The following is a 70,541-nucleotide window of genomic DNA, read 5'->3' as shown; positions in this document are numbered from 1 at the left end:
GGGTTATTTCCCCATGCCAGCAATTCTCCAGGGCCAACTGACTGCCCCACAATTCAGTTCAATTTTGACACTACCCGCGTGCAGAATGTGTCCCATCCCACAGATTAGGGGCTCAGTCTCACAAAACTGCCCCACTTCAGACACCAGTCAGAAGTCCAGGATGTCACCTCTGTTTCTGACTGCCTGGCTATTAAGTCAGAAATTCCTGCACACCCCCCCTTGGGTTCCATTAATTTGCTAGACAGTTCGCAGAACTCAGGAAATTGTTCACTCACTAGATTACCAGTTTATTACAAAGGATGTTAAAGGAGGCAAACCAACAGCCTCCTTTAGGTTGGATTCTAGGTTAGATTCTAGGACCAGGTATGTGGGAAGGGAAGCAGAGGTCCATGGGCTATCTGGGTGTGTAGCTCTTTTAGCATCTCCACGTGTCCAACAACATGGTCAAACCCCGCATATGTAAATACAAGTTTTTAGAGAGAATTCATTACATAGGTATGATTGATTAACTCATTGGCCATTGGTGATTGAACTCAATCTCCATCCCCCTCTCTTCCCCAAAGGTCAAGGGAGTGGGACTAAAAGTTCCAACCCCCCAATCACAGGATTGGTTTCCCCCCAACCAGTCCCTATCCTTAAGTGACTTAAGGGCTTTCCAGGACATCTCTTTAACATAAAAAGACACCAGGGCGCCTGGGTGGCTCAGTAGGTTAAGCCTCTGCCTTCTGTTCAGGTCATAGTCTCAGGGTCCTGGGATCGCAGCAGAATGCCTTCTCTCTCTGCCTGCCTCTCTGCCTACTTGTGATCTCTCTGTCAAATAAATAAATAAAATCTTAAAAAAAAAAAACAAAAAAACAAGACACCTTTTATCACCTTCATCATGCAAGAAATCACCAAGGTTTTAGGCATGCTGTGTGAGGAACAGGGACAAAGAACTAATATGCATCTCTTATTTATAAAGCACAATATCACACTCACAACTTGGCAGCTGGTTTCCCTAAAGTAAGTAATCCAAGAGAGAATGCAAGGAGGAAGCCACAGTGCCTTTGATGACCTAGTCTCCGAAGTCACATACCATCACTTCCACAACATTTGATCCATCAAAAATCAGTAAGGACAGGTGCACCTGGGTGGCTCAGTGGGTTAAAGCCTCTGCCTTTGGCTCAGGTCATGGTCCCGGGGTCCTGGGATCGAGCCCCGCATCAGGCTTTCTGCTCAGCAGGAAACCTACTTCCTCCTCTCTCTCTGCCTGCCTCTCTGCCTACTTGTGATCTCTGTCTGTCAAATAAATAAATAAAATCTTTAAAAAAAAAATCAGTAAGGACAACCCACACTCAAGGGGAGGAGAATTAGGTCCACTTTTTAAAAGGAGTAATATTGGGACACCTGGCTGGCTCAGTCGATGGAACATGTAACACTCGATCTCGGGTTTGTGTGTTCGAGCCCCATGTTGGGTGTAAAAATTGCTTAAAAATTTTAAAAAAGATCTTTAAAAATTAAAAAAAAAAAGTTAAAATTAAAATAAACAAAAGGAGAAATACCAAAACAAGTAATGGACTTTTTTTTATGAAAACACCACTTGTCAACTTAAGAAAGCATTCATTCAAAAACACAAACCTCTTCCTTCCTCTTGGAAGAGCTCACCTCTCCCAGTTAAGTGACCCAAGTTGTCCCAGGTCCTGAGAAGCCCCAAAGTGGGGCTCAAACGCACAACCCTGAGCTTAAGAGTCACATGTTCTGCCAACTGAGCCAGCCCAGGGCACCTTGCCTTGGCTTTATCGTAACTGTCTCCTATTTGACCTGACTTACTGAATCTTATTTTGTGAACATGTAAAAATTCTCTAACTGTGTGCTTAAGTGGTTATTTCCAAATGCTTAAAGGTACTGGGAAATTTCCTTTCCTGCATATTTTTTTTAAATGTCCCTTTCTAATTGGTTACACCGTGATATATGCACACAGTGAAGTACTGTGTAGCCATTTAAAATGGTTTGTATTTAAAAATATTTAATGAGTGGGGAAATCACTGTGAAGTACTCCTAAGTGAGAAAAGAGCAGGTTACAAAATAGTATGTACAATCTGATTCTAATTTTCATAAAAATATGTGTGCATCTATATACATAGGGGAAAAAAGGGAAGGCAAAACAGCAAAATTTCATTCTGTCTATCTGAGTGCTGAGAATTTGAAATAATTTTTATTTTCTTATTGTGCCTTTATGCATTCGCCAAATTCAAAACAATGAATATTTAATATCCTAGGGTTTAAAAAATTCATATTGCTTCCAAATGTTTTGCCTTATAAATTTATTCCACACCCACGGTGGCGTATCTTAAAACTGAAAATAAACTCACCAAATCAGCAGAAGTTATCTCTGGATTGTGGGGCTGAAAGCCCCAGATTTTCCTTATGCTTTTTTGCGTGCTCCCCTCCCCACCCCCTAGTGATGGAAAGGTTTATACTTAGAAACAGGTTTTTAGGAGGAAATACAAGTCTTTCCTTCCTCTAGCTGATAAAAGTTCACTATCAGGAAAGAACCTGATGTTAGTCATTTGCAACTCTGTGGGAATTTGACACCTCTACCTCAGAGGTATGTAGGTTCCCCTTACTTTCTCTAATTAAGAGGATCTTGGAGTTCTAGTAGGTTCAGATGCTTTGTGGCTCAGCCCACGTACTGCCCCACCAGGCTTCCATAGAGAGTTATGGCCTCGTGAGAGGTCCCGTCTTCATGATTTGTCCTTCTCCTGTCCCGGACAAAGAGCCCTGTGTCCAGAGTTCCTTCCTCAGATCGTATTTCTTTCCTATTTTTGTTCTTCAGTGTTCAGTTGTAAGATTCCTTGGCTAGTAAAGCATGTTGGCTGTATTGAGCTACTTATAAGAAAAACCAGAGCAGCCTCCAGTGGCTGGAGAGGTGAATTCCTCCTAGATCTCTTTTTCTAATTCTTAACCCCCAAGCCCTGTCTTTTTTGCTTTCTTCTCCAAGTTCATTTCCCCCTTTACAACAAGTCCCAGATTTTCTGAGGCAACGCAGTTACCAACATCTTGTGCCCTGATCCCTTATGTGCCCTCGTGCTTTTTGTCTGATCGTGAATTCAGATTCTTGGTTCAGGAAATGTGGTCACTGTAGATGACCTCCCATGAGCCTTGCAACAGCCCGGCAAGGTCAACAGGGGGCCCGGCTGAGATCAGAATTCCCCCTCCATCTACAGATGTGGAGGTGAGGCTCCAGGAGATGAAATGCTTTGCCACAGACAGTGAAAATGGCCCAGAGCCAATATGCAAGCACTGCGTTTCTTTATTTACTCCTGCTTTCCTCTGCTCTGAAACTCCCTTACTAGACACAGAACCTTTCATTCCATCTTTGGAAAGAAGTCCTAGATGCCAGCTGATCTTGAAGGAAATGACTCATTGTAACAGCTGAGTTTCCTAGATAGCTAAGGGCTTGCTTCCCTTTCATCCATTTCCACTCCTTCCTCCTCGCTTTATCCCCCTTCCTCTCCTCTGTTTCCCTCAATTACTTTTAAACTCTTCGGAAGAGTTGCTATCTGGCTGCCTTCAAACAGGAGCGTCAGGCCCCACGCTGCCCACTTGGCTGCCGTAGCCACAGCATAAGTCATAGCACGTTGGCTGGTGGGCAGGACAGGAAAACTGGGTCTACGTTTTTCAAGAGCACGTGGGAGGCACTGAGCTTCCATGATCGCCTTCAATAGTCCATCCAGCAAAATATATTACAAAGTTTCTTGCCTTAGAAATAAAAAGAGCTGAATGTGTGACAATGCAAGAATATCATAATAAGGGCGCCTGGGTGGCTCAGTCGTTAAGTGTCTGCCTTTGGCTCAGGTCATGGTCCCAGAGTCCCGGGATCGAGTACCACATCAGACTTCCTGCTCGGCAGGAAGCCTGCTTCTCCCTCACCCACTCCCCCTTCTTGTGTTCCCTCTCTCACTGTCTCTCTCTGTCAGATAAATAAATAAAATCTTTAAAAAAAAAAATAAAAAAGAATATCATGATAAACCTAATTATAGCTAATATTTATTTGGTGCTTACAGGGGCCAGACACGATCCTAACCACATTCCACGGATGCATTTGTTGATCAGTATCAACGCATTCCCTCAGTTATGTTGCAATGCTGTATGCAGCACTGTTTGAGGGACTACTGAAGTATGGGGACTATCTGCCTCTACATTTTTTAAATTCTTGGATTTCTTTTTTCCTTTTTCTGAACCTCCCATTGCTATTAGGTTGCTAAATATCACCATTCTGGATTTCTGATTTGCTTCCTTTAATCGCCTACAAATTTAAAATTATAAGCCAATCATGCGGGAACTCTGTCCAGAGAAAGGTAAGTATGCTTGATAAGGGCATATAAGTAAAATAGAGGAACATTAACACGTGTGTGGTACCCAGAGAGAAATATACTTGATACATCTGTTTCATTCATTTTAGGTGCCAGAGCCTTTATGCTAACTTTTTATGTTGAAATAATTTCCAATTCACAGAAATGTTGCAAGAACAGTATAAGGGACATCCATAGACTTTTCATCTACCTTTCATTGATTCTGGCTGGAAGGATCTCAATGACTTCATGGGGTACAGTTTCTCAGGATCACGAATAAAGAATGTTACCATTCTAAGTATTGCTTCGTCTGTCATACATTTAACCTCCTAATTTTTCTTCCTGCCACAAATGATTAAGATCCGGCTAAGCTGATTTTTGCTACCTATTCTGAACCTGAAATCAAAAGTGTGGAAAAGGGACGCCTGGGTGGCTCAGTTGGTTAAGCAGCTACCTTTGGCTCAGGTCATGATCCCAGCGTCCTGGGATCGAGTCCCGCATCGGGCTCCTTGCTCATCAGGGAGCCTGCTTCTCCCTCTGCCTCTGCCTGCCATTCTGTCTGCCTGTGCTTGCTCTCTCTCCCTCTCTCTCTCTGATAAAATAATTAAATAAAATCTTTTAAGAAAAAAAAAAAAAAGTGTGGAAAGCCCTGGAGATATTGAAACCATTGACCTGATGAACCACAGAAGTTCAACTATTTCAGACTGAAGAAAATTAATCCTGGCTTGTAGCTATACTATTTATTTATTCATCACAAATATGTGTTGCTAGGAACCTTCTGTAATGGATTTAACACTGTCAGAAAGCCTTTTTATCTACTTGCCTTCTAATATGGAAGCACATCTGACCTCATTGAGGATGGAGGATATCTTGATAAACTAAAAAATTTTTTTAAAGATTTTATTTATTTATGTATTTGACAGAGAGATCACAAGTAGGCAGAGAGGAAGGCAGAGAGAGAGGGGGAAGCAGGCTCCCTGCTGAGCAGAGAGCCCGATATGGATGCGGGGCTTGACCCCAGAACCCTGGGATCACGACCCGAGCCGAAGGCAGAGGCTTTAACCCACTGAGCCACCCAGGCACCTCGATAAACTAAAATTTTTAAAAAATTTTTTATTTCTCTCCAATCTTCCCTTCTGCAGACATATTATTCATCACTGGAGGTTTTCTTTTCTTTTCTTTTTTTTTTTAGTGATCCTATTTTCTAATGCCTGGAATCTGTGTTGCTAAAGTGAATTTTAGAAGACTGACACGTAAGGACCGTGTCTTGCACACAGTAGACTTCAGTGCTTAAGCTAATGCTGAATTAAACACCAAGCTGATCTGAATTAAATGTTGAATTAATGCTAAATTAAACATGACAGCGGTTCCACCACTGGTGAGAAAAATGTCAGGATGATCCTCCTCATGGTCTCTCCAGACCATGCTCCCCTTCATGCAACCCAGAACTGGGCATACTTCTTAAATCTGTTTTTATATAGTCACTCATTCAATACATGCATGGTAGGTTATCTTTTCTCTGAAGAAACAAAACAAAACAAACTATGTTCCTGCCATAAATGGTGGCTTGAGCACATCCTGAACTCTTATCACTCCTACTCAGTTCAAAACACATAGGCCTGTTTAATGTAAAATTATATTTTAAAAGCATGTGGTCATTTCTTACATATTATGATATGAAGTATACAGTACCACCTATGAAGTGTTCTTGCCAAAATTAAGACTGGGGCACCTGGGTGGCTAAGCATCTGCCTTTGACTTGGGTCATGATTCTGGGGTCCTGGGATGGATTGAGCCCCAAGTCCAGCTCCCCTGCTCAGCAAGGAGCCTGCTTCTCCCTTTCCCTCTGCTGCTCCCCCTGCTTGTGCTCTCTCTCTTTCAAATAAAATAAATAAAAGTCTTGAAAAAAAAATTAAGACTAAAAGTAAACAAAAAACATTCAAGACTAATCACAGATTTTTTTTTTAAGTAATTCCTACACCCAAAATGGGGCTTGAAGAACGACCCTGATGAGATCAAGAGTCGTATTCTCTACTGACTGAGCCAGCCAGGTGTCCCAAGACTAATCACAGCTTTTGACATTAACTCTAAGTTACAAGAAATACAGGGGTAGAAGAAAAATTTAAATGACACTATGAAGAAACAAACAAGTCCAGTATATGGGACACTCTTTAAGATAATGGCCTGGTATGTCTAATAAGCCAGTGTAATGGAGGAGAAACATGGTGGAGGGATTATGTTCTAAGTTCAGAAGTCTTAACAACCACATGTACTTCATGAATGTTGGTTAAGTCTTTGTTAAAAAAAAAATGAGCTATAAAAATTTCTCCTTGATTGGAGAAAATTGAGTATACATATTAAAATATGTCAAAGAATTATTGTCAGTTTGCTAAGGTTTCATAATGGCACTGTGGGTATATACGAGAATGTGCTTATTTTTAAGAGAGACTGCTAAAGTATTTGGGGTGAAAGTATGTTGGGGTGCACAAATTAGTTTTAAATTTATGTTTATAGGCTGCAGCAACTTCTTGCTAGACACATCTCCAAAGGCAAGGGAAACAAAAGCAAAAATGAACTATTGGAACTTAATCAAGATAAAAATCTTCTGCACAGCAAAGGAAATAGTCAAGAAAACTAAAAGGCAACCTGCAGAATGAGGAAAGATATTTGTAAATGACATACCTGATAAAGGGCTAGTATCCAAAATCTACAAAGAATGTATCAAACTCAATACCCAAAAGACAAATAATCCAGTCGAGAAATGGGCAGAGGACATGAACAGACATTTTTGTAAAGAAGACATCCAGATGGCCAACAGACACATGAAAAGATGCTCTATGTCATTTGGCATCAAAGAAATACAAATCAAAACCACAATGAGATACCACCTCACACCAGTCAGAATGGCTAAAATTAACAAGTCAGGAAATGACAGATGCTGGCGAGGATGTGGAGAAAGGGGAACCCTCCTACACTGTTGGTGGGAATGCAAGCCGGTGCAGCCACTCAGGAAAACAGCATGGAGGTTCCTCAAAAAGTTAAAAATAGAGCTACCCTAGAACCTAGCAATTGCACTACTGGGTATTTACCCTATAGATACAAATGTAGTGATCCGAAGGGGCACGTGCACCCGAATGTTTATAGCAGCAATGCCCACAACAGCCAAACTATGGAAAGAGCCAAGACGTCCATCAACAGAAAAAGAAGATGTGGTACATATACACAATGGAATAATATTCAGCCTTCAGAAAGGATGAATACTTACCATTCACACTGAGTGGATGGAACTGGAGGATATTATGCTCAGCGAAATAAGTCAGTCAGAGAAGGGTTATCATAAGGTTTTGATAAGGGAAAAACTCTGCTCTAAGATGGCCCACCAAACCAGCACGGGAATTCCGGTCCGTCTCAAAGCCCTTCTGGGTTCTTCTTTCCCACCCTGTTTCCCACGCACACCAAAAGTACCAAGTATGTGGAAGTAGAAGGGTATAAATCACCTTCCCACCTTGTGCTCAGGGCTCAGACCTTTGGGGAACAGCCTCCTCTGAGCCTACTGGTGTTAAATAAACCTCCAATCCTCCGAAGTCTCTGAGTGTCGCCTGGTTCTTCCGCCAGGATCCAGTCCAGGTTCGGTAACATTCAGTTCCCTGACCAGGAAACCCAACACACTGGCCCATTGTTGCCACCGGTTTGGTTTGTGGCAATGGCAGGGAGGTGACGGAACAAGGGATCGTAAGGGAGAAGGCGAGTGCTGCCTGATTTCTGGCAGTCTCCTGTCTGTCCAGTCGCCTCGGACAGGCCCGGCTCACTGTTCCAACCCGGACTCAAAGGAGATCTGGCGGGTGAGGACCTGGTCCCGACATTGGATTCTGTTAAGACCTGGGGCCGCAGGACCCAGTCAGGCTCACTGGTGAGGGTGGAAGGGGAAACTGATCTCTTCCCAGAGACCTCTCAGAGGTTTCACAGGTAGGGCCTCCTGGGGGAGAAGTCCCTCTGGTCAGGAACCCCAGGGACAGGAAGGAATTTCATAAAGGAATTCCACAGGTCAGAGCCTCCTGGGAAGAGGAACTGTAACAACTTCTGGAATGAATGTGTGAGTGAATGTGCAGTTTGACCTGGCTTGTCGGGCAGACTGATTCTGTGGCTCCACAGGCGGGCACCCTTAGGGTCCCCAGTCCAAGTGGGCCCTAACCTGTTTCCGAGGTGACCTCATAGGCGAGCCCCTTTGGGGCACCAGTCCAAGGTTTATATGGACCCACTAGGGCTAAGAGACACCCAGGTCTTCTCCGGGAGGGTGGACAGGTGGGCATCTGACTGGTCTCTCCTTTGCAGGGACACCCACCCTTTGTCTTTATGCCAGTGACAGGGAGGGAACACACAGGTGGCCAAGAGAGCGCATGCTCGTCATGGGTGGAAGCTCTTCAAAACCTACGGCCTTAGACTGTATGCTCGAAAATTTTAAGAAGGGCTTCTCAGGAGACTATGGGATCAAAACATCTCCTCGAAAATCAGGCACATTATGTGAACTGGAATGGGCCAGCTTTAGGGTCGACTGGCCCTCCGAGGGTGTCCTGAGACCTACCCACTGTCCAGGTCATCTGGACCTACATCCAGGTCAGATGGTTGGGACTCCTGGACACCCTGACCAATTCCCACATATTGATTCTTCCCTTCTGGTAGCCCAAACTCTGCCCCCAGGGGTCCGATTCTATGCTAATAGGAAAGACCAAATAGGATATTTATAACCCAAGTAAAAGAGCCCAAAGGCTCTAACAAAGCAAAGCCTATTAGAGAGGCCCTGACTGGGGGCATTAGGGGCAAGCGGGGATGAGCTCTGGACAAGGGCGAGCCCAGTCAGGAAGCTCAGGGACCGGAGTCCTCCTCTGACCGGGGGCCTAAAGCTGAGCTGGAAGAAGACAGTGTTCCTGCTGCTTCTAAGTGGCATGTGTGGGGAGATCTCAGATTTAGCAGCTCTGACAGCCCACAGGAAAGTTGATCCAGACAGAAACAGGATATAAAATAACAGGAGTTCTCCTACTTATTTTGGGGGAGGGGGACAGAGAACGCATCTGGGTGGTGCACTCGGTTAAAGCATCTGCCTTCCTCTCAGGTCATGATCCTGAGTGTCCTTCAGGACAGGGACTTTAAGGAATATACCCAAGCAGCTGCCAAAACACCCTTTGTTTCTGGGAAATTTCCCTGTCTTCTCTGGCTGAAATGGACTGCCTATTCCCCACTTGCTGACGGGGAAACATGGCATCTGCTCCTCTGTTGGAGCTGAGTTGCTCCTGAACGGGGAACCCTTTTTCTTCTTCTGGCAGCGCTTTGCCTCTTTTGCCTCCCCAACCCCCTTCTCCCGTTTCTGCACCACCTAGGGGGCAGCCTGTGTTACTGGCTTCTAGACCATCCTCGGTGCCCCAGGCACCACGGCTTCTCCCTTCACCTTCAAGGAGCAAGAAGAACACCCTTGGACCTAACACCACCCTCTCCAGATTTCCCCACCTGTCCCAGGTAAAAATTGACCATGGGGAGGGATCCAGGTGGAACATAATTCAGCATTTTTTTTAAGATTTTTATTTATTTATTTGACAGACAGATCACAAGTAGGCAGAGAGGCAGGCAGAGAGAGAGAGAGGAGGAAGCAGGCTCCCCACCAATCAGAGAGCCCGATGTGGGGCTCGATCCTAGGACCCTGGAATCATGACCTGAGCCGAAGGCAGAGGCTTTAACCCACTGATCCACCCAGGTGCCCCATAATTCAGCATTTAAACTAAGTTGTTGGTTTAATTAAGATAGACGTGTCTTTTAAGTTATCAGCAGTAAACGTGAAACTTTTATTCTATCAAGGTTTACTAAAGGTCAAATAACCTCGTGTCATCTCTGTTACAATTTGTTAGCAGAAAGATGACTACACTGATGATTAATTGTCTCAAAGTTTTCTCAGTTAAAGATAGCTTCCGAAGTCTTTGGTAAACTAAAACTTTAAAGTTTTGCTTGGATGTTAAATGGAATTGAATTCTGTTGGACATCTAAGTCTTTTCCAAAGAGGATAAAATGCTAAGTCATTAATTACTGGACATAGATTTGTGCTTTTGACTTTTTTTTAAAAAGACCTTTATCCTTTTTTTTTTATTTTTTTTTTTTTTTTTGAAAAAAATCACAAGTAGGCAGAGAGGTAGGCGGGGGTGGGGGGGAGGAAGCAGGCTCCCTGCTGAGTAGAAAGTCCAATGTGGGGCTCAATCCCAGGACCCTGACATTATGACCTGAGCCAAAGGCAGAGGCTTAACTCACTGAACCACCCAGGTGCCCCAAAACATTGGTTATTTTACCAAGGCTTTGACTGGAATGTCTTATTTGAGAAAGACATGCATAGACTTGGATATGACCAGAAAGCTTTAAGGAGCTAAGGTTGATTTTATGAAACCTGGAGCCATAAAGCCCCTTGGGACTGTTGGCCTGATACCTTGCTTACAGAGTTCCCAGCAACCTCACCAGGTGAGTAGAGAATGTCACTTCCTGGCAGGTGCAGGAACCTGAGGATATTTGGGGGACCTCAGAAAGAGGAATCTGCCTGAATATTATAGGTATTGCAGGTAGATCTGATGGCAAGTACTTGGCTTGGCTTCTGGCCTGGAGAGGCTACTAAAAGTTCAACCTAGAGATTCCTTGTAAAGTTCCAGCAAAGCAGATTATAAAAGATCTATATGATCACTCGCTGTTCTTGCTGAGCTTATGTAAATAATTAGGCCAAGTTTTTAAAACTGGACTTGTTTCTCAAATAAATTAGTCCTGATTTGGCTATCTCTGGATATGAAGGTTATGTTAGAGAGAAAAATTATATTTAAATAACCCACCTTTGTGGATGCTAAATTCTAGATTTGACTGTCTTTAAATGTTTGCTGTTTACCTAAGCTAGGCAACTTGAGGTAAACTTCAGAGACGTTGCACGATAGCTCATTTAGAAAATCTTCTTGTTTTTTTTTTCTGTGGAGATAATAATAAGGGGAACCCATGGCACGTGATTAAACTGGAAACTGGGATTGATTCCCCAACAATTGTATAACTTACCACCTTGACCGGTTCTATGTGGCTGGGATAAGGAAATCATTCCCTAAAAGCCAGAGCATACCCAATCCATAGGGTTAACTATGGACTTGTGGAAATAATGGATGACCCCACTTTCTTTATGATTGGATTGGATAATGTACTTGGGAATGCCCTTAATCTCTTGATAAGTCTTCCCCAACTTGCCAGTGATTCCTTGTAGTTAGGATATTAACGCTTTACCCCAAAGAGGTCTTTCTTAATTGTTTCATCCCTCACAGTCATATTTATCTTAGAAACCACCTCTTTTGGGGCACCTGGGTGGCTCAGTGGGTTAAAGCCTCTGCCTTCGGCTCAGATCATGATCCCAGGGTCCTGGGATCGAGCCCCACATCAGGCTCTCTGCTCAGCAGGGAGCCTACTTCCTCCTCTCTTTCTGCCTGCCTCTCTGCCTACTTGTGATCTCTGTCAAATAAATAAATAAAATCTTTTAAGAAAAGAAAAGCCACCTCTATTGAGGTACAATTGCAAACAAAGGCTTTAGCTAAGCATACAACAGTGCTCCTGGTAAAAGGAGCCTCAAAGCTCACTGCGAGACAGTCCTTGACTGTAATGACTTCACACCAGGTCCAGAGTGTCTTGAAAACCAAAGGCCACCACCAGTGGATGATGGAGGCTGACTTATTAAAAACCAGGCTACACTTTATGCTCGCTTCGGCAGCACATATACTGAAAACCAGGCTACACTTGAAAACCTGTCAGACTTTAAACCCAGCTACTCTTGGGCCTGGACCTGACCTTATTACTTCTATAGAGCATAACTGTTGGAGGTCATTGATCTTGTTTATTCTAGTCAACTGGATTTAAAAGATTCCTAGCTATAATTCACATCAGAGGTTCTATGGCAGGCCACCCCCTAAAATAAGTAGGCTTAGAGGAGACCTTGAACAGATTGGAGACTTGGAAGTGTCCCAACACCTCCAAGCCCTGGGAAAAACTCTAAGGCATATCTCCCAAGAAGCTTTTAAAAGGACCCCCTCAAACCACAGTGGACAGGGCCCCACACTGTTGTTCTATCCACCCCTACTGCCCTCAAGGTCTCAGGTGTCACCCAGTGGGTCCACCACTCAAGAGTAAAGAAGGCTCACCAGTTGGAAGAGGAATCACACCAGTGGAAAGCCCAACCAGACCAGATGGACCTGCTCAGGCTCCACCTTCACCAAGACCCCACCAAACCGACGGGCATCTGTTTGCCATAGTCCCTGGCTATCCTCGGTGCAGTGTCCCTCATCTCAGGAGATGGAGTTGATGCTATTGCCCCTTCTGATTGGACTTTCTCCCAGAAACTTGTCAGTGTTATTGCTTATTGGGCAGCCTTAGGAACCTTAGGATGGATAGCTAAGTTCATAGAAAACACTGTTAACCAGGTGAGCTGCCACCCAGATATTGGCCTTGCAGGGCTATTGGCCCATAGTAGACAATAATGATGCCCTCTAAACTAGATGTTTAAAGAGGCATCAAAGGAGGGAATGATAAGGGGAAAATTGTGCTCTAAGATGGCCGATCAACCCAGCAAGGGAATTCCTGTCCCCGTCTCAAAACCCTTCCAGGTTCTTCTTTCCTACCCTGTTTCCCGTGTGCACCAAATGTACCAAGTATGCAGAAGTAGAAGGGTATAAATCACCCTCCCTGCTTGTGCTTGGGCTCAGACCTTTGGAGAACAGTATCCTCTTGGCCCACCGGTGTTAAATAAACCTCAGATCCTCCAAAGTCTCCGAGTGCCACCTGGTTCTTCCATCAGGATCCAGTCCAGGTTCCATAACAGCTTCACTCATATTTGAAATAAAAGAAACAGCACAGAGGATCATAGGGGAAGGGAGGGAAAACTGAAGAGGAAGTTATCAGAGAGAGAGACAAATCATGAGAGACTCTTAATTATAGGAAACAAACTGGAGGTTGGGGGAGGGGAGATTGGGGGATGGGATAATTGGGTGATGGGCTTTAAAGAGGGCGTGTGATGCAATGAGCACCGGGTGTTGTATGCAACTGATGAATTACTGAACTTTACATCTGAAGCTAATGATATGTTGACTAACTGAATTTTATTTTTTTAAGTTTTTATTTATTTATTTGACAGAGACATAGCGAGAGAAGGAACACAAACAGGGGGAGTGGGAGAGGGAGAAGCAGGCTTCCTGCTGAGCAGGGAGCCCAGTGCGGGGCTCAATCCCAGGACTCTGGGATCATGACCTGAGCCGAAGGCAGATGCTTGACTGAGCCACCCAGAAGCCCTGACTAATTGAATTTTAAATGGAAAAATGTATATTTATAAAACAACAGAAAATTATGTGTGTGTATATATATATATATCAACAGGAAATTAGAAATAAATCATATACATATTTATATCAACATATGTTTACACATACACAAACAGAAACTGCAAATGTGACAAAATGTTAACAACTGTTAAATCTAGACGGTGAATAGTATTCATTCCACTGTATTTTTAAATTCTCTTTAAGATTGAAATTCCGTAGTATAAAATGTTGATAAGAAAAACACATAACAGGGGTACCTGGGTGACTCAGTGGGTTAAAGCCTCTGCCTTCTGCTCACGTCATGATCCCAGGGTCCTGGAATTGAGCCCAGCACTGGGCTCCCTGCTCAACAGGGAGCCTGCTTCCTCCTCTCTCTCTACCCGCTTCTCTGCCTGCTTGTGATCTCTGTCAAATAAATAAATAAAATCTTTAAAAAAAGGAAAAGAAAACACATAACACTAGGAAGGGAAACCTCTACACACCAGAAACTGGGAGAGTGATAAGAGGGGGCTGAAGCCATGGGTCCCACTGTGGGGCTAAGTTTTCAACATCTGATGTTTTCAACATCAACATGGGCTGAGTTTTCAACATCTGAGCAGAAACAAGAGTTGGCCCCACAGGTGTACCAACTCCCATGGAGAAACAGTGTAAAGTCAGGTTCTTGGAGTAAATAATCACCCAACAAAAAGAGCAAGAAATCGGAAGCTTATGGAGGTTGAAAGAAACATCTTCAGAACCTTGGAGGTTGAACTAAACAGTCCCAGAAACTTGGTACATGACTGAGATACCTCAAAGAGCAGTGAAGACCTAGACTGATCACACACCCCCAATACTAATGGTCCATCATTATCCTCTAGCTCAGGCTAGAAAATAGCCACAAGGAAGAACAATGAAAACCAAGACTATCTACACCCAATAGTTTGGTATCTTCATTAACACGACCTTACTATTCCATTGCCTTAATTAGCATAATTTTGCTAATCCAGGTGACTCTTATTCAGAAAGGAAAAGTTGCAAATAACTTTATAGTTCATCATAGGAACTTATCAAAAGACCCAGCATTCAAAAAATCATCAACATAGATTTCACATTCCAAGACTCTATAAATGCCTGTCTCAAAAGCCTCATCTTGCTGTTTCCAGAGTTCCTAAATTCTGGATTTTATTTATTTATTTGAGAGAGAGAGAGAGAGAGAGAGCATGAGTGGAAGGAGGGGCAGAGAGAGAGGGAGAAGCAGACTCCCCGCTCAGCAGTGAGCCAAAGTGGGACTTAATCTCAGGATCCTGAGATCCTGACCTGAGCTGAGAGCAGTCACTTAACTGACTGAGCCACCCAGCCATCCCCTGTAAATCCTATACTCTTGTATCATGATAATTGTCCCATTCTAATCAAGTCCCTATGTTGAAAGACCTTCCTTAATTTATTAAATTATAATTTATAAATTAAATTAATTAATTCATTAATTGAGATCAAAATATCAATTAATCAGGTCTTGTGGAGAAACTATTTCTGAAGTTAGATTTCTCCCTCCCTCTAATAAGCAATAAACGCAGTTTTGTGTTACCAAGAGGTTATTCAGGTACTATTTGGGAAGCCAGCATTCTACAAGAACAACGAGAAAATTCTGTAGCCAACAAAGGAAAAAGGCAGATTACAATAAAGTAATGGCAAGAACACTGGGGGAAAAAAAAAAGACTTCTCATCAGCAAAAATAAATGCTGGAAGACAATGAAGTAATATCTTTGATGTGCTGAGGAGCCATAATTGGAACTGAAATTTCTAAAGTCAGGCAAAATATCATTTACAAGTCAAGGCAAATCAGAAGTTTTTTGACACTGTAGCACTTAGAAATTACTACTAATAGACCCGTACGAAAAGAAATACTGAATAAGAAAGAAATGAACCTAGAAGGGATGAAAAGGATAAAGAAGCAACTGTATGCAAAAGAATTGTTAAAATATGCTGGTAAGTCTAAATAAGTACTGAATGTGAAAAAAAATTACAATATCAGTCATTTCGTGTGTATTTTCAAAAACCAGCTGGCATTCCCAGTTAAAGGCAGCATATTAAAAGCAAGCATTTGTTTCTGCTTCTTCCTGAAACCCCACAAAAATGACAGTCAAAGGATTTTCTTCAAACATAAAACCTACCAGAATGAAAAGAACAGGAAATATTTTCGTAGCAGCAGAATGTTGGATGCTGCGAAGGAAAAGGCAAGTCAGTTGGGGAATATCGGTGATCATCTCATTTCACCACAGAGCCCCCCAAAAGGCCAGGCAACTGGCAACACTAGCTGTCTGTAGAGCGAAGTCTGAAGACAGACTAAACCCACACACTGCCCTGAAAGTCTGTTTAAGGTAATAAACGCCACAGATCTCCTCTCACCACATCGTCAGGCAAATGGTCCTTCCCCACCTCAGCATGAGATTGGAGGCTTATTCTCTGAAGAAATAAAACAAAAGGTCTCTGGACTGGGGGAATATCAGGCATATTTGAACATGCCAGTATCCTATTAAAAATAGAAGGATGCCCAGGAAACCGGGCTTCCAGAGGAGAGAGGAATTCCCAGCATGAGGATAAGAGGAGATCCCAGCGTAACAGCTCAACCCTAGTACAGAGAGCAATGGGTCTGGATGGGGATAAGTCAGAAAGTTCCAGAAAAGACTTATGGTTGGGGGGCGAGGGATGGGAATGACACTGAGAAAGTAATGGATATGTTTGCCAAGAGGAGATTTAGGCAACTGGGGGAAAGTGTGGGGCTGTAATTAGTGAGACATTGCTGAAAATTAAGCAAACAAACAGTACACATTAACCGAAGGGAAAACAAAGGAAAAGTCGTAGTCAACAAGGTGGTTCAACTGTGAATAACAGTTCTATAGTTTTAATATCTTAAACACTGACAACTTATAAACAAAATTAGGATATGGCTATTTTTTAAAAATGTATAGGGAGGGAATGTTGACATATATCTTGTGGGGGATGGAATAAAGAGGAGGAAAAAAAAAACCTTCAGTGTTCATTTGAGAAATCAATAGGTAATGCCTAAAACTGAAAATTAAAAAACAGTAAAATAAACATATTAAGAAAGATGAAAAGAAAGAAATACTTGGCGTTTTTTAGTATCTTTGCTTCCAGGCAGTGGGGAACCAGGAAGGGGAGTGAGGGGGAAGGGGGAAGACACATATGGGAGGGCTTCTAGGCAGAGGGGAGCTACTGTTTCACAGGATCTTTATGCTCTCTATGGGACCAATGACCATAGAAACAAATTTTCCTACAACTGGATTCAAAGTACTGGATCGTAATAATAAAGAAGATAGGAGGAAAAGTATTCTGAAGGAAATTAAAATAAAAATCCTCATGAAGAGGTTAAAAGGACCAATTAAATGTAGACTTTGTTTAACCTGAAAATTGACAGAGCTCAGTAAAGAGAATAAAAAATACAAGACAAACCGAATCAAAGAAAGGAGACAAAAAGGAAGAGAATGATAAATTTAAAAAACCAAAAAATGGCAAAAACTTAAAATACATTGGTCATCACAATAAATATAAAAAGAGAATCACTGTTAAAACACAGATTGGGGCGACTGGGTGGCTCAGTCCGTTTAGCGGCCAGCTTCTGATTTCTGCTCATTTCATGACCTTGGCATCCTGAGATGGAGCCCTGCCTCTGGCTTAGAGTGTGGCATCTGCTTGAGGTTTTCTCCCCCTTCCTCTGCCCCTCCCCCTGCTTGAGAGCTCTCTCTCTCTCTCTAAAAGAAATCATTTTTAAAAATAAAATGGATTGATTTTTTTAAACCTAACTATAAATAGTTTATAAGAGCTTCACTTAAAATGTATATACATGTATTTCAGACAAATTCTTTAAATTCTTAGACAGAAAACCTACCAACAAAAAGTTTTAATTTTTTTTTTTAAAGCCTGTGAATGCTATGGATCTAATAACACAACTCGGTACTATCCAAACAACAATGGACAGAATTATGTTGTAGGATTTTTTTCTCTGTTGGTGCTCGCAGTTCTTGAAGAGATAAACCAGACAGAGTGGTGGGCAGCAAAGCGAAGTTTATTGAGCTATAGCAAAGTGATAGAACAAAGTTCTATTTAAAAAATGAGAGAGGAAACCGAAAGGGATTGCCATCAAAGGTTCTAAATCTTAAGGGGTTTTTATGGGCTTGTTGGTGAGCTGTTTTAATCTGATTAACTCTCCTATGCCTGTCATCCAATCAGGTTTTTGTCACCTATCTATCATAAGGGAGACAGGGGAGCGCTCCTTCCGGGGTGGTGTAAAATCCTTTTGAGGGTGGGTTCCTCTTGAGGGACTGTGGGGGGGGGTGCCTTATTCCTGCCCAATTACACTAAGGAATTAACAAGCCCATAAACCTAGGAGATTTTAATTCATCTCTCAAAAACTGATAAATCAAGATTTAAAAAATAAGGATTTAGAATATATTAAAACCTTACATAGGAGGGAAAGCAAGATAGAAACTTGCATCCCAAAAGACACTAACTAGCCTCTTCAAGCAAAAACTGGCCACATGGAAAGCCACTAAGGAAATCTCAACCAATTTCTTAGAACTGACCTTTAAAATGAAGTCATATGGACTGTAGAAAAATTGGGAAATGTGGATTTTTTAAAGCACAAAATAAAAATTATCTGTCCTCCCCTCTCTGCCTGGAGATGGCCTCTTTTAATATTTGACATATTTCCTTTCGGTCTTTTTCAAAATGTGTATTTATACCTGCTTTTCTTTTTCTTCCCTTCTTTTTTTCATAGGGAGATTTGCCGCATATTCCTTTCGTGTCCTGTTTTATTTGCACATAATGTCCTAGTTTATTTCTGCTGTAAGGGCACTAGCCTCCCTGGAGTTTATTTGCATTCCACATCCAGGCTAACGGAAGGAGTATCTGCTCCATGCGATAACGTGTGGCTCTCAGGAGAAAGTGAGTATTCACGGCGGTAAGATGTGTTCACCCTTAGGTAAACCAGAAGGAAAGTGGCGACAGAATGCCTTACAGGAGAGGTGGAGAGGAAGTTATCAGAGTTGAAAAAAAGCCGGATGGTCCCTCTACCAAAAGGACCCTGGTGCCTCCTCTCACCCCCAATTCAGAACCTGCAGGATCCGGGCGGAGGAAATGCTCACTCACACCCGGCGGACTCCTGAGAGAACAGGCCCACCAATCCCACGTGCAGAGCGAGGGGAGAGGAGGCGCTAACTAGGGGCGGTGGAAGAAGCCAAAGGACAGTCCCTGGGAGAATGGAGATGTAGAAGAACAAGGCAGAATCAACACGGGGTCCCTCAAAGGACGTCGAGTCTTCGGCCCCGCCTCCCCTCACCACATTCCCATCGCTAAATAAAGTCACAATCGTCTGTGTACGGCATCTGGACCCTTCCGGTGTCAATGCCCTCTAACCCCGCAGCAGAGGTCAAGGTGCTCGAGCAGGGGGCGGGGAGGAACCAGCCCGGGAGCGATGGGCGGGGCGGCTCTTAGGGCGCGGCGACTGGAAGGAAGCCAGGTCCCCGCCCTTCTGCTGTGGCTTGTGTCGGGAAAGCAGTGCCCTGCGGCAGCGGATGTCCCGGGTTTCTCCCGCCTTCAGCGCTCCCACTCAGCGGAACCTGCCCCTGGCGAGCCGCGCCCCCTAAGGGACCTGGATTTAAGGCTCAAGCAAGCCTTCCTTCCTGTAATTTCTGCTGAGTGCCTGCTTGACACACGGGAGGACTTGATACATTTTAACTGTTGCTATTCTTTTTCTTTAGGTGTGCCCACTTGCTACAGTGATGTGAGGCACAGGCTTTGGTTTAAAAAGTCCTGGGTTTAGGGGCTCCTGGGTGGTTCAGTGGGTTAAAGCCTCTGCCTTCGTCTCAGATCATGATTACCAGGGTCCTGGGATCAAGCCCTCCATCCGGCTCTCTGCTCAGCGGGGAGCCTGCTTCCCCTTCTTTCTCTTTGTCTGCCTCTCTGCCTGCTTGTGATCTCTGTCAAATAAATAAATAAAAATCTTTAAAAAAAAATAAGTCTTGGGTTTAAATCCATCGTCAAACCCCACTTATTAGCTACTTGGCTGTGGCAGAGTGGATTTGCCACGACTCTAGATCTGTTTCCTCAGCTGTAAAATGGAATTAATGTTACCTACTTTATGGGATTGAATTAGCTAATCTATGTAAAGCACTTAGCATAGTGCCCAGCCTGCAGTTAATGGTAGGAATTAGAATTACCATTTAACATATGGTTGTTGGTGTTTCTTGCCCCCCCCCACTACTTCTTCTCCCTCTCTCTTAATTAAATATTTTGGGGTGAGGGAGGCATTTCTTTTGAGACCATTTGGAAATCTATTCCTGTTTTTCAGTAGCCTCATTTTTCCATTTTAGTTCATCTTAGTATAATGCATCCATGCTTTCTAGTGTGGAGGGCAGAGATTTAAAGAAATAGAGAAATAAGTGAAGTTACATATAGCTCAGGTGTCCTTCAATAGATACCTGTATCAACACAAACAAGGAAGCAGACAAAAGAGAGTGGATCCACAAAGGCTTTATAAAGGAAGCAACTCTTCAGCGTCATCTTGAAATATAAACGTTTGGAATCAGATAACCCTGTATTTGGACCTATGCTCTGCCACTGACTAGCTGTGGGTGAATTAGGTTATCATCTGGCCCGAGTGTCTGTCACCTCGTGTATTCAGTGATGATACTAACATCCACCTACAAGTTGGGTGGGATTAAATTAGCTGATAAATGTGAAAGCCCAAGAAATTGACAGATAGTAAATTATTAATACATGCTGCTTCTATTAGCTTCCAACTCTCTCCCGTCCTATCTTCTGCATTACCTTCTCCCTACTAACTCTTCCAGCCTCCCTCCCCCTCTCATCCTTAATTTAGTTTGCTGTCACCTGGAAACCTAATACCCGTCCTAGCTACTAAGAAAAATATAAAGCCAGGGTGCCTAGGTGGCTCATTTGATTAAGCTTCTGCCTTCAGCTCAGGTCATGATCCCAGGGTCCTGAAATTGGGTCCCACATGGGGCTCCCTGCTCAGTGGGCAGCCTGCTTCTCCCTCTCCCTCTGCCTCCTCTCTCAAATAAATAAATAAAATCTGAAAAAAAGAAAAATATAAAGCCGCCGGAGTTGCAGGTTGACATCTGGTCATTAATGGTCCATTGATGAAGATATTCATCCATGGACAACTTCTATGGTTACCTGAAAACATCTGCCCCTGTTGTCCATAGCATGCCTTAGAGCATATTTTTCCAGCTTTTTGAGAAAAGTGAAATGCAGGTTTGAAACGGAAGTCTTGCCAAAGCTTGAGATCAAGTTCAGCTATACCTTCTCAACCTACCAACCCTCAAGACTCTGTCACTTAAAATGAGGTTAGTCCAATAATATGTGCTCTTTCACGATTTGACCTGTGACCATTTTTTTTTTTAAAGTATTCTATTTATTTATTTGATGGAGAGAGAGAGAGAAAGAGAGCGCACACAAGCAGGGGGAGCCGCAGAGGTAGAGGGAGAAGCCGGTTTGCTGACCAGGGAACTAGCTGCAGGGCTGGATCCCAAGACTCCAGGACCATGACCTGAGTCAAGGCAGAAGTTTAACTAACTGAGCCACCCAGGTGCCCCGACTTGTGACCGTTTTTTACTGACTTTTTTTGGGGGGGGGACAACAAATTAAAATTTGAAATTTCCCAAGCCAATCCTTTGTTTTGAATGATGAGGATTTCATTTCTTCATGTAAACCGCCATGCCAAGAAGGCATGGAGGGGAATTGAGTTTGCTTCTCTAGAGAGGAAAAGGCTAGGAGGGGACATTAATCCTGGACCGCAGCCTGTGATGGTACCTCCTCTGTAGCACGAAATTGACCTGAGGATTGTGTCATTTTAGCCAGTAAGCACTAGAGAAAGAAGACCAGAGATCAAAGCCTCACCGACCACCCCTGCTGGGAACATAGTCAATCCTGATTTCAGCTACAGTTGCTAATGTTTTCTCATCTGAAACGAGGTCCCGCCTGACCTTATCAACTTCCTGCCTCCCTCCTGCAGACAACTCTCCTGGAGTCCTCATCTACCTGGTTTTCAACAGCATCACCTGATGGCCTTCATTCCCTCTCCACATCCCCCATCAACAATGAACTAATGACTGGGGACAGCAGCCCCGAGCTTGCCTTCCAAGTGTTGACCATCTTGAAACCCACAAGCTGATTACTGTAGAAAATCAAGTAAAGCTAAGCATAACTAAAAGGGAGCACACGTGAAGAGTAGGGGCATGAGTTTCTTCCAGCCTCAGGGGGAAAGGCGTTCACTAAGAGCCCAGCTGCCCAAAGTGGGTTCCTGGGGAAAATCCACTCTTCCTCTCCATTGTGTGAGGTCACTGGTTTAGAACAGTTAAGGACATGAACTTCGAGTCAGACTGCCAGGGTCTGAAACTCAGCTCAGTCCATAACTAGCGTGTGGCCCTGGCAAATGACTTCACCTGCCTGGTCCTCAGTCTCCTCCTCCCTAAAATGGGGACAGTGATAATGTCCCCATATCGCACAGACCTGGGGTGCGGATAAACTGAGTGCAGAGATGTGAAACACGTGGTATATAATAAATACGAATCAGGGCTACCAACCCGTGTAATTTACGACTCGGTGTTACTGAGAAGAAGCCACGGACAAGTGAGGCGAGCCATCCTGTCTACGTGATTAACTAATACTGTCCGGGGAGGAGCGAGTGTTAAAGGCACCGTCTGGGATGGCTTGTATAATGTCATCCTCAAGCAAAATGCCTTGTAATTGGCGCAGCCCCTAACACACACGTCCGCCCGAGCATGCACGCGAGGCGGGGCTGCTCGGCTGCGTGGTCTGGGTCTGGTCTGTAAACACCCGCGGGCGAGCCCGCGCGGCGTGTCCGCTCGGACCGCCGGGTGAGGCTGCGTCTCTGTGTGTCACCGACACACACACACACACACACACACACACGCACACACTGATATGAACCCTGCTTCGACGTGCGTGTCACGGCTTAAAAATAGAGGCTAAGCCGTCAGCCGGTCTCGCAGCGGCAGCGGCAGCAGCAGCTGCAGCGGGCGGGGGCGGCGGCGGTGGCGGCGGTGGCGGCGGCGGCGGCGGCGGCGGCGGCGGCGGCGGCAGGAGAGTCATGGCCGTGGCGCTGACTGCGCCTGCCCTCGGCCTCCGGGACTGAGACCCCGCGTCGCGCTCGCACCGAGGTAGAGGGGCTGCGGGGCGGGGGCGGGGGCGGGGGTGGGGGTGGTCGCCTCCCTCGCGGCGCCTAGAGGCGCACGGCTCGGGGCTGGGGGTGGTGGGGAGGGAGGATCGAGGGAGGGGACGCGGGAGCCGAGCCAGCTGAGCTCCCCAGGGCTCCCTCCCTGCACCCCCAGCGCCGGACTGTCTGGGCTGGCCGCGGCCGGGGCGACAGCCATGAACCTGTTAGAACCGCCCCGGCGGCGGGCGGCCGGCGGGAGGGAGGCCGCGGAGGCGGGCGCCTGAACGCGGCGGATGGGGTTGGAGAAGGCCGAGGGGTGTACCCCGGGACGGAATGGGGTCCTCCAGCCCCGGGGAGAAATAGAGTCCCACCGAGCTCCTTCCCGCTTCCCCTTTACCATGTAGCGTCAATCACCCGGGCAGCAGAAGCTATTTCGAGAAACCGTTCTTTGGGAATAAAGTGATGGGGTCTTTAGGAGTGAGGAGACAAGGCAGGTGATGTTGATGATGGTCGAACGATGATGATGGTGGTGGTGATGGCGATGGTGGCTATGGTGCTATTATCTCTGTGGTCTCTCCACCCCAGCCTTTGCAAAAATCTCTCTCCCTGAACACCCTAAGGTCCAGGCTCCCCTCAGCAGCCCTGATCCTAATGCCCCTGAACGCTAAGACCTGTTATTGCATGGTCTCCCCTGGCCTAGGGGAAAGGAGAGCTGGGGACCCTGGCTCACAGGGAGGGATGGGTTCACAGAGTGTGTGCAGGTCAAAGATGGCCTCTAGCTAGTAGACTTTCGGTTGAGGACCAGAAAGGGAGTAAAAAGGGAGTCCTTGGGACCAGCCCACCCTGGTGATGGGAGAGGAGGAGGAGAAAGGGGCTCTTATCACAATGGCCTCTCTGCCTGAAGGACCCAGGCCAAGTCTCAAAGGCTGGCCCTTCCCAGCTCTGCCGTTCTGAACAAGCTCCCACTTTCAGAAAGGCCAGCTGTCCACAGAGAGTCCAGGGAACACCTGCTGAGCCCCTCCCTGCCAGCCCCATGCCCCGAATAGGGTCACTTGACTCCAACAGTAACACAGATGGCCATTTCAGCCTCTGAGACCCTGGCGGGAGCCCTCATCCTTTCCCTTCTTCAGTCCCCAGCCTCCGCCTCTCCCCCACACACCCAGACACATTACTCCAGCCCTGCTTGACTCAGAAATGAGAGATGAGGTTTGATCAGTAATTTCTGCATGCTGATCGAAGGAGAGTGGTTTGGCCATTGTGCACATAGCTTGGCACCCTCTTCCATTAGTGCATGCCTTCGGCAAGTGTTTTTCAAAAACTTACACTTCCTCTGTATTGCTGTTCCCCCACTCACTCCAGCCCCCAACATACACATCCCACAGTAGGCCTAACTCTGAGGCAGTGGTAGGGCAGGAATGGGTTAAAGAAGCCCATCTCTCTGGTGCTGAGAATCGGGCTTGGCATATGTCATGGCCCCAGCTGCTGCTGTCTTCCCGCTAATCCCCTCCGGATGAGTCCAGAGCCACCCCCCATTCCCATCCCAGCTCCCTGGGCTCTCTGCCTGGAGCCCCAGGCAGATGAGACCCAGATTCCGGCTGGCAAGAGCTCCCACAACGGGCACTGCCACCCAAATATCAAATGTGTGTGTGTGTTTATGTGTGTGTGTTGGGAGTGGGGGTGGAGTGGCAGAGCAGAAAGCCAGCAGCTGGGCAGCTCCCTCTCCCCGTAAACAAGGACATGTGACTCCCACCTCCTTGCCTGGCTGAGCCAAAGAGCAGAAAGGAGCCACTGCAGCTTAAGAGAGAGAGTAATTGTGTCTGGGCCCCCGGCCCCCCACGCCCCACCCAGGGCCAGAGTTCCCTTCCCTCCCTTGAGAGGCATCTCCCCAGGGCCCAGCCCAGCTGGCAAGAAGGGAAGCAGCTGCTCCGGACCCAGTCAGGTGTGTCTCCCTTCCATCCCTCCTGCAGCAACAGCCACCGGAGACTGACCCACCAGCAGCTCGAGGACACGCCTGCAGCCGCCTCTGAGATGTGCCCTGGTAACTGGCTCTGGGCCTCCATGACTTTTATGGCCCGCTTCTCCCGGAGCGGCTCAAGGTCTCCTGTTCGCACTAGAGGGGCCCTGGAGGAGATGCCCTCGGTTCAACATCCTTTCCTCAATGTCTTTGAGTTGGAGAGGCTGCTCTACACAGGCAAGACCGCCTGTAACCATGCCGATGAGGTCTGGCCCGGCCTCTACCTCGGAGACCAGTACGTAGCCAGCAGCCCGGGGTCATGGCTCTGTGTGTGTGTGTGTGTGTGTGTGTGTGTGTGTGTGTGTGTACGCACGCAAGAAGGAGAAGGGTGTCAGAGAGGCCCTGAGTCGTGTTGTTGGTTCCGGGTTGAGGAGGGAGGGGCAGGGGTCCATGGGCAGAGAGTGGAAGCTGGAGGGTTTGGGGGAGCTGGGGCAGGATTATTGATATGCCCAACTCTGGACAGCTAGTCTCTGTTTAAGCAATAATGTCACTCACTTAGCAAAATTAATTATTGAGTGCCGATGTCATGCAGCAGACATCACAGATGACTTCCCTGACCTTCCATCTGTGGTGCCGTGATGCTGGTGAAGGGCAGCCATTGGGGGCCAGGAAGTGGGTGGCAAGCCGAGGGAGTGGCCAGGCAAAGCCGCAGCACACGCAGAGGTCCTGGGGCTTGGGGGCCCTGGAGAGAAGAGCATCCAGGGAAGGGTCCCCCTCACTTTTCTCTCTCTCAAGGGCTTCATAGTCTACAAGGAGCTTTTCACATGCATTTTCTCTCTTAATCTTTACAACAGCTTTGGGAGGTAGGTACCACTGCCCTCAGGTTACAAAAGGCAAAACTGAAGCTCAGAGATGTTGTGACTGGCCCAAGGTCAGATGGGTCGTAAGTAGCAGAGCCAGGACGTGGAGGTTCAAGTTCAGTGCTCGTTGTACTTGAGGAGTTTGCACTGGACAAGGCATTGGCCCTGAGGTATGGCCATGTTGCCTGAGAGGCGTCTGCCACTAAGCTGAGTGGGGGTGGGCCAGAGGAACACCCCAAGGTGATGTCACAAGACAGAGTCATATGAGCATGGAACTGGTAGAACGTGAGAAGATTCTAGGTATCAAAGAGAGTAGAAAGCAATAGGGGAGGAGCGCCTGGGTGCCTCAGTGGGTTAAGCCTCTGCCTTCGGTCATGATCTCAGGGTCCTGGGATCGAGCCCCGCATCGGGCTCTCTGCTCAGCGGGGAGCCTGCTTCCCCCTCTCTCTCTGCCTGCCTCTCTGCCTACTTGTGATCTCTCTCTCTCTCTCTTTCTCTCAAATAAATAAAATCTTGAAAAAAAGAGAAAGCAACAGGGGAGTTAGGTGTGGGAGCCAGGGTCAGAATCCTATCACCTCCAGGTTAGCAGGAGGTTGAACATGAGCTGTTCCAACAACCCAGCCAAGGTCCAGATCCCCACTGGTGCACTGACCTCCATGTTTACCTTTTCTGTCTCAGCTTGAATACCCCAGTGACAGGAGAGTCATTCCCTCCAAAGGTGTTTCTGTTTTTCTTCAGCTGGATTTCATGGTTAGTACATACTTCCATACACAAAGTACAGAACCACTCAGCCCTGGCCACAAATCAAGTAAAATCCCACTGCCTTGGAGGACTCTTTCAATATTTTACATTATGGCTATAGTTAGCCACTCCAATAGTCTTCTCTTCTCCAGACAGAACCTCCCCCAGAACTCTCAACCCTCGCGCTAGGATGCAACTCCGGGTCTTTGCCATCTTGGTTCCCCGCTCTGGGTCCTCCGTAGGCGCGGCGGAGGCCTGGAGCTGGTGACGTCATTGAGGCGGCGGACAGGGTGGAGGCCGAGGCTTTGTGGCCAGGAGCCTAGCTGCCCCACCCTCCCTTTATCGTCTGCTCTACGCAGGGACATCGCTAACAACCGACGGGAGCTGCGCCGCCTGGGCATCACGCACGTCCTCAACGCCTCACACAGCAGGTGGCGAGGCACCCCCGAGGCCTACGAGGGGCTGGGCATCCGATATCTGGGTGTCGAGGCCCATGACTCACCAGCATTTGACATGAGCATCCACTTCCAAACAGCTGCGGACTTCATCCACCGGGCACTGAGCCAGCCAGGAGGTAGGAGCGGGAAGCCAAGGGGAGGGAAGGAACCGGGGACATGGAGTTGGGGGAAAGCCGGAGGGTTCAAGGCAGGAGAGATTTGAGTGACATGACAGAGGCTCAGGATCTGATAGGAAGGCAAGAAAACACTGTCATCTGTCTGTAAAAGGCAGTGCATGAGAAGAAGAGAAGGAAAGAATCCACAGTGTTAACAGAGGCCCGATGCTAATGCACTTGGGAACGCTGGGCAGATCACCACTCTGTGCGAGACTCAGTTTTGCATTAGTGATGAGCATCTGTCTCCCTGGGAGCCCTTTTCAGGCTCCCGGAGGCTGAGCTGCTGCATGCTATCGGTCTGTCGTATCGTCCAGGCATCCCAGGGGTCGGCATTCCTCCCACCCGCAGTCTGCACCCTGCTTCCCCGTCTCCCTCCTCACCCGGCCCCATAGCCCTCGCCGCCCCCAGCCCATCACATACAGTCCCATGGCCGCCTCGTGTGTCTGTCCTCGCAGGGAAGATCCTGGTGCACTGCGCCGTGGGCGTGAGCCGGTCCGCCACGCTGGTGCTGGCCTACCTCATGCTGTACCACCACCTCACCCTCGTGGAGGCCATCAAGAAGGTCAAGGACCACCGAGGCATCATCCCCAACCGGGGCTTCTTACGACAGCTCCTGGCCCTGGATCGCAGGCTGCGGCAGGGTCTGGAGGCATGAGAGGAGGGGACAGGAGGTCAGGCCAGGCGCATTTGGCCCTGGCTCCCAGCTGGAGAGAGGAGGCCCAGATATCCCATCCTCTCCTGTGGGCAGGAGAGCAAGAGGGCTGGGGCTTCCACCACTGCTGCTGTTGGTTGGGAGGGTATGGGGGGTGAGGCTGGTTGGTGTGCTGGGCACCCAAGAGGGAGCTGACCGGGGAAGGAAGCAGCTAGAGCTGTAGGTAGATGGCAGTCCTGGGACTCCGACACCCTGGATTCCAGCCAGGCTGCTCCCAGTCACCCAGAGCCCCCTCCGCACGTGCACACACACACACACACACACACACACTGTTGTGCCCAAGGGTTCCCCCTTGCTCATTTAAGAACAAACGTGTCATCTCTGTCCTGTGCTTGTGCTGGGAGTCAGGGATGCCGCAAGCACGAACGCCATGCCATGGTGTAGATATGTTGTGTAGATGGTGGTGTTGAGACAGACGGTAAAGAGAGGGTGTGAAAAGCTGTGAAACCAGAGGGAGACACTCACAGACTTGTTACTCCAAGCGCAGGAAGAGAAGGTGTGGGAGGGTTGGCGCTGTGCCCGCGGGCGCTGGTCGCGGCCAGAAGCCGCAGAGGTGCATGCCTGTGAGTCTTGAGATGATGGCTCTCCTCCTGGCTGCAGATGTCTTGAGGAAAAATAAAGATGGTGGACAAGACCCTGGTGAAGTCGTTGACAGCTTGTAAGGGCTCCCCACCTCTCTCCTGGAAGCCCCTGGCTTTCTGGCCATAGCAACAGTTCCTGACTCCCTCATCGTGGTCATAAACCTCCAGCGGTTCTCAGGGGGTGGCTCTTTCCAGTCCAATTTCACGGTGGCCAGAAGCGAAATCTTGAAGTGTTGTTTCCCGCTGTGTCCACAGAGGGGCAGCAGAGGACCAAAAAAACGTTAGTCTTTGCACCCCCTGCTCTGTCTGCCAGGTTTAAACTAGGTCTCTGTTCCCCGGCTCAGGCGTGCAGGAAATGTTGCTTTATTTTCAAAAAAATTTCCAGATTCTATATCAAGTCCCCATCGTGATGGGATAGCAGAATATGAATCTTAAATCAACCCCTTCCCTAAATCCTACTTTCAGGGGGTCTGGGGCTTGCCTGGTAACTAGAAATTGGAGGAGAGGGAAGGAGGGGTGATGTAATGCTTCCTCTTGTCAGCTTTCCAGGTTTGCCTCATCAGCGTGTAACGCAGTCTCCTTAGTAAACTTGGTAAAAATTTAGACTCACCAACCAGAGAGAGTAGTGTGGTGTTTCTGCTATCCCAGCTGCCCAAACTGCCAGCCACCACCTCCCTCCTTTTAGAAAAAACATGTTCCCAGAACAGAATATCTGCATGAAGGGGAGAAGGGGACAGACGAGAAGGTAAAAAATACAGGGAAAGGAATTCCTTAATATACCCGAAGAGTCTGTCTTACCCCAAAGTATAGAAACTCAGAATCTCAAAGCTATAAGGTGCTTTCCTAGATGATCCATTTCCACCCTCCAACAAGGCATGAATAAATTCTTTCTTTAATATCTTTGAAGATCTCCATCCAGCACCTCCTTGGACACCTTCGATGGTGAGGAACTGGTACATAACTTCCATACCATCGTGCCAGCTCTGAATATGAGAAAGCTCTACAATCACACATGTTACGCAGTCCGGTTACAGTGGTCGTGACGTGAGGCCAACAGATCTGCCAGCCTGGGCTCCCTGGCTATGGGGGCCTTTGGGCAGGTCCCTTTGCCTCTTCCCCACGTCGCGTCACATGCGAGAGTTCTGTCTGCTTCCACAGGGTCGCAATGGGCGTTTAAGTATGTGGTACTGAGCTCAGAGCACAGTCAGTATTTAATAAGTGTTCTTTGTCTTGCCCTGTCCCTCCCTGTGGTTTGAAGCCAGCTCTCCTGGTTCTCCTGTGTCCTCTGCTTTCCACCTAGCAGCTTTGATCGTGTCCAAGAGTCTGCGTTCGTCCCGTTTCAAGTTTCTTCCCCAGCCTGGCTGACAGTGGCGTCTCTCTTCGGTTGGTGGCGACCAGGGCTGGTCTTAGCGCTTCAAGCAGAGTGTAGTCACTGGGACCTCAGATTTCTAGGACTGTTGAGGGTCAAGTTTATCTAAGGGGTAGAGTGAGGCCTTCATTAGGAATGTGGATTCCAATGAAAATGCATTGACTCCCTATCAGAACCATGGGCAGGAGGACTTAAGAATAAGTAGAAATAACCTAGAGGTAAGTCATCCAAGAGGACGGACTGACTACCGACCTGACCAGCACAGAGTACCATGGACTTGGCACCTCCTTTGTTCTAGTCTAGTATATGTATCTGTTACTGTTGATGTAACCCACAGCGCCTTCTAACTTCCAGTAGACAAGTATAACTACTAAAGTAGATTTGGCCAAAGGTGATCCTCACGGAGCAGGGGAGTTCGAGCCCCACGCTGGGTGGAGATATTGCTTAAATAAATTAAAACACAGCTGTGTGAGTGCAGACTGAATGTGCCTCACGCAAATCCCCTAGCATTGTCGTAAGCCGAGTCACTTGAAAATTTACGTCTGACTTCTAGTGGAGACGTGGAGCTACCAAACCAGATTTGGCCACAGATCATCCTCTCAGAGCAGGTTATGTAGTATTTAACAAAGCCATCTGACAGCTCTGCAGAGTCCGTCTTCAGCCTTTACAGATATTAAGATATTAACCCATTTAATCCTACTAAAAAACCCATGAAAGGTATCCTTCCTTGGCATTGCTTAAAAACAAGGCATCTGAGGTGAAGTAATTTTCACAAGGACACACGCAGAAGTGAGCAGTGGAGATGCCAGGATTCACCCCCGTGTAGCCATCCAGCCGCCCTGCCTTTCATCCCTCACTCCACCACTGAAGGCTGTTAAAAGTCCAGACTCCCTCATCCTCTTCTTGGGAGCAGCTGGCCGTTTGAACCCAAGCCAAGGACTTGGCAGTGGACAGGACTAAGTGAGCCCTTGGCAGAAGCAGCCTGAGCTTCCAGCCGGCCGGGCCCTGCCCCTCAGGGACGGCAGCCCATGTCTGTCTTGTCGTCCTGCTCTGCTCCTGCCCTGGCCGCCTCCAGCCCCGGCCTGGGTGATGCAGACTCCAGCCTCTGCAGCAAGCCCCTGAGCCTTCGCTACATCTGGGGAGAGGGAGAGATGTTTGCACAGTCCCTCACCCTGTAACTAATCCCAGCTGAGATGCTCCACAGGGAGGGGAGCTCAGGGAGAAGGGCTGCTTCTGAACCCTGAGGTAGCAGATGGAATGAGCTAGAGAGGCAGCTGAGCATTACACTGGCTGGAGAGGGCTGGGCTTGGGTGCACAGAAAGGCCCTTGCTAGAATAATCTCTTACAGAGAAGGCAGCCTTGTTGGGGGGGGGGGGGGAGCAGTGTAGTGAGTCTGGTTATGAAGAGAGATACACCCAAACTGAGGGTTACGAGAGGGGAGGGGTGAAATGAGTGAAGGGAATTATGAGTGCACTTGTGAGGAGCACTGGGTGATGGACAGAATTGTTGAATCAGGGGCACCTGGGTGGCTCAGTCGGTTAAGCAGCTGCCTACGGGTCATGTTCCTGGAGTCCCAGGATCGAGCCCTGCATTGGGCTTCCCACTCAGCAGGGAGCCTGCTTCTCCTCGTGCTCTCTCTCTCTCTTTCTCGCTCTCAAATAAATAAATTTTTTAAAAAAGAATCTGTTTTTAAAAAAGAATTGTTGAAGCACTGTATTATATACCTGAAACTAATATAATACTGTATGTGGAATTAAGGCTTTTTAAAAATAATAATAATAATAATACAAGAAGAAAGAAAGAGGAAGAAAAGAAAGAGAAAGAAAGAAAGCTGTTTATCATAGGTTTCTCTCCCCAGACCTTTTTTTTTAAAATCCTTTGCTCAGTTTTATTTATTTTTATTTTTTTTTAAGATTTTTATTTATTTATTTGACAGACAGAGATCACAAGTAGGCAGAAAGGCAGGCAGAGAGAGAGGAAGAAGCAGGCTCCCTGCCGAGCAGAGAGCCCAATGCGATGCGGGGCTCGATCCCAGGACTCTGGGATCATGACCTGAGCCGAAGGCAGAGGCGTAACCCACTGAGCCACCCAGGCGCCCCTCCCCAGACCTTTTTTTGAAGAAGGAGGAAAAGATTCAAAAGTTTAGGGAAGAGCTGTGTTCATACCCTAATGCCTGGATCCTATAAAAATATTACCTTCTGTGGCAAAAGGGATTTTGCAGAGGCGTTTAAACTACAACTTTATGGGGCGCCTGGCTGCCTCCATGGGTGGAAAATGCAACTCTCGATCTCGGGGTTGTGAGTTCAGGCCCCATGTTGGGTGTAGAGATTGCTTAAATAAATTAAAAAAAAAAAAAAACACTTTACAACCTCGCATGAGGAAATAACACTGGATTGCCTGCCCCATCACATGAATCCTGAAAAGCAGAGAACCTTTTCACACCGTGGTGAGAGATTTGATGTGGGGGCTGAAGCCCCTCTTCTGCCTAGAAGACAAAGGGGGGCGGGGTCATGAACGGAGGAATGCCGGCGGCTTCTGGAAGGAATGAAAAGGCACGAAAGTGGATTCTCCCCTGATCCTCCAGAAGGGAACACAGCCCTGCGGACAGGGCTTGAGTTTAGCCCCATGAGACTCTTGTCAGACTTCTGATCTGCAAAACTGTAAGATAATAAATTCGCATTGTTTAAGCCATTCAGTTTGTCCTAATTTGTTACAACAGCAGTGGGACACAACTATAAGCCCCTGGAATCTCCATGAAGACCTTTCCTGGTGAACCTCTAGCCATTGGTTCAAAATGCTGAGACTAATCTCCAGCATGGTTTGGTTTTTTGTTTGTTTGTTTTGAGTCAGCAGCTGGTGGCACACCGTGGAGGGTGACTTCACCAGGAAGGGCTTGCCCTCAGGGGTAGCACAGTGGCCGCCGGGGAGCCGAACCTGCCAGCAGAGGGCGCTCCGTGTTCTGTGCAACGTGTCCACGCCTGGGAAATGTTCCGCAAAATTTGGATTTCTAGTTTCTCTTAAAAAGTTAAAAGGGACAGTAGCCCATGTCTCCACATGACCATGGTGGGTGGGGGCTGTCCCGCTTCGATGAGGTGCCACCTGCTGTCCAGTTCACTGGGACCCATCACGATGTAGGTTCTTACACTGGAACCTACTTCACTCCTTAAGATCGTTTGCCTGCAGGCCCTGTGGTAAACCAGCTCCGCAGGGTCCTAACGTCTTACCCAGAAATGTAAGATAGTCTTTATGCTAAGCAGCTCAGAGTGGTCCACCTTGCCTCCTTTTTTCCCACTCCCCACCTCAACCCCAGCATTCTTGCAATGTTCTGTTTGTGGCCAGTAGTCACTAGCGTTCAGAATGGCCTGGGATTATTCCCTTGATTTGCTGGACACTTAAGGCCTCTTCCCAGTTCTCGTTTAGAGTCTGGAGGTGGCCTGGGAGAAGGTGGCCCGTACAGCCAGTCTCTCAGGAAGGAATCTTAAGCTGGTGGAAACAAGTGGAAAGTGACCCTGGGCAACAGGAGGAGGAATGTTTTATCATGTTCTGATGGTCTGCAGACTAAAAGAAAGGAACTCTCTTCCCCCTAGGTAACGTTCCCTGAGGCAGTTTGTATTTTTGAGAATTGTGGGATGATTTTGGGAAGGGAAAAAATCAGAGGGGAGGGGCCTCCCCCTGCTTGTCTCCGGTTCTCTCACAGACTGGGGCGGGGCTGGGCGAGTCCACATCTGCCACTTACAGCCTCGACAGAACCTGAGCTCCTAATCCCCCTTGAGGCCAATGGCAGCCGGGAAGAGGACGAGGCAAGGGGGGCAGTAGAAATATTAACCTGGGGGTAGGGAGTGCCTGGGTGGCTTAGTTGGTTAAGCGTCTGCCTCCGCTCTATTCATGATCTCAGGGTCCTAGGATCGAGCCCGCTTGGGGCTCCCTGCTCAGCGGGGAGTCTGCTTCTCCCACTTCCTCTACCACTCCCCACGCCCAAGCTCATGCTCTATCTCTCTTCCTCTTTCTCTCTCTCTCAAGTAAATAAATAAAATCTTAGAAAGAAAGAGAGAGGGAGAGAGAGAGAGAGAGAAATACTAACCTGGGAGGAAGACAGAGGCTGCTTCAAGAATCTCCGTATCTCCACCTGCAGGACGGAACACAAGGCTAAGTCGTACTGACCACCTAGAACACTCCTTCCTAGCTGCGCAGCACCTTGGCCCCTGGCCAGGGATGGGAGGACACTCAGTTTGCATTAGGAGAAAGGAGAAATGTGTCACAAGATCAGGAAAGGGGTTAAAGAAGCGAGGAGGAGCCAGACACCCAGAGCAAAGGCTCTTTCCCGTGTGTCCTCTGCCAACACCTGCGTGTCCCACAAACTCCCAGCTGCCAAGCAAGACAAGGCTGTGATCCAGCCCAGCTCCGGACACACAGGTGAATGATCACAACCTCAAAAACACCAGAACTGGAAGGAATCCAGGAGCATTTTTCATTTGGTGATTTTCCGACCATGCCTCACAGAGCCCCAGCATTTCAAAGATTTTATTTATTTATTTGACAGAGAGAGAGATCACAAGTAGGCAGAGAGGCAGGCAGAGAGAAAGAGAGGAAGCAGGGTCCCCGTTGAGCAGAGAGCCCAATGTGGGGCTCAATCCCAGGACCTTGGGATCATGACCCGAGCCGAAGGCAGAGGCTTTAACCCACTGAGCCACCCAGGTGCCCCAGAGCCCCAGCATTTCAAATAACTTTTCATGGGGCCACCGATGTGGGGGCAGGTACAGGGAGAGACACCCCATGGTGATTCCAACAGAGCAGATCTGTTTTTATTTCTTTTATGCAGGCAGTTTCTGTTTAAAAATATTATTTAATAAAAAGAATCTGCTCAAAAAAAAAAAAAAGTTCTGGAATCTGCCAGTCTCATCGGATTCTTCACTTTCTAAATGAGAAAGCAGCTCTGGAGAGGTCACTAACTGAAAAGTCTCAGAAAAGGCACCAACACCAGGACCCAGGTAGAGAGAGATGACTCATGGTCCACTAGATTCCATTACGTTCTCCACTTCTTCCCGTTATTAATAGAACCACCCTGAGTTTCAGCAGGACTCATGGCTGTCCATCAAGAGACTCCATTTCCCAGCCTCCTTTGCAGCTAGGTGGAACCATGTGACCAAATTCTCACCAGTGGGAGGGGAACAAGAGTAATGCTCTATTTCTCAGAGAGAAGACATTGTCCCCCTCACTCTCTCGTACCCTCCCTTGAAACATAAGGTTGAAACATAAGACACATAACTGGCAAGCCAACTTCTAATGGATGAAAAAGGAACACATCTCAGGATGAGGCCAAGTGGCAAGAGAAAAGAACCTGAGTCTCTGATGGCTATGGGAAGCCATGCTTCCTCCTTCCCCTTTTCTTGGAATATTTACAAGACAGAAATAAACTAGATTTTTCTGAGCCTCTGCATTTTTATGTCTCTTTGCCACAATAGCTGTATTATTTTTCCATTGCTAAACAGCACATTACCCCAAAACTCAGTGGCTTACAACAACAAAAATTTATTGTCTCATAGTTTTTGTGGTTCAGGAATTCGGTGTGAATGAACTGTGTGTGTGTTTTTTTTTTTTTTTGTCTCGGAATCTCCTGCGGTCACAGCCAGGGTGTTGGGCAGGCCCGCAGTCATTGGAGGTTTGACTAAAGCAAAAGTATCTCCTTCCAAGCTCATTCACGTGGCTGTTAATGGAGACTTTCCCCACCACATGGCTTTTCTGTAGGTTAAGTGCCTTTGAAGGAAACTACAGTGCATTTATGACCCGGTCTCCAAAATCAGGAACTGTCACCTCTGCTTCATTCTACTTGTTAGAAGGTCCGAAAGCCCAGTGCTGTCTCCAGGGAATGGGAACTAGGCTCCCCCTCTTCAGGGGAGGAATATTAAATAATTTGTGGGCATGTTCTTGAAACCACCCCAGTGAGGACCCCTGTATCCTAATTAATACATTAGACATACTGGCTCTTTGGTCCAATGACACTTTTGAGCCATGAGACTTCAGGATGTAGTTTAATGATAATAAAAATGAACATTTACTGGGGGCTTTCTGGTTCCTGTCACATGCCAAGCATTTATCACACATGGTTCCTCTTGGGATCCTCTACGGTACATTCTACTACTTGCCCTGATTTTCCAGGTAAGGAGTCTAAGGTTTAGCTGAGTTCACACCAGGCCAGATTCTAGAGCCTTCACATGTAACCACTGTACCAGCGTTGAGGAAAGAGCACGTTTGGTGGAAAGGGATGTGAGATTGGTTGGAAATCTGTCACCAACACTTAAGAGTTCCATGATTTTCGGGGCACCTGGGTGGCTCAGTGGGTTAAGCCTCTGCCTTTGGCTCGGGTCGTTATCTCAGGGTCCTGGGATCGAGCCCCGCATCGGGCTCTCTGCTCAGCGGGGAGCCTACTTCCCTCTCTCTCTCTCTCTCTCTGCCTGCCTCTCTGCCTACTTGTGATCTCTATCTGTCAAATAAATAAATAAAATCTTTAAAAAAAAAAAAAGAGTTCCATGATTTTTGCTAAGACCTAACCTTCTTGGGCTTCCATTTTATCCTATAGACAAGGAGAAAACAACAGTGGCTAGAGGGCTGTGGCAAGGAATAGAGGAAAATACTCGAGCACTAGGCACAGGGCTTGGCATGCGGTGGGTGGTCAGTCAGAGGTATGACTCTCCTCCCATCTACTTTATTTCCTACCTCCACTTGCACACATGAGATGGCTCAGATGTGGCCTAGAACATCGGCTTCATTCCAGAAGTCCAGAGACACAGAAGGATTATGTATAATTCCTAGGTTTAAAAGCAGGACCCTAAACCCCTAGCTTCTGTTTCCTTCTAGCATCCTTCAATACTTACGAAGAGCATCACAGGGCACTGAGGTGGCTCAGTTGGCTGACTCTTGATTTCAGCTCAGCTCATAACCTCAGGGTCACGAGATCGAGCTCTGTGTCAGTGGAGGCTGCTTGAGATTCTCTCCTTCCCCTCCCCACCCCATGGAGTTCCCGTGTGGGTCAGGAGCTGAGGGACAGGATGGGGAAACTGCTGCATCATGTTCCTGGGGAACCAAGGAAATTATGAACACATCTCTTCAAGAGTTGTATCAATCCCTGAAAAGCATCCTGGTTCTGAGACTTCTAGGGTATCTGGACAGAGGAAGCCCAGATCTTTCACGAATAAAATGAGTGAATGATCTGATTTGCCCAAATATACAGTGAATGACTCTCAATGCCTTCAAAGAATTACATGATCCTCTCACGCAAACTTCTCTTAAGAAATAAAACAGTTAGGGACGCCTGGGTGGCTCAGTTGGTTAAGCAGCTGCCTTCGGCTCAGGTCATGATCCCAGCATCCTGGGATCGAGTCCCACATCGGGCTCCTTGCTTGTCAGGGAACCTGCTTCTCCCTCTGCCTCTGCCTGCCATTCTGTCTGCCTGTGCTCGCACTCTCCCCCTCTCTCTCTGACAAATAAATAAATAAAATCTTTAAAAAAAAAAAAAAAGAAATAAAACAGTTAGTTATGCTGAAAAGAAATAAAATAAAATAAAAAAATAATAAAAAATTTTAAAAAAAGAAATAAGGGATGCCTGGGTGGCTCAGTTGGTTGAGCAGCTGCCTTCAGCTCGGGTCATGGTCCCGGCGTCCTGGGATCGAGTCCCGCATCGGGCTCCTTGCTTGGCGGGGAGCCTGCTTCTCCCTCTGCCTCTGCCTGCCATTCTTGTCTGCCTGTGCTCGCTCTCTCTCCTTCTCTCTCTCTGATAAATAAATAAAATCTTAAAAAAAAAAAAGAAATAAAACAGTTGGATTTAATTATCAGCTTAAGGCTTTATTTGTATTTAGTTGGGGGGGAGGTGGGGTTGGGTAGAGGGAGAGGCAGAGAATCCCAAGGAGACTCCGAGCTGAGTTTGGAGCCCAACATGGGGCTCGATCTCACCACCCAAAACCCCTGACCTGAGCTGAAATCACAAGTCAGATGCCCAACTGACTGAGCCACCCAGGCACCCCTTAATTTTTAATTATCACTTTTTAATTATCACCGTGGTGAGCATTTTCTTCTATATCTTATGGCTGGCTGTGAAGGACCATAGAAGAGACACTATTACTGAAGGTGAAGTGGGATGATCAAGGCTGCAGATCCCATTCTCCTCCACAGAATTACCTGGCTCTCCCCAAAGTGGTTCTCTAGCACTTGCAAGGCCTTAAAATGAGGGGGCTCCTGGGGTGTCTAAGAGGATGTTAGGGTAGGGCAGTAGGGAATGAAGAGAATCCCTGACTCCTTAGACGTTTTCCTGGAGGCTTGTTATCACCTTGCCCTCTTTCTATGGAAGATTTAGAGACACAATTCTACTTCAGATTCCTCAAGTAACTTTGAATATATAATCTATCAGCTTCTCTACTGTGTTGCAATGTCTTCCTCAATAAAATAACCAGACATGTCTTCCTGACTCACAAGAGGCTGGGGGTCTGAACCATCATCTGGATGAGGGAGCAGGGGTAAGTTACCCAAATAATATTGATACAATGTGGGAAATCAACTTATCTTTGATAAGACCTTCGGTCTATGAAACGCTGCGAGACTGAACCAATCTTTTCAAGGATGCGCAAGACCAGAACCCTTCAACCTGTGTCTCCTCCGTAGTAAGCTATCATTTGAGGAACAGCCCTGTGGCCACCATGGCCAGGAGGGATGAGGGAGTGGGAAGGGATGCATTGGGCTTGCCAGTTTAGAGTTCTTTAGTGCCTCCGGAGACCTTACTGAATGTTTAAAATATCAGACTTAGAATATAAATTTGACTGATAACTGAATTCATGGTCCTTGCAGTTATGACCTGAGATGTTCACTGTCCTGATTGACCAGCTCTATTCCCATGAGATTCTGAATCAGAATCTCTGAGCTCAAGGCCTGGGAGTCTGCATCTGTGACATCTCTAAACAGAAGTGATTCCCGTGGGCTCCAAAGTCTGAGGCAGAGACACGAGTTAGAGAAACCAGGTAGGAAGTTTTGCAACTGCTCAATTAATAGATGAAACGAGCTGGATCTGTTCGTGGTTCCGATCCTCAAGACCAGCTCATAGGAAAGACGTTTAAAGACAAATACGTAATTAAGTGCTAAACCAGTTGTTGCATACTGCTATGTGATTTTAGCCAAGTTATTTAATGCCTTAACCACCATGCTTTTAAATGACAAAGCACTCATATGCATAATCTTGTCCGAGTGTCACAGATTCCCAAGAGTTAGGGAAAGTATTTATCACCTTCAATTAACAGATTAAGCTTAATTGGAAGATGAGATTGAGTCATTCTTGTTTGCTTGCTTGTTTACTGTCTGTCTCCTCGGCACTGAAAATCGCATGAGAGTAGAACCCCGCTGACTCCGATGACCTTGGTGGGTCCCAGGAGCCACAGTGCTTGGCACAAAGTAGGTTCCTGGTGGATACATTCTGAATAAATGAAAAGACAGAAAGACAGGCAAGACAGAAATAAACAAAGGATGCAACATCAGATAAAAAGAAAGCATTCTGGCCGCGGGGGGGCGGGTAGGGGTGGTGATTAAGAGATTCAGTCTTTCCTCTCACTGCTCTTTATCTCAACACCTGCATCGTGCTAGATGCTGAAGATTCTGCCCTTAAGGTATAGCCAGTGTCGATTTCTGAGTTTGATTCTGCTACTCTGGAACGTGGAGCCCTGTTAAGTCTACCTTAAACGTAACCTTTGGGCCTTAGTTCCTTGTTTGTGAAACGAGGGGCTGAACAAAAATGAGAGGGCAGCTCGATTTGTTCCCAGATCTCACTTTTGTAATTCATCTACTTCACCCCCTTGCTCCAGTTCCCCCTTTAGCTGCGAGCAAGGAGCGCGCTAGCCGCCACCCAGAACCAAGTCCTTGCCCACCCAGCAGAAATGTAACCAACCCCTCCCTAGAACTGGCTTCTCAGAGAGCCGTGGAAATGCGAAACAGTAACAGCTCTGCAGGCGGAAAACAATGTGGCACTAATTGTTCCGTTTCCTCCAGGTCCTCGGTGGAGGAGCCTGGACCCCGCGCGCCTCGAGCGACGCACCCCGCAACTTGCTTCTGCTTGGAGTTAAGTTTCCCCAGGACTGGGAAGGTGAAGCTGGAGGCGCCCAAGGCGCAAAGATGCTCTCCCCTAGGAGGTGGGCGGGCCTGCGGAGAAGACCCGGGGCCAGCAGGAAGGCTCTCATTGGCCGGAGGGCGGGTGACGAGCGCGGGGCGGAGTTTTCCGGGGGCAGTAAAAGGGAGGGAGGGTGTGCGCTGCTCGTGTCAGTTTCAGAGTCCCCGCGGCTCACCTTCGCGCCAAGGATCCCGAGTCCAGCTTCCTGCTGAATCTTTTTCCCTCCTCGGCGGGCCGACTGCCTCTGCGAACTAGGCGCCCCCACCCTGTTCTGCAGCGCCCTGCATCTCCCCCAGCCCGGGGCCCCTTCCTGCATTTCCTCTGTGGTGTGCTGCTCCAGGGGACTTTCTGTTTTCTCCTTTTCCCTCTTTGTTGCTCTAAGACCATTCAAGCCCAAACCCCCGACTCCGGAGAGAGTTCGACTTCTCCAGAAAGGGGGCTGCCGCGGACGACACCGGTACCTCCTGCGGACCCGAAAGCCGGTGTGCCCACCCCGCCTGCCCTACCAGCCGCCTGCCTTCGTTCACCGGAGGAAGCCAGCCGAGAGTTCATTGATGCACCCATTCCAGTGGTGTAACGGTGAGTCCGCGGGCCCGGAGGGCGAGCGGATGCTGGGCGGGCTACAGACGAGGTCGGGCGCAAGGCTTGAGATCAGACAGCTCGCGCGCTTCCTCTTGAGCTAAGTTTCTAATGAAATGGGACGGGCGAGAAAGCGTCCTGGCGCCCAACTCGGCTCTGCACAGCGCGGAATTTGGGGGGAAAAAAAAATCAGGTTTAACTCAAGGCCCGGGACCGTCTCTGAACGTGCGGCGAGCGGGGGGCGTGGGAGCTGAGGGGTTCGCGGCCTTTGTGTGGCGGCTTCGCTCATCTACCCCCTTCCCTTGCCTTTGTGCGCTCAAACTCTGGTCTTTGTTGTGGTTGTCGGAGGAGAATTAAATCCGCGCTCGGGTTGGGATCTCCTAGAGGGAGCTCAAGTTCCCGGCCTAGAACTTTGCAGGCTATTTTAAATATGTATACAATGCAGCGTGCGGGACGGGGCGCGGGGGCGGCTTCCTCTGTGTCTTTGTTGGCTTCTCACTGGCTGTTACGGGCTTTGTGCTTGTGGAGGACGACGGGTTCAAGAGCATATCTTTATTGGGTTGATAAAGCCTTGCAGATGTCTCGGCGTCCTGGTACCTTTGGGTGCAGGGCCAGGCCGGCGGGAGCCGTGCTCTCTTGGCCCCAAGGCCGGGTTCCGGTACCCGCTATGGTGCCGGGGTGGTGGCCGCACCTGCTTATCCAGTCTCTCCTCCCTCCCAGGCCTGGAGGGATGCTAAATCCACCTCACCTGAAGCTTTTTGACTTTTCAGGTGATATAGATTGGGCTTGGAGCTGACTCCACCTATGCCACCTTAAAGGAGGGCCTTTCGTTGCAGGTCAGTTAAAAGGTATTGGTATTGGATACTAATACCTTCCAGTAACTTTGGTGTTTTGACCGCGTTGTTCCAAGCTTGGAGTTTCTGGAGAAGTGGGGCGGGGATGGGAGGGGGCTGCAGCTGGCCTTATCTGAGCATGGTAGGCCGGCTAGTTAGAAAAGAAAGAAAAAAAAAAAAAAAACCACCCTTGAGAGCAGACCCCTGCCAGATCTTGGATGCATTCTTTCAAACGGCTTTTGTTTTAAGGCCGGGTTTGGACAGCATGTGTATGAGCGGCCCCCATCCCCCTCTTCCTCTTGCTGGTAGGATCTAATTTCCTGAAAATGAACCGAGCTGTGTGTGATAGGCGGGCATTGAGGGACAGGGGGTGGAGGATGGGGGTGAGGCCAGCCGGTGCATCCCAGCATCTGGGAAAGATTCCCGTTGGCTGGGAAAGGGAAGCATTTCCCAGACCCACTGGTCTTTCTTGGCCAGCCCTTCTCTTGACGTCATTCCAGCTCCCAGCCTGCGCACCACCTAGATGAGACCTTCTGATGTCACAGCTTTCATAGGTCAGCTGAGACAATGGAACAGAGACTTAGGAACCAAGGTGGCTGGCACTTTATTCTGGCACTTCTATTTCATGTGGGGTTTTTAGACCAGCAGAGGGCTTGCTGCTCTTTCTTGTCACTTAAAGTGACTGATAGATCCTGTTCTTTGACTCCAAGGAGGAAGCAGTCCCTTCCCCCATCCCTTTGTTGGGGAGGTGGGGGCAGGATTTGGAGTCTGTTTCCTGGGGTTGGTATTCTGCCCTTACAAGTTGGAGGAAAAATGACTCCTGCTACACCTTTTGGCCAGTATGTGTCTTTACCATTTATTTTTAATTATAAGGAAACATACCATTTATCTTCAGATATAACTAAATGTACCATCTCCTTGGCTATGAAGTTCTTCTCACCTATATCTTTTTTTTTTTTTTTAAGATTTTATTTATTGTATTTGACAGAGAGAGAGATCACAAGTAGGCAGAGAGGCAGGCAGAGAGAGAGAAAGGGAAGCAGGCTCTCCGCTGAGCAGAGAGCCCGATGTGGGGCTCAATCCCAGGATCCTGAGATCATGACCTGAGCCGAACACAGAGGCTTCAACCCACTGAGCCACCCAGGCGCCCTTTCTCACCTATATCTTTTTATCACATAAAGTCACAAGCTCACTGACTCATTCCTGGAAGCCCAGGGAAAGCCTCTGTCAGAAGCCGCCTTCTGACAAGAAGAGCTAAGATGGTCAAGGTAAACTGATCAGAGGCCCACAGGACAGGAAACCAATGAGGTTCTTTGGGACCCTGAAGATAACCAGGATCCAGCTCATAAAACGTGCATGGAGAACAGGATGGATTGGGATTGGGATTGGGATTAGATGCTGTTAGGACATCAGTTGTTGCTGAGGTAGGGATCCTAGAAGCCAGGGCTTCCTGTTCAACCTAGCAAGGGTAAGAGCTAATTAATCTTTTCAACAAAGTCTTTCAGGACAAGAACTACTTCTTCTGTTTTTTGTTTTCCCACAATGTCCAGGTCAGTGCATAAATCAGGCCCTCAATGGTACTTGTTGGTTACCGGTCATTCATTAGCTGAGGGCAGTTTCTGGGCAATTTTCCCAAGTATCACTCTCCTTGCTTTGAAATGGGAGCCTTTCCCAAGGGTACCAGGTTGTCTTGAAAATCAGGAGTTATTTATCTGTCAACTAGTTAATTGAAAACATGCCAAACGCTATGCGAGGCACTGGAGAGTATACACGAGTCCAAGCCTGCCAGCCCAAGTCTGCCGTCCTCAGACTTCACGCAGACTTAGGAGTGCTCAAGCTGGTTAGAACTATTTCTCTTCTGATTTCAGGACTGTAGTCCCACCTCTACTGCCGTGCCTTCCTTGGTACAGTGAAAGCCTTTGGGTTGTCTTTGTCCCTACACAGTAAAAATCATCCAGTCGTTCTTTGCTTTTTCATATTCAATGTCTGGCACGGTATTTGTCATATAGTCCATATTTGAGTTCGGTTCAGTTGATGCTTCGAACAGCATTGGAGTATGCGAGAGCCAGAATGCGTGGTGCAGGCTGTGAGCCCTGTAGAATTCAAACGAAGAGAAGGCTCCCTGGGATGTCATGAGGACTAGGCCTGGTGGACTTCCAGAAGGGAGATGGAGTTTCGGACAGGGAAAAAGTTGCATGAGCAAAGGTCTGGAGGCAGGTTAAGGACAGGCTGAGCAAGAAATAGTGAGATGGAGGGGACTGAGCCTGGGGCTCAGTCGTTAAGCATCTGCCTTCTGCTCAGGTCATGATCTCAGGATCCTGGGATTGATCCCTGCATCGGGCTCCCTGCTCACCAGGGAGCCTGCCTCTCTCTCTCCTCCCTGCTCCTGCTGTCTCTCACTATCTGTACCTCTCACAAATAAATAAAATCTTAAAAAAAAAAAAAAAAAAAAAGGAGGTCCATGGTGGGTGATTCCTTAAGGTGGTGAGCTGGGGAGGTTGAAGAGACCCAGGATATGTGGGGTTAGGAAGCCTGGAAACCAGTCATGAGCTTGGGAAATAACGTGATGGGCTAAATTAGAGGAAGGACCAGACATCAATGAGGTGTCTGGGACAGAGACTTGGAATAGAATTGGGCCCATCTGAAAGAGCTTTGAAGGGAGGCTCATGATAGGGTCGCCAGATTGATGTAGGGGATGACAAGACATGAGATGTAGGATGTCAGAACTGACTTCCAGTCCTTTAAACCAGTCTTCTGAGTTGTGGCAGCCCTGGAAATTATAATCTAGAATTCTGAAGTATACTTATGGGTTCTGGCTCCCAACCAAGATGTCAGGCCAGTGCTTAAAACCCATGTTGAAGACTTTGAGTACGGAAGACTTTGGATACAAGCCTTCTTAGCTGCTTGAAGTTAAGAGAGCTTATTTAATAATGATTCTTTCTTCCTTGCTGAGAGGGAAAGTAAGTTTCACAGTGGCATTACAAAGATTAGACTGGTAGCCTGAGAATTTGCTTGGGATGTAGCAGGTTTATGGTAGACAACCAGTTTTCTTGTCTCCACACTTGCTGAGATCCAAGAATTATATTGTGCTTGCCTTTTGGATCACTATATTTTGTCCTGGTCGCAGGACAGAACATTCTACCCAGCTTATTATTTATATCCTATATGTATATTTTTTTTTATCGTTAAACATTACAGGAAATTTACTGATTCTCAAAACGAGTACTCCCCAAATAGAGAGTGGCTCCAGGATTGGCTCACCCAGCAGTAACTGCCATACTCTTGTCTCCTCTTCCCCTGTCCCTTCTGTCACCCTCCGCCCTTGGCTTTATATTGAAAAGTCTTCTTGTCCAGCCGTAACTTGGCTGCCCCTTTCCAGTTGTCTCAGGAAGATGGGACAGTTTTCTTTGTCCAGCAGAACTTTGCTCTGTTTCTGGCCAGAACCCTATCAACATACCTACCTCCACACCAAACCCTGGCAAGGGGAAGGTGACTATAACGATTAGTAGGCCAGTCGGGGTTTACCCTAGTCATGGGAGAAGGGGAAGCGTCTAGTGACGGGTCAGTGTTTCCCACACAGCAGGTGTAGGGATCTCCCAAGGACCTAATTAAAATGTGGATTCTGATTCATTTTGTTCAGGGTGGGCCTGAGATTTTGAATTTCTTACAAGATTTTGCATCGGATGCCAGTGTCACTATGGAAACCACGCATCGAAGCTTTGAGTAGAAAAGGGGAAAGTGGCCAGTCAAAGTAAGCGGCATCCCCTACCACTTTCTGGAACACTGGGCCCACCCTTGGGATGAACAGTTTCTATTCTGGTCCTGGTGCAGGTTGTCTGCTGAAGCGGGTGGCTTCCTAATGACAAACGACCTTTGCAGACCTTTGCAGACCTTTGCAGCCGCACCTTGCAATTTACAAAGGGTAGTTTTTACCCTCCCACTTTGGTCCTCTCTGTTTTTGCATGACAAAGGGAAGCGTAGATAGGTAAGGTCTTAAAGGTCACCTGTCTAGGGAGAGGCAGGGTTGCCACCCAAATACCCATTTTGTCACCCGGGGCTCTGCATTTTTCTGCGGACTCTGCATTTTTCTGTGGTTCTATGAGCTTCTTGCTGATGAGATCAAGTCTTCCATTGACTCCGAATCCTTGGTCCCCTGGTTGGAGAGGAAGTTTGAAGTACTAGGTGTGCTCTCCCATTTCGCAGATGACTTACTTACCCAAGATCACACGGCTGCTCCGCGTTGGAGCTGGGATGTAGAGTTCGGCCTCTGCGTCAGAGATGTTGAGGAGCCCAGAGCCTGCCATTTTCTCTTTCCATCCTGGCCGACCGAGCACCATCAGCCCCGGTGGTCCATTTCCAGCGATAACCTTTTCCCTCTCGCTTTCTTTGCAGGGTGTTTCTGTGGCCTGGGACTGGTTAGTACCAACAAGTCCTGCTCCATGCCACCCATCAGTTTCCAGGACCTGCCTCTCAACATCTACATGGTCATCTTCGGCACGGGCATCTTCGTCTTCATGCTCAGCCTCATCTTCTGCTGCTATTTTATCAGGTGGGTGGCACCCTGGGTGGCCTCCGGGGCTGGCAGGCAGGGAGAAGGCGGCCAGGGGTTGGGGTGAGCCAAGTGAGGCTCCCTCAGCAGAGTCCCTGGCTTCTCACTGGGGCCCCTCCTCTGAGGACACAGGGCCTAGCCTGCCCTTCCCTGGGCCCCTGAGGCCTGCTATTTCTATTTTCATCGGCCTGTCAAGTTGTCCCAGTGCACGTAAGGTCACCATTGGTTGGGCTGCAGCGCACCTCTTGGCCTCTTATCCTAGGGTGGTCTAGGATGACTGTCTGACCAAGTAGTATCGTGAGTCCATCCCTTCACTGTGTCTCCACTCCCCGCTCACAACTCCGGGTAGCCAGGGCTAGGTGGCCCTCGGTCGCACCGCTGGCGTGTTCCTCTGCCCTCCTGGGAAATCATGTTGTCAGCCCTCCAGATGCTAATATTAGCAAGCTCATGTCTGGGGAGCTGGTTGTTTATTCTTTCTGGTAAGCTCTTATTTTTGATAGTGGTAGGGGAGAAAAACCCAAATCCCCTCCCCAAAAACCCCTGAAAACGTCACTTTTTCTTACTACGTAGAGATCCAGGGAAGGACTTGAGCGTGGCAGAGGCTCCTGAGGCTTCCCAAACTCCAGGAACTGTTTCTTCACCTCCTGTTGAGAGACATGGGAACTGGTGGCTGGTTTTCTACCAAAAATTTGGGGCATGACTGGTATTTAGAGTGGAAATTAAAGTAGTGTTTCTGACAAGGGCAGGCTCTTGGTATTAACAGTCCCCTCATTGTATGGGACTGTCTTGCCTACTGGGGAGTGTGGAGCATCCCTGAGCACCCTCGTGGGCCTTGGGGCCATTGTGATAACCGCTCCCTCCCCCAACAGCACGCATGCGCACATGCTCACGCTTGACCAAAGGCCTGAGTAACTGTCAGCTAGCATCTTACCAAATTATTTATTTATCTATTAAAGATTGTATTTATTTATTTGACAGAGAGCGAGATCACAAGTAGGCAGAGAGGCAGGCAGAGAGAGAGGAGGAAGCAGGCTCCCTGCTGAGCAGAGAGCCTGATTTGGGGCTCGATCCCAGGACCCTGAGATCATGACATGAACTGAAGGCAGAGGCCCAACTCACTGAGCCACCCAGGCGCCCCTTACCAAATCATTTAAATTAAGTTGAAGGAAAGAAGGAGTTCAAGCTCCCTACTGAGATGTCCTGGTGGGTCTGAGTGTTTCACCTGGAGGGACGAGAGGGGGAAGGCAAACACTCCTCCGTATTCCTGAGGCAATAAGAGCTTCCTCTATAAAAGGGGAAGTGCCCTGAGTGCCCCCAGTCAGCCACTTTAGGCCTCTTCTTTCTCAGAACTTCATAAAGTTCCTGGGACTGGAGTTTTCTACTTACAAGTGTACGCAGAGAAGATAGTGGTTTATTTTCTCTCTCTTCATACAGTTGAGTCTACAATTTGCACAAGTGGGAATGAGGGCAGCTTTTCTAGTAGCTCTCTGTCCTGCATTTCCCTTCCTCAAAGCCTATATTTTCTTCCTTAAACTTTCTGGCTTCCTGACCACCAGCCACCCCCATCTCCCCACACCAAGCAATTCATGCAGTTTCCCAGAGACTGAAGACAGAGACCTACCAAATACCAAAGGTTTATGTATCCTGCTGGGGGAGGAGTCTGCAAAAACAGCTCTATCTGGTATACACCCATGCTGCAGAGGGGGTCAGCTGAAGGAAAATCTAGAAAATCACCCAGGGCCAGGAAGTGGGTGACCAGGGTTCATTTCCTAATTCTGCCACTAATAGGATAGGTGTGACCTTGGTTTTTAACTGCCATTTTAACACTTGGTAGTGTCTTCTCTGTGCTATGTTGCGACTGGTGTTTTGTGTGCCCCCCCCCCCCCCCCCCCGCTCCCCGCCCAGCATATGTATTGGCCCACTTTGTAAATGAGGAAATTCCTGCTCAGGCTCAGGCAGTGAAGGGTTTGCCCAAGGTCCTATGTCTGGGAAGATCCAGACGTGGGCTAGCCTGGTGGCCATTGGCTCGAGCCTTTCAGATTCCAGACATTCGCCTTCTCTGAGTGCTAACGCCTTGAATGGGAAGTGGAGGAGCAGCTGTGGCATCCCCCAGCACCCCCTTCCCGCTAGAGATCGGGGTCCCCCAGAAGGACAGGCCGGGAGCTGGTCTCGTTGACTTATTTTTGGCCGGCTGGAGGCAAAACCGAGCAATAACCACATGATACCAAAAGCCTTCCTGACTGCGGGCCGCTTGGCACCACCTGTCCCTTCTGTCACCCCACCTTCTGTTCTGCAGCCTGCCCGAAGCCAGCTGACCCCGGAGTCTCATGGCTCCAGAGGCTCGCTGCTGTGTGGCAGCCTGTGGGTGTCTATATATAGAAAGACACACAAGCACAGAACCACTTCCTCTCGCTGCTTCTCCGTTTCCTCCACAGCCAAAATAGGCCCGAGACCCCTGCTCTCCACCTGGTGAGCTCATTGGCCAACACCAGCCTCCACTCTCCAGCTCCCCCTCGCTCCTTCTCCCCCGGTCCCCAAGAGCTGACCTCTGCCCTGCGCAGGATGGAGGGGCCAGTGAAGTACAAATAGGCAGGAAAGGGACAATTATTTTCAGGACCTGGTTGCATTGTTTGTTCCAAAAGGGAAAAGAAGCCAGGGAGAGCCCCCGGCCCTGGCTAGAAATGGTCTCATTGAAATCCGAGTATTTTTAGTAGCTTTGCTCACCCAACAGCTGAGAAGGCCACCTGTCCAAAGTTGCTGGCACTATGTCCTCTGCTGGGATGGCCCGGGTTGGCGGGGGAGGGGTTGTCTTTTGCTTTGTTTCCCTTGCAACCTTTTTTCCACCCCCGTCTCCTCACAATGTATACCTTTCCGTTCCAGAAGTCTCCACACAGGGTAAAGGCTTTCCCTGTTCTGGTAGTGCTAGGCTCGGCAGGGGTGGGGTGGGGTGGGTCCTGCCTGCTCCTGGAGGGTCCTTGACGGTGACCATTAAGTGGAGCCAGGCAGACAGAAGGGATGGGGGGGCACCCCGCACATCCCATGAAGCAAGCAGAAAGGAGCCACGGGGCAGGTAAGGCGGTGGGACACACGAGACGTGAGCCGTCCCCGCGTTCTCCGAGTTACAAAGCAGGCTTCTCACCACTTCCTTATTGACTCTGCTGCATAGCTGGTCAGCAGTGTCTTCCCTCAGAAGGCGGCTGTGAGCACTTTGGTAATGGGAACACTTCTTCCTTCCCCAGTTTTCATACCTTGCAGCCAGCTAACAGTTGTTCCTTTAGGCCTTGGAGGCATCCATGCCTGCCCCCCTTGTTTGGAGGTGGGACTGAGAGCCCTGCATATGAAAGACTTTCCTGGACTAAGGAGTTCCCTGCAAAGTTAAGGCTGGGACACTGGGAGTCCTGGTTAAGCCTTTGGTTCAAACCTCCCATGACCAGAAACTCTCCAGGAGATGTGCTGCCGTGGGCCACCTTAGCCCCTTGGCGTGGGAACCCACCTGGACTGGTGTTCCTTTTTTTTTTTTTTTTTTTTTTTTTTAGATTTTATTTATTTATTTGACAGAGAGAGACGCAGTGAGAGAGGGAACAGAAGCACAGGGGAGCAGGAGAAGCAGGCTTCCCACCAAGCAGGGAGCCTGATGCGAGGCTCGATCCCAATCAGGACCTGAGCTGAAGGCAGACGCTTAACGACTGAGCCACTCAGGCGCCCCTAGATTTTATTTTTAAGTAATCTCCACACCTGACTTGGAGCTCAAACTCAGAACCCTGAGGTCAGAGTCACATTTTCCACTGAGCGAGCAAGGCACCCGTGGACTGGAGTTGTTTTTTTAAGATTTTATTTATTTATTTTTTAAAAGATTATTTGAGGGCGCCTGGGTGGCTCAGTGGGTTAAGCCGCTGCCTTCAGCTCAGTCATGGTCTCAGGGTCCTGGGATCGAGTCCCACATCGGGCTCTCTGCTCAGTATGGAGCCTGCTTCCCTCTCTCTCTCGCTCTCTTTGCCTGACTCTCTGCCTACTTGTGGTCTCTGTCTGTCAAATAAATAAATAAAATCTAAAAGAAAATAAAAGAAAATAAAGATTATTTGACAGAGCACACAAGTAGGGGGAGAAGCAGGCTCCCCACTGAGCAGGGAGCCCGATGCAGGGCTCGATCCCAGGATCCTGGGATCATGACCTGAGCCCAAGGCAGCCGCTTAACCGACTGGGCCACCCAGATGCCCAAGATTTTACTTATTTTTAGAGGGAGAGAGAGGAGAGTGCAGGGGGCAGGGCAGAGAGGAAGAGGGAAGGAATCCCAAACAGACTCCGTGCTGAGCAGGGAGCCCACATGGGGCTCAGTCTCACCAGCCTGAGATCATGCATGATCTGAGCCGAAACCCAGGAGTCGGGTGCTCAACTGACTGAGCCACTCAGGCCCCCTAGACTGGAGATCTTAAGAGGTTCCAGGCCTAGAGCCTCTCCGGGCCCCCTGACTTCTGTTAGGAACAGTGGAGGAGCTGGCAGCCCGACCTGGGTCTGACCCTTGGGCACGGCTCTGCTCTGCCCCGCATTTTACACCTTCCCCTGCTCTGACTACAATTCAGCTTCTCCACACTGTCCGCAGAAAGGCTTCTTCTCTCACGCCTTTTGGTTGTGGCTCACGATTTGAAATTCTCTTCCTCTAACTCAGATCAGCACTCTTATTCTGCAAAAGGACGAATTATCTGGGGCTTTGGAAGTCATCCAATCTCTCTCAATAACCACACTCTCCTGGGCAAAAGCAGCCATAGACAATAGGGAAATTATGAGCATAGCTGTGCTCAAATAAAATTTTATGGACATGGAAATTTGAGTTTCATATATTTTTCACATGACATGAAATATTCTTTTGATTTCTACTTTCTACCACTGAAGAATAAAAACCAGTTTTCACCCCCAGGCCCTATAAAACAAGTGGTCAGCAGGCTTTGGCCCTTCAGCCAGAGTCTGCAGCACCTATTATACCTGGATGAGCTTCTGGTATTTCCTTCCAGTAACCCAGATCTGGGGTAGAAGTGATCAGTGGGGAGAGTAAGCCCCACCTAGCTCCCAGGTGGGGAGCTAGCTCTTTCTAATATAGAAAGTCCTAGCACTACCTGCTAAATTTGGAAAGTTTCTTTCACTGCAAATAAGACAGCGTAATAATAATAATAATAATAACGCATAATCATGGTCCCAGCCATTAGTTGTGGCCTTCGGGACAAACAAGTGTTTCCCAAGTGGTCTGGTATCCTTGGTATCCTTCTCAGGACAATGACGTGTCCCGTGTAGTAGGGGAAACTGGCCAGTATGTGTCCGAGAGCTCAGGCTCTGTCGTCTGGTAGACTTTGATTCAAACCCACCCGCGCTGCCAGCTAGCTGTGGGGCTTGGGCAAGTTATTTAACTTTTGGGGGCTTTTGTTTTCCTCCTCTGTAGAAAGGAAACTTTCCCAGTGTACATGTGTATGTTAATAGGGGTGGACACAGAGCAAGTCGTCCATAACTACTGTGGGCTTGACCCTGGGGACAGTGTGCTGTGTTTTGGCTGTGTTAGTTTTTGTTTTGTTTTTTGTTTCTTGTTTTGGTTGCTAGTTTTTTATATATATATATATATATTTTTTTTTAATTTTTAAATTTTTTAATAAACATATAATGTATTACTAGCCCCAGGGGTACAGGTCTGTGAATTGCCAGGTTTACACACTTCTTGGCTGTGTTAGGTTTTATGTAGGCTACCGGCTCAAAAAATTCCCCAGGGTTAACAGACTTATTTATCCTGCCGCCCTGGCTTAATGGCGGTACCCCTTTTAAGACCATCCAACTCCTTCTGTGTACTCAGTAAGCAGCTTGATGATCTGTAGACTTGGGGAGCCTAAAGAAACCGAGGTACTGGGAAACAGCAGGGAGTAGGAATGAATAAATCTGCCAGATTGTGCTCTGCCAGGATTCTCCTGTCTCTGGGACCTGCCAGTAAGTGTTGAGGCTTCTGGGCCTGAGAAAGATCGTGGGTCTTTCTTTAATCCCCTCTGGGTGACCTGCCTGGATCCAGACCACACTCCGTGGCATCTCTGGGATGAGACAGCCCCGTGACAAGCAGCCTCCCAGCCCCAGAGGAACGGCCCACGCAGCGTGCCTGCCTCTCCTACTCTGAATGGCTCTCTTTGTTGCAAGGCATAGCAGTAACCTCTTCTCTCCCCTTTCTCTTTCTCCCCCAGCAAACTCCGGAACCAGGCCCAGAGTGAGCGATACGGCTATAAGGAGGTAAAGTGCAGCCTCATTCCCTGAGACTTTTCCTGTCTGCTCCTGTGGAAGCTGAGGCTTTATACAGTCCTCCTGTCTGGCTTGTCCCAGGCAGTGCCTGAGGCCCTTGCCCTCCGCCAGAGGGAGAGGAGGACCCTACTGTTGCAGGGGTGGGGGGGGGGTGGGGACGGGGACACGGGACACGGGACACAGGAACACTGACTCCCTTCTTTGGTTGAGAGCACCTGGCCCCTGTGGTTGGCTCTTCTGACCCCGTACCTTCACTCTGTCTTCCCAGGTGGTGCTTAAAGGAGATGCGAAGAAGTTGCAGTTATATGGGGTAAGCATGCTGGGACAGCAAGGGGGAAGGGCCCAGCTGGCAAGGCAGACGGCACCTTCTCCATCCAGCGCTCAGTCTGGGCCCTCAGGAACTTTATTATTATTGCTATTATAGTCATCATTATCTTGGTGGTCAGTAAAGCAAGGTTGATTGAGGGATAGCAACATGACAATACAAAGCTCCCAAGGAAGGAGGGGACCCAAAGGGGTTGCCCTTTCAGGAACTTTCAACCCTGTCTTCATCTCTCCTTGGACCAAATAAATGGGACTAATCCCAGTAGGTAATCTGTATGTGGAATTCACGAGGTCTGGAACTGGCGCAGGCAGATGACCTAAAGGGGTCGCAGAAGGGTTTGAGTGGTGGGGATGTGTGGCCCCAGGAAGGCTGCTCTGCGTAGTGCCGAAGGGGAGCGTGGGTACAGCACTCCATGCCTCAGAAAGTCCAGCCTCCCTTCCTTTTACCCCCGCACGTGCACTCTGTCCTAGCCAGCGCTGGAGCTGACACGTGTATCCATCCCCGCAGTCCTTCCCGTTTCCCCTCCAGTCCTCCCCCGCCAGCCAGTAGAGCAAGTCCTTGGGTGTCTTCACACGGACTTTTCAGGAGGCCGTTTCCTCTTCCTATCCTACTTGCGTCCATGAGATCATGTAACTTCTCTCTCAAGGCTTCCATCCGTAACCACAGACACTTGTGCACAGGGTGTGTCTGGTTGTCTGGGACCCAGAAGGATCCACAGGTATTGCTGACACGGGACAGCCTCTTTTTTTTAAATCCCCCCTTTTTTTTTCCCTTACAAGGGGCGGGGGAGGAGGGTAAGCAGACCCAACACGGGGCTCGATCCCAGGACCCTGAGATCATGACCTGAGCTGAAGGCAGACACTTAACCAGCCAAGCTACCCAGGTACCCCTCATCCCCCTTTTTGATGCCTGCTGTTACATCTCAGCAAATTGGGGTATTTCCTAAGCCCCCCTTGAGAGGAAGAGTTCAGCTCTGAGGTGTTGATATATAATGACAAAAAGCTGGATTCAAAGAATATTTATTTTATTTTATTTATTTTTTATTTTTTTGTCTTCTCATTCATTTAAAAAAAAAATTTTTAAATTAACATATAATGCATTATTAGCCCCAGGGGTACAGGTCTATGAATCATCAGGTTTACACACTTCACAGCACTCACCATAGTACCTACCCTCCCCAATGTCCATAACCCAACCACCCTCTCTGGAATCAAAGAGTATTAAGTGAACACCATGTCCCCATCCTTACCTCTAGTTAATGATACATGCCCCCTTGCCAAATGTACTAGGTGAGAAAGGATTAAAAAATACTCTCCTAAAACAGTACTGGTCAATGGAAATTTCTGTGAGGATAGAAATGTCCGGCATCTGCACAGCCCAGTGTGGGAGCTGCTCTAGTCACATTGCAGCTGCTGAGTCCTTGAAAAGGAGTCGGTGCAACTGAGGAACTAAACTTTTTTTTTTTTTTTTAAAGATTTTATTTATTTGACAGACAGAGATCACAAGTAGGCAGAGAGGCAGGCAGAAAGAGAGGGGGAAGCAGGCCCCCCCACTGAGCAGAGAGCCCAATGCGCGGCTCCATCCCAGGGCCCTGAGACCATGACCTGAGCCAAAGACCAAGGCTTTAACCCACTGAGCCACCCAGGCACCCTAAACTTTTAATTTCACCTTCATTTGGTCCAGGAAACGTGTGGTTCATGGCTACCCTCTGACTCAAGTTTCAGTGGCTGATGAGGAAACTGGGCCACAGCTTTAGTTTTCCTGGGTGGGGATGAGCTGTTGGGTGAGTGTGGTTCTTCTCCAGTCTCCTCTCAACACCGCCCCCTTCTCCCCACAGCAGACCTGTGCAGTCTGTCTGGAAGACTTCAAGGGCAAGGATGAGCTCGGTGTGCTCCCGTGCCAACATGCCTTTCACCGGAAGTAAGTGTCCGCTGTGGGGCATGTGTTATCCAGGGATGCCCTACATCCTGTCAGGACACCAGGCAAGCCGGAGGGGTTGGGCGGGGGCAAGGACAGAGATGTTCTGAGAAGCAGCTGGGCTCTGTGAGACAGACGGAACCGGCTAGTGTCTTCTTCTGCCCACAGGTGTCTGGTGAAGTGGCTGGAAGTACGCTGTGTCTGCCCGATGTGTAACAAGCCCATTGCCGGGCCCTCCGAGGCCACTCAGAGCATCGGGATCCTGTTGGATGAGCTGGTGTGAGTGTTGGCCTCTGCACCAAGACCTGGAGAAGACCCGTTGCCTCCCGGGTGCCTGGTCCCTCTGCACAGCTGCCGTGAACAAGACTGCTGGGTGGGGACTGACCTGCTTCTCTGAAGGGGCGCTAATGCAGGGCTGGTCCCCCACCGTCAGGGTGAGACCAGAGTTGCCCCACCTTTCTGCCTCCTGAAGCCGCCTTCCTTGCTGCTCGGAACTAATGGCATCACCCATAAAGAACACTGTATCCTAATACTGGATTGTCTACCTGCCTGTCCCTGCTGGGGAAAAAGCCGTCCATCCTTACCTGGCTCAGCACTTGGCGTTCACCCCGGGGGGGTTCCCCTTAGGAGGACAGGCTGCCCTGACCTCAGAGGAGGGATAAGATGGGCCGTGCCCCACCTGTAACCTCCCACCCCTCTTTACCCCTTGCCTAGGAAGGTGAGGAGGGGAGGAAGGAACGATCAAGGAACCAAGTGCCTCCAGCGGAAGGGAGGGAGGCTCTGTAGGAAGTCAGGAAGAGCAGGGACATAGAAAAATGAAAGTCAATGTTTACATGGGGCCTGTGGAGATCAAGGCTGGCCAGCAGGCATGCTGACTGCAGGGTAACGAACGGAGGGCAGAGACCTTCCCCCTGCTGGGATCTGTGGTGCTATCTGTTCACTCTCTTCCTCGGTTAATCTCAGAGCTTCCGATTCTGTGTTGGGGTTTGAGTGCCCCTCGAGAGGAAGGGCTTGTTCTACACTCAGATGAATTTGCAGGGGCTTTTTCTAAAGGAGCAAAAGGGGCCTGGGGCTGGGGGTGTCCGCAGGTTAATTAAGGTAGCGGCAGGTACCTTCTTCCCCTCTGTAAATAGGATTTTTATACTTCCTCCTCACCATCTCAGGCTTTATACATGGAACCCCCGAATGGAGGGGTGGGGTTTTCTCTCCCCCACCCGGAGTAGGTGAGGGTGGGACAAAGGTGTGTATTTAAAGAAAATTAAATTTAATAACAAGTTCTCTAACTTTCTGCCTGTGGTTGCGGCCTGTGTCTCTTGGCCCTTTTCTGCCAGCAAAGGAAACAAAGTTCTCTTACTGCTGCTTCTCACTTCCCCGTACTCAGAACTCATGCCCAGAGGTTCCCAAATCTTAAAAAAATGGAAATCGGGTTATTACCTGTATGCCATAGGACTAATATCCATGTACTTAAAGGCCTGATTAAAAATATTCTAGAAATCAGCTGAATGAGCCTGGCTTCAAGAAAGGTGTGATGTATGCCACCGTGACGTGTGTTTGAATGCCAAGATCAGTAAGACTTGAAATTAATAAAATCCGACACGAAATTCACACAATTGTGTTTTTGCCACCACTCATGGTCCAGGTTGCGACACAGAAGCTTGATCTTTCCCTTATTAAACTTTTTTCTCACCTCCTTGCTGACCGTCACGGACCCATGCTACCCTCCTGCACCAACATCTCAAAAGAGTTGCATCTCCAAATTTATGTGCTCAGATCTTGTAACCCATGTGCTCCAGTGTTGCTCTCAAACGTCTCAAGGGAGTATGGAATCAAGAATGGATATGCAAAATGTACCGGAAAGGCCGGGAACAATTTTCTCGGCCATCGTGAGTATGGAGCAGGTGGGCCATGGTTGTCCAGGGCAGTGGCCAATGGTCATCCCAGGAAGCAAGCCCGGGGTACTGGGCACAGTAGGAATATTGAGCAAAGTCGAGTGTAGTGGGGGGTCACAGATGGGTGAGAGATGCCCATGCACCCAAAGGAGCTGGGCCTGAAAGGTAGGTGTGATGGGCTCTCACCCCTGTGATGGTGCCATGGGGGCTGCTGGTACAGCTTGTGCTCGTGCCCGACAGACCGATGAGGCCGGAGTACCAGCCTGTCCTAGGGAAGTGGTCAGCCCCTGTCTTGGTGGGGTCCTTTGCCCAAGGACTTCTTCCACACTCTGAGGACTAACTTCCCACTCCTTAAAGCCTCCGCCCCCTCGCTGTTGCAACCCTACAGAGTCTGGTCTTGACTTCATCAGGGACCCAGTTCTTTTCTCTAGTCCGGCCAGCTTCGGTGCAGGGATGAGGGGGAAACCGGGGGTCTGCGGGTTGGCTTCAATATCTACAAACTTCCACACCACCGTCCCCTCTTCTTCAGCGTTTGCATATTCCGATTAAAATGTTGGTACTAAAATATCCATGTTTGCAGACTCGAATAGCATTGTCCTGAAGTCGAAATGACGGTGAAAATGGCTTGTACTGCTTGCAGTGCTTCGAGCCAGCCCGGTAGAACAGTGCACAGGAAGAGAAAAACTGCTGCTGCTGATCAGAGAAGAATGACAGTAACCAATCACAAGGTAAATAGTCACTGTCATGAGTGTGGTTCTGGTCTCAGTGTTGTGTTTCTAGGGCACGTGCCCACAGGGGCTGGGTGCTGGAAGGCAGGACGGCCCTTGCCTTTGGAAAGGATGTAAGCACGGTGTTTGTGGTGTGAGTAAGCTCATGGGGCAGAGACTCTGGGCTCAACTGGTGTGGAAGTGACAGCAGGGGACCCTTGTGGGGGTGATACTGGAGCTGAGTCCTGTGGGAGTGACCTGGGCAAAAGCACTTCAAGGGTTAACCAGCCTGGTGGGTGTCAGAGGGCACACAAGTCATGATGTTCAGGTGGAGAAAGGCTGGGGGTGAGGCCATCCTGTGTGGGGCCAGGAGCCTGGAACTTGGTAGAGCGAGAATCCCGAAGTTCCTTTAGATTGGGATTTTTAAAAGATCCGAGCACCATTTGGAAGCTAAGCTAATGCCTTTCTTTGTGCACAAAATATTCAGAGGCAGCTCTGGTGTGTGTAGAGCTCCCATTACTGAGGAAGCCTTTGCATCCTGATCATGTTTCAAAGAGTAAAAACAGGGGCACTGGTTAGTAGAACATGTGACTCTCGATTTTGGGGTTGTAAGTTCAAGCCCCACGTTGGGCATAGAGATTGCCTTTAAGAAAAGGCAGGGGCACCTGGGTGGCTTAGTCGGTTAAGCATCTGCCTTTGGCTCAGGTCATGATCCCGGGGTCTGGGGATAGAGCCCTGCATCAGGCTCTCTGCTTAGCAGGGAGCCTGCTTCTCCCTCTCCTCCCTGCTTGTGCTCTCTCTCTCACTCACTCTGTCTCTCTCTCTCAGATAAATAAAATACAACAACAAAAAACAAACAAACAAAAAACAAAAACTAAAGGAAGCTGAGAGATAATCATATATACCAGGATCCTAACTCCAGTGATCCGTGGTAAGCAAGCACCAAACAATCTGAAGATAATGACCACTTACCCACCAAGTTCTTTTACAAAGTACATTTTGCTTTCCTTCCTGTATTTACCCCTCTGTGGAGGCAGACCGCCCTCCATGAAGATACTCAAAGCAGAAGGTGCTTGTTAGTTAGCTCCTGGGCTGATGCCATCATGGAAGAAAAAAACCCCAGGTTACTGTCAAGTGATTTATGTGCTTACCATAAGCTAAAACCATGGATTTTTTTTTTAAAAGATTTTATTTGTTTATTTGACAGAGATCACAACTATGCAGAGAAAGCAGGTGGGGCGGGGTGGGGGCAGGCTCCCCACTGAGCAGAGAACCCAATGCGGTGCTCGATCCCAGTACCTTGAGATCATGACCTGAGCGGAAGGCAGAGGCTTAACCCACTGAGCCACCCAGGTGCCCCGGATTTTTTTTAACTCCACAATAGATGGCTTCTTTTATTTTATTTTTGAAGATTTATTTATTTGACAGAGTGAGCAAGAGAGAATGCATGCAAAAGCAGGGGGAGAAAGAGGGAAAGGGAGATGCAGACTCCCCACTGAGCAGGGAACCCGATGTGGGGCTCCATCCCAGAATGCTGGGATCAGGACCTGAGCCAAAGTCAATTGCTTAATCAACTGAGCCACCCAGGTGCCCCAGATAATTTCTTTAAAAGAACCTTCTGTGGATCCACCATTTACAATGAAAAATTGTAATGAGAAGCTCAGAGCAAAATTTGAAAGTCAGGGACTTAAATAGATTGGGACAACGGGTGCCCCAAAGAATGGCACATTCCTGTTCCCCTTCACTCCCATCAGGTCTACCATTTCCAGCTCAAAGTCACTCATTGCCCACTCGGCCCATTCCCACTCTCACTAGAGCCTTTTCTGCCTCCCCAGTTAGGCCATGCTCACCCACCCCCGACAGCTGGTATCTTCCATTCTGCCACCCTCTTCTGCCTCTCCGGGTGTCAGAAAAACATGAATGCCCTTAACCGTGTATCACTCACTCACTACGGGTGAATTTGCCAAAGTCATATGCACAGATATGCACAGAGCGACAGATGGGATCCAGCTGGAGACAAGGTCAAATGATGACCAGTCATGTGGGCTGATGAATGACCAATGCCATTCATGGGAAGAAAATGAAGCTGTTTACCATGGCTCGGACCCCAGACCATCCACAGCACTGGATTCCTACTGGTCCTACTTTTTAAGAAGTCATGCCCATATAACTCTTCCTTTAATAAACTGGCATACTGGGGCACCTGGGTGGCTCAGATGGTTAAGCATCCGCCTTTGGCTCAGGTCATGATCTGGGCATCCAGGCTCCCTGCTCAGCCGGGAGTCTGCTTCTCCCTCTCCCTGGCGGCTCCCCCTGCTTGTGCTCTCTCGCTCTGTCAAATAAATAAAATCTTTAAAAAAATAAAAAGTCTTAAAAAAAACCCGAAAACTGACATACTATGTATGGGGGGGGATATGATCAATATCATCTTTGTGCTTTGACATGGCTTCTGCTTCTGTCCCAAATGACAGTCTCAGCAACAAGCCAGGGCATGTGCTCTGTAGAAGGGGATCTTTGGTGGCTCCCAGTGCACTTCACGGTCTTTGTCTCTCTCCACCACTGCTATATCTCAGCACATTTTTCTCATCTGTCTTCTCTCTTCCCTCGTTCCTTTTGTCTCCTTCCTTTTTTCCTCATCACAGCCTACTCATGACATTACTGCCGAACACTCCTGATGGGCCATGATTGTCATGAATGGTTCAAAAGATACATCAGTTACTAAGGGTTTTGACCCAGATGATGGTGTGAGATCCCCCCATGGCCAGCTCTGGGTTTCTAAGTGTTTAATATTTATATATGCTCATTAAGTCTCAAGAAGGTGGCTGATACCCTCCAAGACAGGAAGAGAATCCACGATGACTTTAAAGGCACGATGCAATGTGAGCGGGGCCAGTACATCCAAACCCTATAAAAGGAAAACCCAGGTTTGCTTCAGTGGAGAGAAGCTGATTAGGAAGAACAGTGGATGTCCAGTTGGGCACAAGTCGAGAGAAATCCAAACAAATCCAAAATGCAGTAGCGTCACTGTACCCCGGCCAGGGAGTCATCCTCTCTGCCGCCTTCAGTATTAACCAAATCTCTGTTGAATCACTTTACTCAGACCTTTATGTCTGCAGAAAAACAGATGCTATAAAAATTCTATGAGGAAGTGGGGCGCCTGGGTGGCTCAGTGGGTTAAAGCCTCTGCCTTCGGCTCAGGTCATGATCCCAGGGTCCTGGGATCGAGCCCCGCGTCGGGCTCTCTGCTCAGTGGGGAGCCTGCTTCCTCCTCTCTCTCTGCCTGTCTCTCTACCTACTTGGGGTCTCTATCTGACAAAAGAAAAAAAAAAAAAAAAAAAAAAAATTCTATGAGGAAGGAACTGGAGTGTTTCAAATCTGGATGAATAAAGAGGAAGGGGCAAACAATTTAGTGATGGGCTCCAACATTGCCTTGTAAGCGTGAACCTCCATCACAAACTCAGTCACTCCAGAAATAGTTTTCTTACCTTCCAGTTACCTTTGACTCTGAGCCACCAACTTTCTCCTCCTCTTCCTGTATACATTGTTTGCCTTCCTCTCCAAATTATTCATGAGCCTTAGAATCTTAATGCAGATCACCCCTCCTCACCCCGTCCTCTGTCCACGCTATGAAACAACTCATCTGTCTGTTCTCTGGGCCCCAAAGACCCCACGTCTATCATCCCCGGTGCCCAATCTGCAGTTTGGGAAGCTTGCTGAGGTATCAAGGGTCCTGCTTATTCAGGAACCCACAGATCTTCCTCCACCGACATCCTTTTTGGCTGCTACCTGGGAGCTAAGGTGACCGTTCACATTCACCTTGGGACGCACCACCATTTTCCTTTTCAGGTTCAAGTATAGGGAGAACCACTTGCATGGCACAATGAACATTTTGTTGTATTTGTTTTAACCCGTATCTATCCATTTATCCATAATCAATGTATTTTTTAATGCATTTGAAAGCAAACTTCAGATACTGGGACACTTCCTGTATTAAAGTTTATAGTCCGTTTCTGTGTTTGCAAGTGAACTGAGAATGACCAGAAATCTGTCTTGAATATGAAGATTGGCACTTTCTGATAACTTGCTGATCAATTCTGAAGGGAAGTTCTGATGTCAGGATGATTTTAGGAATTACTCAGATATGAAATCATTTTATATTTAAAATGAGATGAGTAAAGTGTTTTTCACGGCCTCTGGTAACTTTTAACCTTGCTCAATTTTATGCTGGTGGCAAGGAAAAAAGAAGGGGGGAGGGGAGAAATGCATCGGGAGGATAGGACATTCTCCTCTTCCTGCACAGATTAACATTTCTTGCACAATTACCCGTGGAATATTCTCATTTTGGACTTTTTCCACACCCTAAATTTAGCAAGCTAGAATTATCTTTTAAATACCACTTTAAGCAACCTTTTTTGAAAAGAAGAATGCGGAAGAGGGGGAAATCTGCATTTCTTTGTGGTTAGAATGTAATGGCCTCAAGTTAATTACTCTGCAAGGCAGCAGATTCCTCCTTTATTAAATGCTGAAGATATAGTAAAGACAGTAATCTAGCAAATTCATTACAAGTCTGAAGATTAGAGATTTATCCATTCAGACTGAAAAACAGGCAATGCACTTACAGGCATCTCTATATGTTCTGGTAATTGCGCACATTGCAATGAATAGTTGCCTTAAATATGTCAGGTGGATTTCATCATTTAAGGGAATTCCATGTTTGAGTCTTTTTAGGGCTAAAAAGTCTTGAAAATGAAGGCTGAGAACTTTTTTCATTTGTTAATTTCTGAACTTTGAAACACTAAAATCTTCATATAAAATCAGTTTTTGTTAAAGTGACACATCGCTCTAGAATACGATGGAATTTCCTTAAGTTGGGTTTACAGAGAGAAATGCATGAAGCGAGTACAAGTGTACAGAGAGAAGTTTTGAATGAATGATTTTTGTTGATAATTATTAGTTTTACAGTGGGGGGAGGGCTCAGTATTTGAGAAACAAAAGGTTTACAGTTGATGAACTGTGGCTTTTTAGGAGATCAGGGGTAACTTCCTTGCTGTTCCTCATTATGAGGCTAATTTATGCGTGGAATAAACAAAAAATGGGTGTGTGGTTTGTTTTTTTTTTAAGATTTTATTTATTTATTTGACAGAGAGATTACAAGTAGGCAGAGAGAGAGGAGAAAGCAGGCTCCCTGCTGAGCAGAGAGCCCGATGTGGGGGTCCTGGGACCCTGAGATAATGACCTGGGCGGGAGGCAGAGGCTTAACCCACTGAGCCACCCAGACACCCCTGGATGTGTTTTTTTTTAAGATTTTATTTATTTATTTGACAGATCACAAGCAGGCAGAGAAACAGGCAGAGAGAGAGAGAGAGAGAGAGAGAGGCAAGCTCCCTGCTGAGCAGAGAGCCCCATGTGGGGCTCGATCCCAGGACCCTGGGATCATGATCTGAGCCAAAGGCAGAGGCTTTAACCCACTGAGCCACCCAGGCATCCCTTAAATACAGTCTAATTTTTAGAGCAGTTTTAGGTTCAGGGCAAAACTGAGCAAAAGATACAGATTTCCTGTATATCCGTTGTCCCTCCTCCACTTCCTCCCCCTCACACACATTCGAGGCCAATGGGAATTTTTTCATTTTGGCTCCTGTATCTTTCTGACATGACCAGTAGTCTTGGATTTCTTCCTTGCTTTCTAGAATGGCAAGACTGAATCAACCATTCAGAAGCCCTGTCTCCTTCTAAGGGGAAACGCTATTTAAAGGCTATAATCCAAACCATGGGATGCCGCTCCTCCTCTTTTTTTTTCCCCCTTATTTTAGGTTTTCAGGCTCAGCAGACACATCTAGGAAAAATGTATTCTTGAGAAAATAAAAATAAATCATGTGTTCATATTGATATTTCCAATTGAAATTAAGACATCAAGCTTCTACTTTTAAAGTATTAGACATCTCTTTCACTGAAAATCTTTTCCTACAACATTAACAATTACTTCTTTGCTTTATCCTCAATCTACACAAAGTTATTTAAAGAGAAGTATTATCACTAAAGATTATTGAACACGATTGAACATTTCTTTGCTATTATTTCCTGCCTTTAGGATATACTAGTACATAATTACAATCAAATGCTATGTGTCAAGCCACCTGAAAATTTTTTTTTCTTTAAAAAAATTTTTTTTGAAGATTTTGCTTATTGATTTGACAGAAAGAGAGACAGCAAGAGAGGGAACACAAGCAGGGGGAGTGCGAGAGGGAGAAGCAGGCTCCCCGCTGAGCAGACTTTTCACATAGTCCCCTTACTTGGGAGTCTAAGTACCTACTGATTCACAAACAAAAATGGCTTATATTTGAACATGACTTTGAGTCTGTTTTACGCATGCTTTTATGTACTCTTTATTTTTTAAATTTAAATTCAATTAATTAACATAGAATGTACTCTTGGTTTCTGAGATACACTTCTTGACCACACTCTGCACGCAGTTACCATTAGCTCCATTTTACAGAGGAGAAAGGTGAGGCCTCACTACGGAACCAGACCAAGTCTCCCAGATAATTGGAGACAGAGCTGCGTTTAATACCCATTTTTGGGGGGCACTGGGTGGCTCAGTGGGTTAAAGCCTCTGCCTTCGGCTCAGTTCATGATCCCAGGGTCCTGGGATTGAGACCCGCATCTGGCTCTCTGCTCATCGGGGAGCCTGCTTCCTCCTCTCTCTCTGTGCCTGCCTTTCTGCCTACTTGTGATCTCTCTCTCTATCAAAATAAATAAATAAAGTCTTTTAAAAAAAATAAAAATTAGACTGTATTTAAAAAAAATTAAAGATTCCCTTTGGCCAGAGGCAACTGGGCAGCTCAATTGGTTAAGTGTCTGACTCTTAATTTCGGCTCAGGTCATGATCTCGGTCATGAGCTGGAGACTGGGGAGGAGCCCATGTTGGGCTCCCTGCTGCTTCACAGGGAGTTTGCTTCTCTCCCTCTCTCTCTGCCCCTTCCCTCACTCACGCAAGTATGCACACCTATGCTTTCTCTCTTATTCTCTCTAAAATAAATAAATATTTTTTTAAGATTTATTTATTTGACAGATCACAAGTAGGCAGAGAGGCAGGCAGAGATGGGGTGGGAAGCAGGCTCCCTGCTGAGCAGAGAGCCTGATGTGGGGCTCGATCCCAGGACCCCGGGATCATGACCTGAGCCGAAGGCAGAGGCTTAACCCACTGAGCCACCCAGGCACCCCCCCCTAAAAAAAAAAAAAAAAAAAATCCTCCCTTTGGCAAGAGATAGAACAATTTGAGTGTGAAAATAATAATGACAATGGAATGAAACTCATCAAATCTATAAAATTCCTTGAGATCCTATAAAACTAACAACAGCAAAATATCAGGTTTCCACTGAAGGATCCTAGGGCACTAAACTCATTCTAAAACTTGGCAAGGGGAAGAATCAAGCCTTTTCTGTATTCCTGTACAAACTGTATTGAACTATCAGAGGAAAGATTGATGGGGAGGGAACTTGAATGCAGATGGCACTCTCCCCAGTGAAAGTGGGAAATCACCAGGTGCCTTCAGTGACAGAATCAGAAGTACACAGCCCTGTCCCCGAGGCTGATCCCACACTTCACCCTGCCTCTCCGTCTGACAATCTCTCTATAGGAAATCGGGGAGACGGAGGGGAAAATTCGATGACAGCAAGAAGCAGCATTCCACCAAATCCAGAGCTTTGGTCCTTTTTAGAAAGACACGTGGTCTTGTTTCTTCAATGGCATTTTCAAAAACAGAGGAGAGCTGTTACATAGTTTTCAAAACTCAGGAGAGGGGCGCCTGGGTGGCTCAGTGGGTTAAAGCCTCTGCCTTCGGCTCAGGTCATGATCCCAGGGTCCTGGGATCAAGCCCCCCGTCGGGCTCTCTGCTCAGCAGAGAGCCTGCTTCCTCCTATCTCTCTCTGCCTGCTTCTCTGCCTGCTTGTGATCTCTGTCAAATAAATAAATAAAATCCTTAAAAAAAAAAAAAAACCAAAAAACTCAGGAGAGAGCCAGAGGAGCAAGCATCCCATAATAAATTTCTAAGCGAGACAGGTGGGGAGAGAGAGGCAACATGGGTGGGTTTGTTATTTGGGTTTCTGTCTTCAGACATTTTGCTGCGCAGAGGGGCATGGCGTCAGGGAGAACGTTTGAACAGTGGAATGGAGTGAGCCCTTTGGGGCACCAGTGGGAATGATTAGGGCACAGGAAGGGAATGCCATTGGAATGAGGTCCTCAAAGAGACACAGTCAGCAGGAGCCCAGTCCCTGTGGAAGGAACAGCCTCTTGGTAAGAGGGGCTTAGATCATACGCCATCCTAATAAAAAACATGTGTAGAAATATGAAGCTGACAGCACAGATCTGAAAAAGAAGCTAAGTGAACCTAGACATTTAGGAGGGAGAAAGGTGTCCTGAAGATGTGGATTTACAGCACAGTGAGACCTGACTCCTTGAGTCAAATTTTCAACGTGGCTCTGACTTTCATTATTCTGGTGGGTATTCTATGTTTACAAGATTCTTTTGTTTATAGCTCTCTTTACTACGCTGTTTCAAAGAATTCTGGTTCATTAAAAGCCGTTCGGAGCTTACCCTACAAATCCTACAAACATGAGAGTCTTCCAAATAATTAGTATACTCTTTTCACCCAAACCAGCCTTCGTTATGTTAAATCTTTTGTAGCCTCGCAGGCAAAAGGATATAGTGGTCACCTCATTCTCGGTAGGCATTCAGGGATTGTAAATATTGGACTCTCATTTTTCCAGTTGGCCCGTAATCAGAAAAGTGGCTTTGCTGCAAAGCAGTAATTACCTTCCAGTGTGTTCTCAATTCTATTATTAACCATGCCGAGACCACGTGAACCCTGAAAGAGCTGCAAAGACTGTCTTGCTCTAAACACATCAGTTTTTACTCTTCAGAGAAGGGAAGGGAGCAAACACTTGTTTTTTACTTCCTCTCATTTAAAAAAAAAAAATTTTTATGTGGCAGAGAGAGAGAGAGATCACAAGTAGGCAGAGAGACAGGGAGAGAGAGAGAGAGGGGAAGCAGGCTCCCTGCTGAGCAGAGAGCCCAATGCCCGGCTCGATTCCAGGACCCTGGGATCATGACCTGAGCCGAAGGCAGAGGCTTTAGCCCACTGAGCCACCCAGGCGCCGTGACTTCCCCTTATTTTTGTTTCCCCCGAGGAGGGGGCCTTCACCTCACATCGTCAGTCCTATGGTCTCAGAAAACCTGAGAGATATGGGCGAAAGGTTGAGCCACCAAATCTCTGGAATTTATTGCATTCTTCCATTTCTCCTTAAAGGAAATAGTTAAAAATTTAATCTCCCTGTCCATAATCTCATTCATACATAATTTTACGTGGGTACACATGGTCACATCTGTGCTTTGTAAAACGGTGTGGCCGGTCTGTTCTTTCCGTGTTTTTGTTTTGCTAAGCTCCCCAGCTTCCTCTCTCCCTCCTTTTCCCCACCTGAGCGCCCAAGGCCATCTGTGCTGGGAAGCTGGGAGGTATCCTCCCACATTTTCTCTTAACTTAGGTATTCTTTGACCCACCCCTAGGTATGTATCTACCTAGAAAGGCATGCATTTTTTAAAAAACATTTATTTGAGAAAGAGATAGCACAAGCAATGGGAGCAGCAGGCAGAGAGAGAGGGGGAACAGGCTCCCCACCAAGCAGGGAGCCTGATGCAGGCTCCATCCCAGGACCCCGGGATCGTGACCTGAGCCGAAGGCAGACGCTTAACCAACTGAGCCACCTAGGTTCCTAAAGCACGCATTTTTTTTTTTTTTTTTAAAGCACTGTCTTATAAACAGGGGGTCACAGCATCTCTTGTATCCTATGTTCACCATTGCACAACACCTCGTGGGGACCTCCCCCTAGTTAGCTTCCCTTCACTTAGTAAATGGCAGGAGAATTCCCCAGTGTGGAGGGGCCACTGATGAGCCTTCACTCTGTGTTCAGGTTTTTGCCCTATGAAGCCACACAGTCAACCCACTTGTTTATCCTTGTGGTCTTAAAGAACCCACAGCCTTAGCTAGCTAGCTAGGGTCATCTGTGTTTGACAGAGTTTCAGGAGCACAGCTGTCAATGAATTCATTTATTCTTTGAAGAGAGGTTGCCAGATTGCGCTCCAAAGACTGGAGGGAAGGGAAGGGAGAGTTAAGGAGAGGACAGCCGATGTGGATAAAATGTTTGGTTCGTGCATTTAAATTGTGTGGATCGAATGAGGGGCCACGTACAATGTAATGATCAATCCAGGGGTATTGTTATTAGTTCTTCTAAAGCCTGTAGGCTCCCCCAGGTGACCATCTGGGCCTTTGTGGAGGGGGCACCTTTCATGCGGTGTGTAGCGAAAGTGACCCTCCTTGATTGTGCACATGGAGGTTTAGAAAGGAAGGTCAGAGCCGTGAAGAGCACAGGCTTTGGGGGTCAAACGGGCTTCACCTCAAGTCCCCACACGACCCCTTTCCACTGTGGCATCTTGGCCAAGTTGCCCAACTTCTGGGCTTCAGTATCCTCCTCTGCGGAATGGAGAGAAGGGTGCCAGTCTCAGAAGGCGTCTGTGAGGAGAAATGTCTGGAAGGCCCTGGGCAGAGAGTCTGACTCTCAGGATAGGTGACGTTGTTTCTCGAAGGCCTTCCTTGCATTGCTTCCCCATACCCACTCTCAGGGCACGCCCCAGCTGCTGAAGCCATTGTATGGGATTTGTCTTTGCATCTTTACACGCCCAGGGAATATTCTGAGGTGAATGCCAGGCGTCACCTCATGTCACCTGCTCACACTTGTGTGTTCTTCTGACGGCAGTTCTCAAAGTGTGATCTGGAGACCCCTGAAGGTTTTCCTCTCAGGAGTTCTGTCCACTGAAAACTATCATTTTAGTAATACTCATACACTGTTTGACTTTTTCATTCTCATCCTCTCACGCATGTGCAGTGGAGTTTTTGGGCCGCAGACCGAAAGCAGCAGCAGATCTGAGAGCCCAGCTGTCTCTAACTAAACCGATAGGACAGAGTTGCAAATTTTTGCGAATCTGTTCACAGAAATGTAAGACAATGCCACTCTGTTTTTTTGTTTTGTTTTTGTCTTGGACTGTATACTTATTTTTCATAAAACTGAGTTTGGAAACATGTTTATTTAAATATGTGTATTTATGTTGTTGCTGTTTTAAAAGAATCAAATGAATATTTTATTTTTTACTTTTTAAAAAGGCTTTATTTATTTTGAGAAAAATAGAGAGCATGCACATTAGAGAAAGAGAACACGAGCAGAGGGGAGGGGCGGAAGGAGAGGGAGAAACCGACTCCCCGCTGAGCAAGGAGCCTGTTGAGGGCTTGATGCGGGGTTTGATCCCAGGACTCTGGGATCATGACCTGAGCCAAAGGCAGAGGCTTTAACCCACTGAGCCACTCAGGCGCCCCCATTTGGTTTATTCGTTCTTCAGCTGATGGACTTTGGGGTTGTTTCCATTTTTGGCTATTAGGAATAATGCTACTAAGAACATTTGTGTCCAAGTTTTTGTGTGAATGCATATTTTTAGTTCTCTGGACTCTACACCTGGGACCAGAATTGCTGAGTCTAACTCTATATTACTCTGTGCTTAACTTTTGGAGAAACTGTCAAACTGCTTCCCACAGCAGCTGCACCATTTTACATTCCAACCACCAATGTATCCGTGTTCCAATTCTCCATAGCTTTTCCAAAATTTGTTATTTTCAGCGTTCTTGATGCTAGATATCCTTGGGAGTATGACTCAGTCATTTTTAAAAGTGTAAAGAGTTCTTGAGACTAAAAGTTTAGAGAATTGCTTTTCTGACATAAAGCTTATAAAAATAAAAATAATAACATTGTCAATCTAAAAATTAACAATAATTTCACACTGTTTTGCGACACCAGGGTAATCAGGTTGGCCTGGACAGAGCCCATTTACACCTTTGTACCCTTTAACTTTCAACATTTCCTGTTTAGATGACAAATTATATTAACACCCTAATAACGAGTCTATGCTCAAATTTCTCCCAATTGCCTTCAGTATGTCTTTTTCTAACGTATGGAGAACAAGATCTGACACTGCGTTTGGTTGAGATGTCCTTAAGAACTTTTCATCTTGATTAGTTCTCCCTCTGCTCCATTTCTTTCATGCTCATCATTGATTGAAGAACTGGGTGGTTGGTGGAACTTCCCACATCCTGATTCGGCTGCTCAAATCGTCGTCGTCTCCTTTCATCTGTTTCTTTGTCCCCCATGTTTCTCACCATTTGGTAGTTAGATCTGTAAGTTCGATTAGATGCCGGTTCAATGTTTGTGCAAGAACATTTCGTAGACGCTGTGTACTTCCTTTTGCATTGCAATGGGAGGCATGTGGCATCTGTCTGTCTCGCTCAGCGATGTTAAGATAAATCAGTGGGTTTAGGGTTTTTAGCTTGATCGCGCCATTATAAGTTTCCCACCAACATACTTCTTTTTATTTTTACTTTTAAGTAATCTCTATGCCCAACATGGGGCTTGAACTCACCACCCTGAGATCAAGAGCCCCATGCTCCACCCACTCACCGAGCCAGCCAGATGCCCCCTTCCACCCATATTTTGTTTTATAAAGATTTTATTTATTTGACAGAGAGAGATCACAAGTAGGGAGAGAGGCAAACAGAGAGAGAGAAGCGGGGGAAGCAGGCTCCCTGCTGAGCAGAGAGCCCAATGCGGAACTCCATCCCAGGACCCGGAGATCATGACCTGAGCCGAAGACAGGGGCTTAACCCACTCAGCCACCCAGGCGCCCCTCCACCCATATTTTAATAGCATGGCTGTCGCTGCCTTATTGCAGGGTTTCTTTACAACTGTGAAGAGTGACGCTGTAATTCCAACTGTTCTGTTGCATTTATCTTCCTTACACACTATTTGGGTATCCTGAAATGATAGCAGAATAAATGCTTGATTTTTTCCCCTCTTATTTACTGATTTTCCAAACAAGTAGCTTCTTAGGTGATACAAGAGTAAATAAACAATGAGGGATTTAAAAAAATATTACTATGCATTCATGGGTTTGTATACATTTGATATATTTCAATCAGTCCGTTGTTATTCATTCTTCAGCCCAAACTGTTGCATCTCTAGTCACAGGGCTCCCCTTTATCTTGGCTCTTGGGCTCTTTTGACATAACCTCAGAAGTAAGTGATAGCTACCTTATTCTGGGGCGTAACAAAATACCACAGGCTCATCTTACACGATCCCTGCCCCAGTTTTGAGATCCGTCATCTCCTAAAGGGGTCTTTGTTCCTCTTAGTGGGCAATGGCATTTAGATGATGAGTTGGGACACTAGGGTTGCTCATAGCCAATGGACTGCCATTGCTTCTTGGCCTTTTCAGTGGACACAGCTAACACAGATGTGTTTTGTAGAAAGAGAAAAATTGATCATGACCCATACTACCACGGCTGGTTCAAATTTTCCATTATGTAACTTATCCCTAACACCATTGATGTGAGACTTGTATCTCTTCATCTTTCACTGAAGACCTTGGCATTTAACGATATCAATTCAATGACTTATTTCCTATTTTGCTTATATGTATAGATGTGAAATACAAATGCGAGCAATAACAGCTAGACAAC

General features: G+C 47.5%; 2 protein-coding genes across 2 annotated transcripts; both read left to right on the top strand.

Annotated features, from left to right (window-relative positions):
- The first annotated feature begins 22,833 nt into the window (after window positions 1–22,833).
- Window positions 22,834–31,084, top strand: LOC111144495 (dual specificity phosphatase 26). The gene is made up of 4 exons (XM_022498805.1): window positions 22,834–22,899; window positions 24,863–25,144; window positions 26,810–27,024; window positions 27,519–31,084. Exons 2-4 carry the CDS (start codon window positions 24,924–24,926, stop codon window positions 27,716–27,718), a joined length of 636 nt encoding a protein of 211 aa, XP_022354513.1. The 5' UTR covers window positions 22,834–22,899; window positions 24,863–24,923; the 3' UTR covers window positions 27,719–31,084.
- Window positions 31,085–39,978: 8,894 nt separating this feature from the next.
- Window positions 39,979–55,938, top strand: LOC111144499 (ring finger protein 122). The gene is made up of 6 exons (XM_022498810.1): window positions 39,979–40,445; window positions 45,671–45,827; window positions 52,037–52,082; window positions 52,360–52,401; window positions 54,254–54,336; window positions 54,502–55,938. Exons 1-6 carry the CDS (start codon window positions 40,421–40,423, stop codon window positions 54,614–54,616), a joined length of 468 nt encoding a protein of 155 aa, XP_022354518.1. The 5' UTR covers window positions 39,979–40,420; the 3' UTR covers window positions 54,617–55,938.
- Window positions 55,939–70,541: the final 14,603 nt, after the last annotated feature.

Source organism: Enhydra lutris, unplaced genomic scaffold (genome assembly GCF_002288905.1).
Source record: "Enhydra lutris kenyoni isolate GAN:26980312 unplaced genomic scaffold, ASM228890v2 scaffoldscaffold11, whole genome shotgun sequence".
In the NCBI taxonomy this organism is placed as follows: Eukaryota; Metazoa; Chordata; class Mammalia; order Carnivora; family Mustelidae; genus Enhydra; species Enhydra lutris.
The sequence above is the reverse complement of the archived record's forward strand: the minus strand, read 5'-3'. Positions and strand labels throughout refer to the sequence as shown.

What these genes read in the sequence shown, in the direction of transcription:
- LOC111144495 (XM_022498805.1), top strand. Translation starts at nt 24,924, where the DNA reads ATGTGCCCTGGTAACTGGCTCTGGGCCTCCATGACTTTTATGGCCCGC. An exon ending in GGCCTCTACCTCGGAGACCA is followed by an intron (nt 25,145 to 26,809) that starts GTACGTAGCCAG and finishes TGCTCTACGCAG; the next exon opens with GGACATCGCTAACAACCGAC. An exon ending in GGCACTGAGCCAGCCAGGAG is followed by an intron (nt 27,025 to 27,518) that starts GTAGGAGCGGGA and finishes CTGTCCTCGCAG; the next exon opens with GGAAGATCCTGGTGCACTGC.
- LOC111144499 (XM_022498810.1), top strand. Translation starts at nt 40,421, where the DNA reads ATGCACCCATTCCAGTGGTGTAACG. An exon ending in CCCATTCCAGTGGTGTAACG is followed by an intron (nt 40,446 to 45,670) that starts GTGAGTCCGCGG and finishes CTTTCTTTGCAG; the next exon opens with GGTGTTTCTGTGGCCTGGGA. An exon ending in TTCTGCTGCTATTTTATCAG is followed by an intron (nt 45,828 to 52,036) that starts GTGGGTGGCACC and finishes TTTCTCCCCCAG; the next exon opens with CAAACTCCGGAACCAGGCCC.